Below are 72,089 nucleotides of genomic sequence, written 5' to 3'. Positions count from 1 at the left end.
GATTATTACATTCATTTTACAGATGAGAAAACTAAAGCAGAGTGTTAAGTAAATTTCCCAAGATTATAGGGCACAGCTGGGAATTGAACCCAGGCAATCTGGTTCAGAGCCTATGTTTATGACCACTGCACAATACCAACTCTTAAAATCCTGAAACTGAACATTTTCCCTTCTATCTAAAGTTTTCCTTGGCTTTTCTATTAGAAAATATTGCAATTTAAAGAACCTAATATTCTCAAAGCTGAGTTTTGATATTAATTCTGAGTTTATTTTCCATTAATAACAGGAACCTGAGACAGTTTCTCCATCATTGGTAGCATGGCTCAAATAATTGTTCTGACATAGTATGGGTCAGACTGATCACTGTGATGCCTGACCACAGGGGCTGGGAAAGGCCCACAGGTGCTGAGTGGCATTCTTCTGACTCTAAACAAGCCCCCACAGTCCAAGTGAATATATCAAAGACACAGCAACATCTTCTCTGCTGCCACAAGGATTTCTAGGATTGTGAAGATCCACATTCTCAAGTAAGCTTCCCAGGTCTGCATGATGCTTTTTCACCCCAGTAATGCTAAGGACTCACTTTTTCAATAGCCAAGAATGCTTAGATCCATAAATACATTGATGAGAAGCAACTTTAGTTTCAGCTGAAATATGGCTTCACCCAAGATCAGGATTAATTTATACTCTTGAACTGGCCTCAAGTTAAGAGACGTGTAGACAGCTTTATTGGCCTGATTTTCATCCCTTTATAAAGTCGATCACACAGAACCTCTACAGTGGACTTATCCTAGACTTTAAGGGGAAGCCGGCATTTGAATTAGGGCATTCGTGCAGAAGATGAAATGGGATTTATAGGCATCATATTTAAGTTTACTGAGTATTTGCAACACAAGAGCCTACATGTAACAAAGTTAAATGTGAATGGAAAATAAAACCAGGGTGAGAATATATTTTGAATAGTGGAGGATAAGGAATCTAAGACTGACTTTATCTGACTGAAACATCTCCCAGTTATGATCTAGACTGGCAAATCTATCCCAGAGGCAGCCACATACATGATAAACCATTTCTTGATGATAGTCTCCTTCAGATAAGACTTTATTCACACTTGGGACACAAGACCACTCCACTCACATCCCCCCATCATAGAGTCATTTTCAAGAAATCTGAATTCAGAATATTTTTTACTTTGATGTAAATGCACATTTTCTAGATCTATCCAAGCAAGACCAGAGCATAAGACATGCTCTTAAACTTGCCCAAGAAGCAGCAAAATGCAGAAGACCTGAAAGAATGGTTTTAAAGCTTCTAAAAGCTTCTCTGCTTACCATGTAACAACCACTTAGATTCAGTTCTAAAGAAAAGGTTTTGTCTGAAAAAAGAATGAGTCTTAGGGATATGGCTATCATTCTGTCAGTGTGGGCTGGGGTCAGAGGTGGGATAGAACAGAACTGTGGAAATGTGTGGGACTTCTTGAGAACCTGGAAGCAAGGAGAGAAGGGATAAAGAAACTCCAGAATGGAAAGAGGTATGAACCCAGGCTGTGAACCCAACGTCTATCTTAGGGAAATCTGCATGTGGAAATCATTGGGGCTATGATAGGATTGTATTTCCTTAGCCACACGAAGTTAGCTGTGGCCAAGAGATTTGCTTTTCTGAGTGAGATGTGAGCAGAAATGTTAAGAATCAGTGTGTGCTTCTGCTTTTCCATCTGGCATGGTAAACAACAATTTTAAAAATTGTAGCTGCTCCATAAATCTGGGTCTCTGTTGTTTTAAGTCACTGAGATTTGGGAGGAGTATTTGTTACTATGTATACCCTAACCAATGCTGACTGATACATTAGCAGAGCCAAATGTTTGAAATATTTAAACAGAAAAATCTATTTGTAACTAAAATAGGCCTTGGGAACAAGATACTCAGGGCTTCATTTCCTATTAGAAAAAGTATTTCTGGCTTGCTCTTCTGTATGAAGTCAGTTGAAAATAACACAGGGAATAATTAAAAACAAAACAAAACAGAAAAACCTTCCAAATTAGATGAAACTCATAAAGCAACTCTGAAGGAAATCCATAGTAAGTGGCTGCCAACTATCTTAAAATTTGAGACCTGGGTAGAGGAAAATAAACAACATGACTTTGCTGATCTCAGGAAATGCTTGGTGCTCTTTAAGAGAGGTGGCCCAATTGAGGAGGGCACCTGTTGGAATGAGCACTGGGTATTGTATGGAAACCAATTTGACAATAAATTTCATATTAAAAAATAAAAATAAAAATAAATTAAAAAAAAATAAAAGAGGTGGCTCATCCCACAGAACCAAAATCCTCTCCTTTCCTTGGAACAACAGGCTCAAGTGTGCAGGCAGTCTACAGTGGCATCTCTAGACCCCGTCTGATGCATGGGTTGGGCAGTAATGACTCAACAAGGAAGCACAGACACACTGCACTTGGAGGAAGCATGCAGAAAGGGTGGCAGATGATGTTGATGTTATAGGGGCTGATCTCATTCACCTGAAAAGAAAGTTTAAATCCGTGATTCCCAACTGTGTTCCCAGACCAACATCACCCACATCACCTGGGAACTTATTGCAACTACAAATCCTTGGGCCCTGCCTTAGGCCTACTGAATCAGAAGAGTGAAGCCATTATAATCTATGCTTTCATAGACCCACCAATGTTCTGATGCAACTCAAATTTGAGAACCACTTCTCACAGAATTTTTCATATTCAGAATTTCACTTGAACCAGGCAGACTTGTCCCAAGACAAAAGAAGGAAATGCACATTGCCACTGCCCCAGGTCATGCTCCTGACCCTCCTTCACACTGTTCTTCAGTAAATATCAGGTCCCAATTTTAAATTCTCTCCAGAAAAAAAAGAAAGGGAAAATGACCAATAAAACATAAAAAAATAATTTTCACCAAAAAATCATACCAAAAGCAAACAAAAATCAGATATAGATATTTTCTCATGAAAGTAAAATACAAACAAAACGAAAAACAATTCAACAAAAGAACTGTGGCCTTTCTAAAATAAGAACTTACAAAAATATCTAGAGAGATATCTGATGCTAATCTCTAAGACAATGATGTATTTACTTGGTGTAAATGATGTATTTCTTGGTATGGCCTGGAAGATGGTGGGCTTCTCAGAGAATCACCACACTCTTCATGGTTCTGTATATACCTTGTACTGAGCGATAATAGAACCGTTAAAGGAAATGCAAGGGATACGGGCTTAAGACAATACACTTACTCCTCACTTAGCCCTTCTGTCAAAGCCTTAGAAAGTTAGGTAGATGATCTGGAAGTTCCCTGCCTGGTGGGTGGGATAACTAAAAGTATTGATTGGTGATGCCACCAGGGTAAATAATGGTGTTGCAAAATAAGAACTAGCATGAGACAACCCAAGCCAATAATCAATTGAGACTCCTGACCATTTCTCAGAGGATCAACAGACTGAGAGCTGCCTTGAAGTCCATGTGAACAAATGGGCAGCACTGGACTTTACTTTGTCAGTAGAAAAGACCATAAGGCACACTACCTGGGAATACTTAGGCAGCAGGATGATCAAAATATGGCAGGAGGGTAAAAGGCACTCTCCACACCCTCTCCCTTATCACACAGCCACAGGACCTAGATCAACTCTGGAAAGAAGGGAAGGAGAAGGCAGAAGAATTTCTCAATGGACTGAGCTTAACTCTAGAATCCTGTGATTAATTATCTGAAAAAGACAGAATCATATCTAATTGACAAAACTTTTGTTTGCCTCATATGATTAGGAATGGAGGAATGAAGGCACAATGAAATTAGCCATGGACAATAAATAAAGCTGTGTTCTTTGCACACATACGTTACAGCAAGTAAATATAAACACCATCACACAAATGCCACCAAACAATTACAGCAAAAAAACGAGATGGAGGGATCATTAAAAGCAGAAAATAGAGTATTAGACAAAAGAAACAAGACCAATTATACTTTTACATAAATAAACACAAGTAGGATAAAGTCATGTAATAGGAAAAATACTCTTAAGATAGCAAACCAAAACCTTCTTGAATAAAAACAAACATCAAAAGAAAATCATAAATTCCCTGCTTAACTTAATCAAGCAGAACTTAAACCCTCGGCAGATAAAAATAATACACTCTGGAGAAAAATTTTTCTATTACTTAAAACGCTATTTAAAAATACTGGAAAATAATAAAAAGTAGATAGAAACTAGAGGAAATATGACCCCTGAAAGAAACAAAACTAGTTGAGATCTATGTTTATTCAGTACCTCCTCCCCACGATGGCGCTACCCAGTTCATACAGTAAAGGGATCAGAAAGAGCGCTAAAGAAAGCAGGAGTCTTGCTGGGCTGAGGAATCAGAATTTGTAGTGCAAAATGATTGAAAATTGAGGTGGGAGATCCCAGAAAAGTGGGTGAACTCAAAAATCTTCATATAAATATTCCCCAAATATTTGCATGACTCCTGAAATGCACACATACAGGGTAAGTGAGCCAGCAAGGAGTCCAGCAAAGAGTGACAGCTGGGTGATGTAAAGAACTGAGCAGAGATTTTGGCAGCCACCCACCATTCCCATGAGGTTAATTATCTTGGGATTTACACTGAAACTGTAGAAAGTTCACACCTTAAGAATAAGGACCTCATTATAAAATATGAGTACGAAATAACAGAAAATACATATATTGATCTCTGACTCCAGTTCCTGGCAGAGGGCTCCTAAGTCCTTTGGAATTTCCTGGGAAACAGGAGTGTCTTTTGTTTTTTTTTTCTTTTTGTTTTTTTTTTTGAGACAGAGAGAGACAGAGCATGAATGGGGGAGGGGCAGAGAGAGAGAGGGAGACACAGAATCGGAAGCAGGCTCCAGGCTCTGAGCCATCAGCCCAGAGCCCGACGCGGGGCTCGAACTCAGGGACTGTGAGATCGCGACCTGAGCCGAAGTCGGACGCTTAACTGACTGAGCCACCCAGGCGCCCCAGGAGTGTCTTTTGTTCTAATGAGGCAACTCTTGGTAGGCTCTTGAATTGCTTCAGGAGGGGGGCTGGCCACCAGAAAGACAAAGGCATGATTAGAAGCTTGGAAATTTTAGCTCCACCTCCATTGTCTGAGAAGGGCAGAGGGGTTGGAAATTGAGTTAATGATTGATTATACTTCTCTGAAGAAGCCTCCATAAAAATCCCACAATTATGGGGTTCAGGGAGCTTCCAGATTGATGAACACATGAAAATTCTGGGAGGTGGCACAATGATAAGGGTATGATCACTAGAGAGAGACATGAAGACATGAAAAGCATGCACTGGCCCTTAAACTACCCCCATCCCAAAAAGCAAGGCACATCACTTCCATTCACATTTCATCATGTAAAGCAAATAGGATTTTCATACTTAATTTGGATGGCTATGGAGAGATGTAATTCTACCATGAGCTCACAAGGAACACTTAAACATTTAAACATTTTAATGCTACAGGCAGAATTCAACTCCAGAAGTTAGCAAAAGAGTAACAATAACAAAAATTAAGCAAGGCAGACTGATATGATCAATTAATAACAAAAGAGAAATAAATACACATGTCTATTACAGACTCCAAATCTCCCTCAAATCTGATTTCTCCTTCTTTCCTAGCAAGAGCATTTAGTTGGGTACATGACAGCCCTGCAAAGACCAAACTTCCAGACTCACCCATAGCTCTGTGAGTCATGTGATTAAACTCTCACTAAGAGATGCTAGGAGAAATGATGGGTGCCCCATCTATGCCATTAGTTTTAAAGGAAATCTCTTGCTTTGGGTTTCCTCCCTTTTCCATTCCCCATTATGGAACACAGACTTGACAGTGATCCCACTTCAGCCAAACAGATGAAGATCCCACTTCAGCCAACAGATTGTTGGGTGGAAAGAACTGCAAGGGAGGAAACTCACTTCTTAAATGACTTTGTGAAACAGAGCTCTGGCCACCCCAGGGCAGCTGGACTGCTCTGTGACCAAGAAGTCAACTTCACTCTGTGTTAAGCCACTTTGGGCCCTTTTTGTTATGTCAGATTAACTTTTACCCAAACTAAGATTATATCTAGAAGCCAATCTTTTAAAAAGAGCTATAAAATAGATGAAGCTACATAATGTAATCAGGTAAACTGGAGCCAGCACAAAGTGAGGGTAAGGAACCAACCTCAATAATGAAGGAATTCAATGACATATAACATACACTTCTCTGATGCTATGCAAATAAATAAGACATGTGAATGAAACGATGGCTTTCCTATGAAAACATCCATTCCCAAAATCTGCCTTAAAGAAAAAAAAAATGTATAACTGAAATGGTTCCAGAGGTGAATGCAATCAAATAATCAAGACAAATAAAATTCCAATACTACAAACTGTCCTAAGCCACAAGAAGAGAAATAACTCTTAAAAATTCTGTCTATAAAATGAGAATAATTTTGATAATAGAGCTCAACCAAGACAACACAAAAATAGAAAAGTACACGTCAATTTACCCTATCACTGTAAAAACCATAAATAAAATATTATTTTCCTTCTTTCAAATATAGTTCAGCAGCACAATAAAAGTAGAATCTATCACAAAAGAAGGATATTTTGGTACTAGGAAACATTTTAATAGAATTATTTACACTAGTAGACAAAGAAAGTTTGAGATGATCAAAGGATTTTTCAGACAAAACATAATGTACACTCCTGATTTGAAATGTCTTACTATAATAAAATTAATAGAAAAATTCTTATAATTGTATGTATATAAGTGTATGGCTCATTTTGTATATACAGTGTTATGGCTAATTATACTAGAACTATCTACATTAGAATAAGAAACAAAAGAAAGATGTATCCATCAACACTTTTACTTAACATTGCTCTGGAAATTCAGGCTAATGTAATTTAGCAAATGAAGGAATAAATGGTATAACGTTTAGAAAACAGGAGGCAAAATAATTATTTTTAGCATATGATATGATTTGTACTCTGGAAAATCCAAGAGGACCCATGGAAAAAATATTTTAAAGAAAGCAGAGAATTCAAAATTTGCCTTCTTGCAATATTAATGTCAAAAAACAGCTTTTCAGTAGACAAGCAAGCTCCAAACGATGATGGGAAAATGTTATTTAAAATAGCAGTAGGCAATATGAAGTACTAAAGAAAAACTCTGAAAAATATGCCATTCTTATAGGAAGAAAACTTTTAAGTTTTGCTGAAAGGCACAGAAGACTAGATTAAATGAGAAGATCTACTGTGTTGTTGACTTAGAAGGACTGTGATAAAAATGTTAATTCTTCCTAAATTAATCTATAATTTCAATAAAAACCAATAAAAACGCAAAAGAAATTTTCGTTCAGATAAGAGTATTCCAAATTTCAGATGAAAAATAAATATTTGAGGATAGCCAGAACAAATTTGTGAAAGAATTATGAAGGGCACCAGACCAAGTAGTAAAACATATGATAAACTTACAGTAATTAAAACAATCTGGTATTGGCACATAAATAAACAGGCCATTGGAAAGAGAGTTCAGAAATGGATCCAAGCCCATATGGGGATTTAATTCACAGAATGTGGCATTACCATTCAGTGGGAAAATGATGGATTAGTGAGCAAATGATGTTGTGGCAACTGGCTAGCCATTTGGAACAAAATAAACCTTGATCAGTATCTTATTTATTACATCAAAAGTGATTTACTTGCATCAAAAATGTAAACATTAAATAAAATCATAAAAAAATAATAAACATGAGGAAATTTGTTTGTAATACTTGTGCAACCTCACTGATAATTATGAAAATATGCATTGAAATGAAACCAAATAGTAGGTCTTGCCTATCAGATAAAAAACTTTAAGTATACAGTATAGTTGAAAAATAGATATTTCAGGCCTATTGGTGAGATTATAAATTAATTCAAACTTTTTACAGGGAAGTTCGGTAATTTTAACCCAGCAATTCCATGTGTAAGAATTTAACTTTCAGAGGTGTTTGACTTTTTTGCATGTACAAGAATGTTTATTTCAGCATTGTCAGTAAAACCAAAATAACAAAAGGCAACAATTGAAATGTTCATTACTACATGACTAGTATAAAAAGTATGGCAAATCTCTACAATAGAATGCTATTCAGCCATAAAAAACAATGTATGTGCTAATAAGCAACAGTATGTAAGTTTTATTAAGAGAGAAATGGAAGATAAAGATACGTAGAGTCTGCTGTATTCATGTGATTTAAGTATACACATTTAAACATATATTATCATATATCTTTATACATATTATATATGTGTAGTAAATTATCACTGTTTTACATTGCATCTATCTGATTACTAATAAAGTTGAACATTATTTCTTAGCTCTTTGAGTTTCTTCCCCTCTCTCAATTACCTATTTATGCTACTCACCCTTCTTATTGTTTTTTTCTTCTTCTACATATTGATTTGTAAGAGATCTTTTTATGTTCTGGAAACTTATTTTTATATCGGTGGTAGAGCTCTTCTCCTAGTTGATGACATGTTTTGTAAAATTTTTGTGTTTCTTTTACCACGCAGAGGTTATTTATTTTCAGATATTCAAATTTATCAAAAATTATCTTTATGGTTTATGTTTTGTTGTCCTGTTTAAGATATCCTTCTTTTCTGAAAATCATGAAAATATTCTTCCATTTTTCTTCTGAAAGTTTACAATTTCATTTTTTACTCACATGTCTATAATCCATCTGGAATTTGTGTGTAGTATGAGGTAAAGATCTAATTTTTATCTCTCTCAGGTGAACAAATTTCTTAGCCTCATTTATTTGGCTTGCTACTTTTGTCATATCTTGAAATTCTATGTATGAGAAAATTTTATCATGGGCTCCATATGGTGCAATAGTTAAAAGCATGATCTCTTGAAGCAGACTGAATCTGAATCCCACCTCCATCACTTACTAAATACACGGCCTTGTATTACTTAACTGCTCAGCCTCCTTTACCTCATCAACAAAATGAGGATAATTAATGTATTAGGTTCTCCAAGGAAACAGAAGCAAAAGGATATATCTTTATTATAGGAATTGGCTCATGTGATTAGTTATAAAGCCCAAGAAGTTCCACAATCTGCCATCTGCAAGCTGGAGAACCAGGAAGCTGGTGGTATAATTCAGTCTGAGCCCAACAGCCTGAGAAACAGGGGAGCAAATGCTATGAATTCCTATGAATTCTGGACCAAGGACCAGAGAAGATGGACGTCCCAGCTCAAGAGTGCAGGGCAAATTCACTTTTCCTCTGCCTTTTTGTTCTAATCTGGCTCTCAACAGACTGGATGATATCTTCTCACATTGTTGAGAGGCCTTCTTTACTCAAATTGGTTTTATTTACTCAGTCTGCTGATTCAAATGCTAATCTCTTCTGGAAACATTCCCACAGATGCATTCAGAAATGTTTACCAGCTACCTGAGCATCTCTTAGCTCAGTCAGGTTGACATAAAATAACTATTATAGATAATAACAGTTCTTATCTCATATGGTTGTTTTAAGGATTAAATAAATATTTGTAAATTGTTTAAAACTGCATGACACATAGTAAGCACTATATATAGTGCTCTCTAAGTTTGTCAAATAGAAATACGTGCTTTAGAAGAGGTCTGCACAGAATCCTGTTAGGATTTTGACTGTAGATTAATTCGGGAGAGGTACCATCTCTATAATATTAAATCTTCCCATTTATGAACATGGTAAATGCTTTCATTTACTAAGGTCTTCTTTTATAGGCTTCAATAAAAGTTTATAACTATCTCCATATAGATCTTATACATACTGATTAGGTCTATCTCTGGGCACTCCATAGGTTTTGATGCTGATATAAATGGACACTGTATAACAATATTGCTGTTCTTGAATTCATCAAACTTGCTGTCCTCTTTATTTGTTCTAACAGTTCGCAGATATTCTCAGATTTTCTACATGGACAACCATTTTTCCTATGAGTAATGAATTCTTTCTTTCTGGTTCTTATGTCCTTTCTTTTCTTGCCTTATTATCTTGTTCAAAATCTCCAGAAGAATATTGAAAAAGAGGACATCTTTGTCTTGCTCACTAAAGGAATGCTTTTAACATTTTATCATTAAATATAATGCTTACGGGGAGCCTGGGTGGCTCAGTCGGTTAAGCGTCCGACTTCGGCTGGGGTTATGGTCTCACGGTTTGCGGGTTCAGGCCCCACGTCAGCTCTGTGCTGATGGCTGGGAGCCTGGAGCCTACTTTGGATTCTGTGTCTCCTTCTCTCTCTCTGTCCCTCCCCCACTAGTGCTCTGTCTCTCAAAAATAAATAAATGTAAAAAAAAATTTTTTTAATACATAATGCTTGCTTTAAATTTTTTGGTAGATGTGTTAGTTTCCTGAGGCTGCTATAGTAAATGACCACAAACTAGATGACTTAAAACAACAGAAATTTATCCTCCCATAGTTCTGAAGGCCAGAAATACGTAATCATCATTACTGGGCTGAAATCAAGATATCAGCAGGGACATAATCCCTCCAAAAGATCTAGGGGAGACTCTCTCCCTTGGCTTATGGCCTCATCACTCGAATCTCTGCCTCCATCTACACCTCACCTTCTTGTGTGAGTGTGTGTGTGTGTGCACGTACGTGCACCCTCCCTCTGACCCTGTCTTATAAAGGCACTTGAGATTTAGGACCAACGTCAATAACCCAGGATTATCTCCCCAGCATGAGATCCTTAACTTAATCACATCTGCAAAACACCCTTTTTCCAAATAAGTAACACTTATGGGTGCCTGGAATTAGGATCTGATGATTATCTTTAAGGGGCCACTTTTCAGTCTACCGTAGCATATATGCTTTAATAGATTAAGAAGGCATCCTTCTACTCCTAGTTTACTAAAAAGTTTTTATTTTTAAAAATTTCATACATGACTACTGAATTCCTTTGAATGCTTTCTCTACATCTATTGTGATGATCATATGGTTTTTCCTCCTTTATTCTGTTACTATAATGAATTAAATGAGTACATTTTCTAATATTAAACTATTATTTCTTTCTTTCCTGCTTGTGCACATTTTATGATTTTTATGCACAATACTAGATTTTGTCTGCTAACAATATATTTATAATTATATTTAGGTTTGGTCTGTGTGTGTTTCTTCAGACAGATTTAGTTTTTTAATGATTTCTAGTTCTTCCTGAGTCAGTTTTGTTGTCATATTTTTCTAGATTTACCCATTTTATTTAATCACCATTAAAATTACCCATTTTCAAATTTATTGGTGTAAAGTTCATAATTTTACTTTTTAAAAATGTTTATTGGGGCGCCTGGGTGGCTCAGTCGGTTAAGCGTCCGACTTCAGCTCAGGTCACGATCTCGCGGTCTGTGAGTTCGAGTCCCACATCAGGCTCTGGGCTGATGGCTCAGAGCCTGGAGCCTGCTTCCGATTCTGTGTCTCCCTCTCTCTCTGCCCTTCCCCCGTTCATGCTCTGTCTCTCTCTGTCTCAAAAATAAATAAATGTTAAAAAATTTTTTTTTTAAAAATGTTTATTTATTTTGACAGAGAGACAGTATGAGTGGAGGAGGGGCAGAGCAAGAGGGAGAAAGAATCCTGATAGTGTTGAGCCCAGTGTGGGACTCGATCCCATGAACCATGAGACCATGACCAGAGCCAAAATCAAGAGCGGGACACTGAACCGACTGAGCCATCCAGGTGCCCCTGAAGTTAATAATTTTTTTTTTTAATTTTTTTTTCAACGTTTTTTATTTATTTTTGGGACAGAGAGAGACAGAGCAAGAACGGGGGAGGGGCAGAGAGAGAGGGAGACACAGAATCGGAAACAGGCTCCAGGCTCCGAGCCATCAGCCCAGAGCCTGACGCGGGCTCGAACTCACGGACCGCGAGATGGTGACCTGGCTGAAGTCGGACACTTAACCAACTGCGCCACCCAGGCGCCCCATTAATTTTTAAAGTCATAAGAGAACAGTATGAGGTTGAAGTAGCTGTGGTTCTGTACCCATAGTTGTTGTAGACTCTAAGTCTAAAGTTATCTTTTGGCCAGCTAAAGAGCAGATGCAGGATTAAAACAAGAGATGGCTAATATCCAGGAAAAAGACAAGAGCCCTGAGAAAGGGTCCCTGCGCCGTATTTATTCAGATCAGAAGGATTGCAAACGTGATTGGCATGTACAAAGAGACAAAGAAACTAGGAACATTAACTTGGGGATGTGAGGGGGAAAAGGGGATTCTGAAGATATACAGTGTTTGGGGTTTGGGTTAATATAAAACAAAATCCAGGCGCCAGGCAGATGGGTGGTTGGTTATTAACAGTAGACAGGAGGCACTGTGCCTGTTTATCTTCGCCAGCCTAGGGGATGAGAAAGATAGGGGGAATAACCTGAGGGTTAATAAGGCACCTTTTCTTTTGTTAATCATCCCACTCTGGGCAGCTTTGCCTGCAGCGCAGCAGTCCAAAGTCCAATTCACCAATTTACCTAACCTGGCCCTATTCTCCTATGAAAGCAGCTTTCCGCTATAGTTCTAAATTTGGGGTGATTTCACCCTGAATATCTAGTTTTGTTATTCCTATGTATTGGGCACCTTTGCACCGTTACTATTTCAGGCCTTTGCCTCTATTTTTGGGGGCTCAGCACCCCCTCCCGATTTGGGGGTGGCTTTGCACCTCCCTATTCCTGGCACCTTTGCACCCCCCTATCCTTGGAGTGCCACTCTGGTTTACCCAAACTCAGGTGTGAGCATTTTATTGACTTTGTATTTCTTTGTGCCTTCTTAACCCATTGGTGTAAGCCTAGGGGATTCCTAAGCTTATCTCCCACACATAGTTATTTCAAATGCAATATATTATTTCTTTCTCTACTCCCCAATTTATCAATATTACTATAGAATGTTTTATAGACTTTTTGAAGAATCTGCTTGCAGTTTTAGTAATGGTGTCTATTTTTTTTTTGTTTTTAGTTTAACTTTTGACCTTATTTTTATTATTCCTTTCATTCTACTTTCTGTGGTTTTATGAAACTTAATTTTCTAATTCATTTAGTGGTATGTTTACCTAATTTTTGTAAAGTTATACTTGGTATTATACTCTTAAATTTTTATCAAATAAAAACGCACGTTGTTAAAAGAATCAATTTTTTTCTTAGAAGTCATTATAAGAAAAACAGCAAGTATATCCATGTTTTCTTCCCTTTTAGCTTTTTTAGGTATTTGGGGTCTTTTGTTGTTGTTGTTTGCTTGCTTTTACTTCCGTTTCTCTAAATGACATGTCTATATATTGCTACTTTTGATTTAAAAAATTTTAGACATTACCTATGACTTCCTTATATGAAAATTCAGGGTTTATTATTTTCAAATACACATCGTTTCCTGCCTTCCACACCCAATCCTCCATTTATAGTTCTATTTTAATTTGGCTAAATCATTATTCAATGTTTGCATTTTAAGATTACCCCAACTTTCTTATTAAATGAACCAATAATTTATTTCATAGTTTACCAAGATGTATTTTTCTTCCAAAACTGTTTAAAATCGGGATTTGTTTCAACATAGTACTAGAAGTCATAGCCTCAGCAATCAGATAAGAAAAAGAAATCAAAGGCATCCACATAAGCAAGGAAAAAGTGAAACTTTCCCTCTTCACAGAGGATATGATACTGTATGTGGAAAACCTGAAAGACTCCACCAAAAAACTGCTAGAACTGATACATGAATTCAGCAAAGTCAAAGGATATAAAATCAATGTAGAGAAATCCATTGCATTTCTACACACCAATAAAACGGAGCAGCACAAAGAGAAATCAAGGAATTGATCCCATTTATAATTGCACCAAATGCCATAAAATACCTAGGAATAAACATTACCAAAGAGATAAAAGACCTGTATGCTGAAAACTATAGAAAGCTTATGAAAGAAACTGAAGAAGATACAAATAAATGGAAAAAACATTCCATGTTCATGGATTCAAAGAATATGGTTGAAATGTCTATACTATACAAAGAAATATACACATTCAATGCAATCCCTGTCAAAATAACACCAGCATTCTTCACAGAACTAGAACAAACAATCCTAAAATTTGTATGGAACCTAAAAAGACCTTGAATACCAAACTAATGTTGAAAAAGAAAACCAAAGCTGGAGGCATCACAATCCCGGACTTCAATCATAATCCCGGATTATAAAGCTGTAATCATCAAGGCAGTATGGTACTGGCACAAAAACAGACACTTAGACCAATGTAACAGAATAGAGAACCCATAAATGGACCCACAGATGTATGGCCAACTAATCTTTGACAAAGCAGGAAAGAATATCCAATGGAAAAAAGACAGTCTCTTCAGCAAATGGTGTTGGAAAAACTGGACAGTGACATGCAAAAGAATGAAACTGGACCACTTTCTTACATCACATACAAAAATAAATTCACAATGAATGAAAGACCTAACTGTGAGACAGGAAACCATCAAACTCCTAGAGGAGAAAACAAGTAACAATCTCTTTAACCATGGCTGCAGCAGCTTCTTATTAAACATGTCTCTGAAGTCAAGGGAAACAAAAGCAAACATGAACTATTGGGACCTCATCAAGATAAAAAACTTCTTCACAGTGAAGGAAACAATGAACAAAACTAAAAGGCAAAAAAATGGAAGGGGAGAAGATATTTGCAAATGACATATCAGATAAAGGGTTAGTATCCAAAATGTATAAAGAACATATCAAATTCAACACCTAAAAAAACACATGAACAGACACTCTTTCAAAGAAGACATCCAGATGGCTAACAGACACATGAAAAGATGGTCAACATCACTCATCACCTGGAAATACAAATCAAAACCACAATGAGATACCACTTCACACTTGTCAGAATGGCTAAAATTAACAACACAGGAAACAAGAGATGTTGTTGTACACACACACACACACACACACACACACACTGGAACATTACTCAGCAATCAAAAAGAATGAAATCTTGCATTTGAAACAACGTGGATGGAACTAGAATGAATTATGATAAGCAAAATATGTCAGTCAGAGAAAGACAAATACATGATTTCACTCATATGTTCAACTTAAGAAACACAGCAGATGAACATAGGGAAAGGGAAGGAAAAATAAGATAAAAAGAGAGGGAGTCAAACCATAAGAGACTCTTAAATACAGAGAACAAACTGAGGGTTGCTGGAGAGGTGTTGGGTGGGGAGATAAGTTAAGTGAGTGATGGGCATTAAGGAGGGCATTTGTTGGGATGAGCACTGGGTGTTATATGTAAGTGATGAATCACTAAATTCTATTCCTGAAACCATTATTTCACTACATGTTAACTAAGTTGGATTTAAATAAAAAATAATTAAAAATTTAAAAAAGGGGGAAAAAGTAGATTTAACCTGAAATATGAAGGAGTTAAAACATTTCAATTTATTCTTTAAAATCTTGATTTTTAAAAAATGGATAGTACCAAGGTCAAACCACAGTAGGAAAAACAAAGAAAAAAAAGTAAAATCTAGATTTTATGGTTTTCTTGGGTTTTCATCTGCTCAATTGTCTATTACTTATCATTTATTCATACTCCCAAAGAATTATCTAAAAACTGTATTCTTTACACATGCAGACACACTAGATACTAGTTTCACTTCTTGAGTAAATATTTCCCAGGGACTTCCAACCTCTTCTAACCTGAACAGGTTGACCTTGCTTCTCAGGATCATTCTTCACCATTCCCCAGAGGACTCTCTGTTGCCACAATCCTGTATGACTTCTGTTCCCTGATTTCATGATTCCCATTTCAGTGGAGTACATCTTCCATTAAGAGGCAGGTAGGTAAAAATTTCGAAACCTTGAATAACTAAAAATATTTTCACCCTAACCTCATACAGGTTATAAAAAAATAATTTTCCTTCAGAACTTTGAAGCATTTGTCCTTTGTGTTCAGTTCGTATAAGGACTTATATATTTTGATTCATCCTTACTCCTAAGGAGTAACCCTTCATATTCCAACAGATAATTTAGAGTGTTTACTAGGGTCCCTCATCTTTGTTGACTACAGTTTTTGTCTCTTGTGATGCCATCAAACTGCCACAAGCTTTACTCAACTTCTCAGCTACTTACCTCTGTTTATCTTTTCAATCTTCCAGCTACCATTTTCAAATAAGCGAATGTTATAAGGGAAAAAGCAGTGCCAAAAGTAAGGCTCACCTTCCTGGACTTTTTTTCACTTTAAGGTATTGGCCCCACAAGTCTTGAGTGTCTTACTGACTTTGGAGATTTATCATGCTTTCAAACCGATTAGATAGATGATAGATGGATAGATGACAGGTAGGTAGGTAGAGAGACAGATACTGTAGCATTTCTGTTTTTTCTCTATATGGAAGGGATGGTCCAAAACTAGCTAATCCATTTTTGTCTACCTTTCCTATAGTAAAAACCTCTCTCAATCTCAAACTATTTATTAAACCCACTTACAAATAGTTCTGTTTTAATCTCACCTTCAACCCCATTTCCAGAGGTGCTTGTTCTTCCTATCCCTGAGCTTTCTGTGAATCTGTGGTATAAATAAGTCTTCTTCTCTGTTTTCTTTATGCAAGCTTATGATATTAATCTCTTGGATTTGCTAAGTCATTATTCTTCCTCATCTAACTTTCTAGCTTATAACCTTATATTGTTTTTTGTTGTTTTCTTTTCCTCTTTGATCTCATGCATCAGATTTAGTGATGTTTTAGAGAGAGTGTAATGTTCAACCCACTATTATTGTCCAGAAATTTTTAACTACTTTTAACTCTTTTATTATAAAATACATGTATTTAAGGCTATAAGTCTGCCTCTAAATATAACTTTAGCTACATCTCATAAGTTTCAAGATGCAGTATTTTTATGATCACTTCTAAATATTTTAAAACTTTATTATAATTTATTCATTTGTCCATTTTTAACTTTATATAAACTTCAAAATATTTCAGCTTTGATGATATCTTCCTTATTGATTTCTTACTACACTTTGGTCAAAGCATGTTTTCTATATAATATTGATTATTTGAAATGTATTGCAATTTACTTTGTAGCCTATGTGTAGTCCAATTTTTATAAGTGTTCCATGTGTGCATGAAAATATATTTTCCAACTGTTGGAAATAAAACTCTATATCTCAATTAAATCAGGCTTTTGCTTGTATTATTAACTCTTCAATATCTTTGCTACTTTCTTTTGTTCAGTTGATCTATTCATTACTGAGAGAGCTATAATGGTGTAGATTTTTAATTCTTTTAATTATGTTAATTTGCTTTGTACATTTAAGGCTATGTTAGTTGAATGAAGGTTCAGGATTCTTTTATCTTCATAGTAAATTGTTCCTTTTATAATTTTCTAATGAATCTTTATCTCTTTTTCCCCTCAAAGTCTATTTCGCTGACATTTATAAAATTTTATCAGTTTTCATTTGTCCAGAATTTGATATGGAATATCTACCATCTCTACCCTGATATACTCAACATTTATGTCACTATATTTTAAGGTGTCTTTTGAAACTGCACATATGGACTTAAAAACATCCAATCTGAGTCTCTCTCCTTAAGTAGTGTATCTAGTTTATATAAATTTACTTGAAATACATGACCATTTTACAACTTTATTTTGTCTTTTATATTTACTTTATTTCCTTTGTGTTTTTTCTACTTTCCTAAATTGAGTTCTTTAACTTCCTTTTCTTTCTATTTTTAAAGTTTTCTTGTCTATTCCTGTTCTTTTACTGTAAACTTATTAACGAAGACAAAAGCTAAGTAATACAAATCTACTAAAAATGCATTAATTTAAATGTTCTCCACTCTATTAATATTATCTAGTATTTTCGTTCCATATTTTTTGTAAAATCCCCAAGTTCGTCTTTATAATCATGATCATTTTATTTAGTCAGTACAGTTTAGACTTGCCCAAATATTTACCATTTCCTCAAAACATCATTGCTTCCTGCATCACACATTCCTTCTGGTTTTAAGTTCCTTCTTCCTGAAATACATCCTTTACTCATTCTTTCAGAGAGAACTTAGGAGTGATAGAGTCTCTCCATCTTTGTTTTTCTAAAGTATTTCTTCAATTTGGCCTCACTATTGAATAATAATTTATCTGGGTATAATATTATTGCTATAAAATTATTGTTTTCTTTTATTCAAGCTCTCATTTTTGTGGCATGCTCATTACAGTCTAATGGTTATACCTCTTCTGATATTTTGTATTTTACTTTGGTGGCTAATTTTCTCTTTATATACAATGTTCTGAAACTTCACCACCATTTACCTAGGTGGGATTTCTTTGTATTTATCCTGATTGGGAATCACAATATTTTTTTATTATTTTATTTTTTATTTCTTAAAATTTACACCCAAATTAGTTAGCATATAGTGCAACAATGATTTCAGGAGTAGATTCCTTAATGACCCTTACCCATTCAGCCCATCCCCCCTTCCACAACCCCTCCAGTAACCCTCGGTTTGTTCTCCATATTTATGAGTCTCTTCTGTTTTGTCCCCTTCCTTGTTTTTATATTATTTTTGTTTCCCTTCCCTTATTTTCATCTGTTTTGTCTCTTAAAGTCCTCATATGAGTGAAGTCATATGATTTTTGTCTTTCTCTAACTGACTCATTTCACTTGGCACAATACCCTCCAGTTCCATCCACATAGTTGCTAATGGCAAGATTTCATTCTTTTTGATTGCCAAGTAATACTCCATTGTATATATATACCACATCTTTGTCCATTTATCCATCGATGGACATTTGGGATCTTTCTATACTTTGGCTGTTGTTGATAGTGATGCTATAAACATTGGGGTGTATGTGTCCCTTCGAAAGAGCACACCTGTATCCTGTGGATAAATGCCTAGTAGTGCAATTGCTGGTCGTAGGGTAGTTCTATTTTTAGTTTTTTGAGGAACTTCCATACTGTTTTCCAGAGTGGCTGCACCAGCTTGCATTCCCACACAATATTTCTTTAATAGAGGATGTAGGTCTTTCACAAATTCTGGAAAATTTCATCCTTGTCTTCCCATTATGTTAAAATATTGCTTATTCCTATTCCCCTTATCATATTATTCTTTGACAGTGAAGAACCTATCTGTTCATATATGAATATCTGTTATATCCTACATGTATCTTTTCTATTTTTTAATTCAAGTATACTTAACATACAGTGTTATATTAGTTCCAGGTGTAAAATATAATGATTTGACAATTCTATGCATTACTCATTGCTCATCATGATAAGTGTACTCTTAATCTTCTTTACCTATTTCACCCATCCCCTACCTACCTCCGCTCTGGTAGCCATCACTTTGTTCTCCATATTTAAAAGTCTTGTTTTGTGTGTGTGTGTGTGTGTGTGTGTGTGTGTGTGTGTGTGTGTTTTGTCTCTATTTTTCTTTGTTCGTTTGTTGTGTTTCTTAAATTCCACATACAAGTGAAATAATATGGTATTTGTCATTCTCTGACTGACTTATTTCACTCAGGATTGTGCCCTCTAGATCAATTCATGTTGTTGCAAATGGCAAGATTTCATTCTTTTTTTTTTCTTTTTTGCTGAATAATATTCCATTGTATAACATCTCATTTATCCAGTCATTTATGGATGGGATATTGGGTTGCTTCCATTTCTTGGCTGCTGAAAATAATGATGCACTAAACATAGGAGCGCATATATCTTTTTGAATAAAAAGCTTTCGTACAGCCGAGGAAACCATCAACAAAACAAAACGACAACCAACTGAATGGGAAAAGATATTTGCAAATGATATATCAATAAGGGGTTAGTATGCAAAATATATAAAGAACTTATACAACTCAACACACAAATAATCTAGTTAAAAATGGCAGAAGACATGAATAGACATTTTTCTAAAAACATATAGATGGCCAACAGACACCTGAAGAGATGCTCAATATCACTGATCATCAGGGAAATGCAAACCAAAACCACAATGAGATATCACCCCATACCTGTCAGAATGACCCGGAGCAAAAACACAAGAAACAAGTGTTAGCAAGAATGGGGAGAAAAAGGAACCCTCATGCACTGTTGGTGGGAATGAAAGCTGGTGCAGCTACTGTGGAATACAGTATAGGGATTCATCAAGAAAAAATACAAATATCTTAATTTGTTTCTTGTCTCCTATTTCTATCTCTTTTTGTCTCTTAGTACTAAATTCTGAGTAATTTCCTCAGATCTACTTTCTCAGTCTAACTTTCTCTTCATCTGTGCCTAATTTATTTTCAACATTCTATGACATTTCTAAAATTTGTATTTGGTCCTCTTTCAAATTTATCTGACTTTTTTCATAGCAACTTGATATGGTTTTAGAAAGTCATTATTTGAATATTTAATCATTTAAGCATACTTACTTTACAGTAGCTTTTCAGATTGTTCCCTTATTTCAGATTATTGTATTCTAATCATTTTATGTGTTGTTCCTGCAGATTCTTACTCATGGTAGATTGCTTATGTACTCAACTGTTTTAAATTGTAAGTTTACTTATTATTGGATTATAATCAGTTAGGTATTGTCACAGTAATGCTTCATAATAAACTATTTTCATATTCAGTCCAAAGCAGACTTAATGATAATTATTAAGCATTTATTTTTGCTCACACATCTGTGGGTCTTCTGAGGGTTGGCTAATCTGGGCTAGACTCTTACTAGTTATGACTTTGAGGTATAGCTTGGGTCCTAATATACTTCAGGCTGTAACTGCAGATTAGACTCAGGTCAGTTCTACACATGTTATTTTGAAGCCAAAGCTGAAGTGGCAAGGGATGGTTTCCTCATGGTGACGTAAGAAGGGCAATAGGGCAGGGGGGCGCCTGGGTGGCTCAGTCAGTTAAGCATCCGACTTCGGCTCAGGTCATGATCTCACGGTCCATGAGTTCAAACCCCGCATCGGGCTCCGTGCTGACAGCTCAGAGCCTGGAGCCTGCTTCAGATTCTGCGTCTCCCTCTCTCTCTGACCCTCCCCCGTTCATGCTCTGTCTCTCTTTGTCTCAAAAATAAATAAACATTAAAAAAAATTAAAAAAGAAAAGAAGGGCAATAGGGCAATCTGAGCTGATCAAATACATTTCAAGTCTTAGCTTGATTCATGTCTATCAGTAATCCATTGGCCAAAGCAAGCCATATGGTCAAATTCAGCATCAATGAGGGGAAGAATTACATTCTGTTTCTTACGGGAGGGACTGCAGAGTCACACTTCAATGGGGGGAAATACAGGGAGGGAGAAAGAAGTGAAAACAATAACACAACTTATAACACTGAAACCCTCTTTTTCTGTGAGAAATCTATGTGGCTTGCATTCTGGAAACTTTCCTTCAGAGTAATTGTGCATTTGCTTTTTTCAAGGGTTCCAGAAAACCAATTTATATGTCAGTTTCTAAGTTTAGTTTTAAGAAAATGCTGACAGTGTGAATTCAAATCCCACAACAAGATGAAGTTAAGCACTGGCTTTGGAATTTTCATGTCCCTGACTTCCTACATGAGCTGAAATAGGAAAAGAAAATCTTTACCATCTTCCTGTGCCACTGGGTGAATTATTTTCCTCATTTCATTAGAATATAACCCTTCATGAATCCTGAATATATGAGGGGTTTTTAGGTCTTACTCTCTACCTGACACAACACCAGAGTTTCATTTCATGTTCCCTTTTTGGGTAAAATTCAAGAGCCAAGGTTCATAAGAACAACACTTTCCATCCTTAAATTTAGGCAAACTCAACATAAACTCACTTGCTGATCATCTCAAGTCAAGTATCTTTGTGGTTTCTTACATTTATCTATTTCTCTTTCTTTACTGAAAACTCATTTTCACAATGAGGTAAATATTGTATCCACCATTTCTTGATGTTTGTCATAGAAAGGTTTCCATTGAATTCAAATTACCACTGATTAGGAGGAGCCAAGATGGTGGAAGAGCATGGAAGTTCTCTTTGCATCTCACATCCATGAAATACAGCCAGATTAACACTAAATCATCCTGAACACCTAGAAAACTGATTGAAGATTAACACAACAATCTGCACAACCTGAACAACAGACTCAGCAGATACATGGGGTGGAGAGGTGAAATGGGGAAGAGATAAGCCTTGGAGGGCAGGGAGCTGTTTTTGCTTGTGGAGAGAGGATGGAGATGTGGGGGGGGGGGAGAGTACAGGAAAAGCACCCCCTGCAAAAGCAGCTGGAGAGAAAGTGGAAAAGTGGTAACAGCCACAGGGACTGAACTAAAAAGGAAAAAAGAAGAAAGGAGAGGGTTTAAATTCCATTAAAACTCTATAAACAGGGGGAGTGCAGAGTCTGAAACTCCTCAGCTTGATACCTGGTTGTGCTCTGGTAGGAAGGGAAATTCCCTAGGAGGAGAGTGAGGTCTAGGAGGTCTTCAGGCCACACGGGGAGAGGCAGTTCCCCTGCTGGAAGGACATTTGGTAGAGGCTATGCAGCCACCCACAGGCAGGGGTCCCAGCAGACCCCAGAGAACAACCACATTCAGTGGTGCTGGAACAAGGTTGTTAAGGGTAAAACCTGGTGCCAGATGTGTATTGTGATTTTCCATAATCCCTGAAATGCTGCTGCTACACGATAGTGTGAACTTCTTCTGGGGTGGGGTGACACCCAGCTACAGTCTCTGGGCATCAGCAGCAGTATGGTCCAGTGAATGTTCCTGGATGCAGCAAGGACCTGGCCATTGCTTGGTGAGACCCTACCCTAGAAGGTCTGAGTGGGTCAGAGCCACAGTCCCTCAGAACTGAGGGGTTGGGAAACAGCCACATCTGAGATAAAACTCAGGAGGGAGGTGCTGCCAGGCAAACTGATGGCTTGGTCACAGACAGTGTAAAAGCAGGGAGTGGATGGAAGCTGGAGACAAAGGATGGGTGCGGGATTGCTGACTGGGGAGAACAGAGTTCCTATACTGGAGACTGGGTAGCTGGGTGATGCCATTTTCACTCCTCCCACGCACGCACATACACACCTACAAGCGCCACAACAATCAACCTCAGTGAGCTAAGCAGCACCATCTAGTGAAGAACGGAGCTGTTACACTAAGTCCTGACCAACTGGGCCAACCTCGCTCTTCAGAAACACCACAGGTCTCTCTGCCTGCTTAGTTTAAAGACTATAAGGGCTTCAGAGTTTGACTTCTACAGGAAAACTATGCAATTTCAATCGTATTTCAATCTGTTTGCTGGTCCATCTATTCGATTTTCTTTTTTTTTTTGTTCCTTTTCTTTTTCTTGAATAAAGAGAAAAAGATTATTTTTATTTTCAATTGTTATTAAAATATTTTTCTTTAATATTTTTCTACTTTATATTTTACTTTTTTGTAAATTTTTCAAATTCTATTTTGCTTCCATCAATTCATTTTATTCTATTTCATTGTATTCATTTTTTCAAATTTTCAAATGTTTTCCTTATATTCTTTTTTTCTTTTTCTCCCCTCATCCTTTTTTCTCTAATCTATCAAGCTCCTTTCAACAACCAGACCAAAACACACCCAGGATCTAGCATCATTTATTTGATTTTTGAGTGTGTGTGTGCTTTTAATTTTTTAATTTTAATTTTTTTACCTTATTAATTCATTTTCTTCCTTCAAAATGACAAAATGAAGGAAGTTACCCCAAAAGAAAGAGAAGAAATGACAGCCAGGGACTTAATCAACACAGATATAAACAAGATGTCTGAACCAGAATTTAGAATCACAATAAAAATAATACTAGCTGGGGTTCAAAATATTTTAGAATCCTTTTCTGCAGAGATAAAAGAAGTAAAAACAAGTCAGGTGAAATTAAAAATGTTGTAGCTAAGCTACAATCTAGAATGGATGCCCCGGCGGCAAGAACGGATGAGGCAGAGCAGTGAATCAGTGATATAGAGGACAAACTTCTGGAGAATAATGAAGCAGAAAAAAGAGTGAGAATAAGGCAAAAGAGCACGATTTAAGAATCAGAGAAATCAGAGACTCACTAAAAAGGAACATCAGAATCATAGGGTCCCACAAGATGAAGAGAGAGAAAAAGGGGTATAAGGGTTACATAAGCAAATCATAGCAGAAAACTCTCCTAACCTGGGGAAAGACACAGACAGCAAAATCCAGGAAGCACAGAGGAATCCCATTAGATTCAACAAAAACCGACCATCAACAAGGCATATCATAGTCAAATTCACAAAATACTAAGGCAAGGAAAGAATCATGAAAGCAGCAAGGGAAAAAAAGTCCTTAACCTATAAAGGAAGACAGATCAAGTTCACATCAGACATATCCACAAAAACTTGGCAGACCAGAAAGGAGTGGCAGGATATATTCAATGTGCTGAATCAGAAAAACATGCAGCCAAGAATTCTTTATCCAGCAAGGTTGTCATTCAAAAATGAAGGAGAGATAAAAAGTTTCCCAGACAAATAAAAATTAAAGGAGTTTGTGACCACTAAACTAGCCCTGCAAGAAATTTTAAGGGAGACTCTCTGAGGGGAGAAAAGACACACACACACACACACACACACACACACACACACACACACACCAAAAGCAACAAAGACTAGAAAGGACCAGAGAACACCACCAGAAACTCCAAATGCACAAGCAACATAATGGCAATAAACTCATACCTTTCAGTACTCACTCTAAATGTCAATGGACTAAATGCTCCAAGCAAAAGACATAGGGTAACAGAATGGATAAGAAAACAAGATGCATCCATATGCTGTTTACAAGAGCAACAACAATACAACACAACACAACACAATACAATACACACCAACAATACATCTATATTCTGTTTATCCACGTTAGACCTAAAGACACCTTCAGATTGAAACAGAGGGGATGGAGAACCATCTATCATGCTAATGGCAGACAAAAGCCAAAGTAGCCATACTTATATCAGACAATCTAGATTTTAAAATAAAGACTGTAACAAGAGATGAAGAAGGGCATTATATCATAATTAAGGGGTCTCTCCACCAAGAAGACCTAATAATTATAAACATTTATGCTCCAAATGTGGCATGGCCCAAATATATAAATCAATTAATCACAAACATAAAGAAACTCATTGATAATAATACCATAATATTAGGGGACATAAACACCCCACTTACAACAATGGACACACCATCTAAACAGAAAATCAACAAGGAAACAATGGCTTTTAATGACACACTGGACCCAATGGACTTCACAGATATATTCAGAAAATTTCATCCTTAAACAGCAGAATATATACTCTTCTCCACTGCACATGGAACATTCTCCAGAAATGAACACATACTGGGACATAAACCAGCCTTCAACAAATACAAAAAGATCAAGATCATACCGTGCATATTTTCAGAACACAACACTATGAAACTCGAAATCAACCACAAGAAAAAATGTGGAAAGATGACAAATACTTGGAGACTAAAGAACATCCTACCAAAGAATGAATAGGCTAACCAAGAAGTTAAAGAGGAAATTAAAAAGTACATGAACGCCAATGAAAATGATAATACCACAGCCCAAATCCTCTGGGATGCAGCAAAGGCAGTTATAAGATGGAGGTACATAGCAATCCAAGCCTTCCTAAAGAAGGAAGAAAGGTCTCAGATACGCAGCCTAATCTTACACCTCAAAGAGCTGGAAAAAGAATAGCAAACAAACACAAAACCAGCAGAAGACAGGAAATAATAAAGATTAGAGCAGAAATTAATGCTATCAAAACAAACAAACAACAAAACCCCACAGTAGAACATATCAATGACACCAGGAGCTGGTTCTTTGGAAGAATTAACCAAATTGATAAACCACTAGCCAGTTTGATCGAAAAGAAAAAGGAAAGGACCCAAATAAATAAAATCAAGAATGAAAAAGGAGAGAACACAACCAACACAGCAGAAATACAAACAATAATAAGAGATTATTATGAGCAATTACACACCAATAAAATCTGGAATCTGGCAATCTGGAAGAAATGGACAAATTCCTGGAAAAATAGAAACTACCAAAACTGAACCAGGAAGAAATAGAAAATTTGAACAGACCCATAAGCAGTAAAGAAATCTAATTAGTAATAAAAAAAACTCCCAAAAAACAAGAGTTCAGGGCCGGATGGCTTTCTAGGGGAATTCTACCAAACATTTAAGGAACAGTTAACACCTATTCTCTTGAAGCTGTTTCAAAAAACAGAAATGGAAGGAAAACTTCCAAACTCTTTCTAGGAAGCCAGCATTACCTTGATTCCAAAACCAGAGACCCCACTAAAAAGGAGAATTATAGACCAATTTCCCTGATGAACATGGATGCAAAAATCCTCAACAAGATATTAGCCAACTGGATCCAACAATAAATACATTAAAAAAATTATTCACCATGACCAACTGGGAGGCAGGACTGGTTCAATATCCGCAATCAGTGTGATTTATCACATCAATAAAATAAAGGACAAAAACCACATGATCCTCTCAGTAGAAGCAGAGAAAACATTTGGGAAAATACAGCATCCTTTCTTGATAACAACCCTCAAGAAAGTAGGTATAGAAGGATCATACCTTGAGATCATATAAGCCATTTATGAAAGAGCCACTAATATCATCCTCAATGGAGAAAAGCTCAGAACTTTCCCCCTAAGGTCAGGAACAAGATAGGGATGTTCACTTGCCACTGTTATTCAACGTAGTACTGGAAGTCTTAGCCTCTGCAATCAGACAACACAAAGGAATAATAGGTATCCAAATCGGCCAGGAGAAGGTCAAACTTTCACTCTTCACAGATGACATGATACTCTATATGGAAAACCCAAAAGATTCCACCAAAAAACTGCTACAACTGATCCATGAATTCAGCAAAGTGGCAGGATATAAAATCAATGCACAGAAATTGGTGCATTCCTATATACCAATAATGAAGCAACAGAAAGAGAAATCAAGGAATTGATCCCATTTACAATTGCACCAAAAACCATAAAATACCTAGGAATAAATCTAACCAAAAAGGTGAAAAATCTATACACTGAAACCTACAGAAAGCTTATGAAAGAAATTGAAGATACAAAAAAATGGAAAAATATTCCATGTTTCTGGATAGGAAGAACAAATATTGTTAAAATGTCAACACTACCCAAAGTAATCTACTTATTCAATGCAATACCTATCAAAATAACACTAACATCCTTCACAGAGCTAGAATAAACAAATCTAAAATTTATATGCAAGCAGAAAAGACCCCGAATAGCCAAAGCAAACTTGAAAAAGAAAACCAAAGCAGGAGGCATTACAATCCCGGACTTCAAACTATACTACAAAGCTGCAATCATCAAGACAGTATGGTACTGGCACAAGAACAGACACTCAGATCAATGGAACAGAATAGAGAACCCAGAAATGGACCCACAAACATATGGCCAACTAATTTTTGACAAAGCAGGAAAGGATATCCAATGGAATAAAGACAGTCTCTTCAGCAAGTGGTGCTGGGAAAACTGGACAGAGACATGCAGCAAAAGGAACCTGGATCACTTTCTTATACCATATACAAAAATAAACTCAAAATGGATGAAAGACCTAATCTGAGACAGGAAGCCATCAAAATCCTTGAGGAGAAAGCAGACAAAAACCTCTTTGATCTTGGCCGCAGCAGCTTCTTACTCAACACGTCTCTGGAGGCAAGGGAAACAAAAGCAAAAATGAACTATTGGGACCTCATCAAAATAACCTCTGCACAGCGAAGGAAACAATCAGCAAAACTAAAAGGCAACCAACAGAATGGGAAAAGATATTTGCAAATGACATATCAGATAAAGGGGTAGTACCCAAAATCTATAAAGAACTTATCAAACTGAACAACCCAAAAAACAAACAATCCAGTGAATAAATGGGCAAAAGCCATGAATAGACACTTCTCCAAAGAAGACATCCAGATGGCCAACAGACACATGAAAAAATGCTGAACATCACTCATCATCAGGGAAATGCAAATCAAAACCACAGTGAGATACCACTTCACACCTGTCAGAATGGCTAACATTAACAACTCAGGCAACAATAGATGTTGGCGAGGATGTGGAGACAGAGGATCTCTTTTGCACTGCTGGTGGGGATGCAAACTGGTATAGCCACTCTGGAAAACAGTATAGAGGTTCCTCAAAAATTAAAAACAGAACTACCCTACGACCCAGCAATTGCACTACTAGGTAGTTATCCAAGGGATACAGGTGTGCTGTTTCAAAGGGGCACATGCAACCCCCCCCCCCATGTTTATAGCAGCACTATCAACAATAGCCAAAGTATGGAAAGATCCCAAATGTCCATCGATGGATGAATGGATAAAGAAGATGTGGTATATATATACAATATAATATTACTTGGCAATCAAAAAGAATGAAATCTTGCCATTTTCAACTACATGGATGGAACTAGAGAGTATTATGCTAAGCAAAATTAGAGAAAGACAAATATCATATGACTTCACTCGTATGAGGACTTTAAGACACTAAACAGATGAACATAAGGGAAGTGAAGCAAAAATAATATAAAAGCAGGGAAGCGGACAAAACATAAGAGACTCTTAAATATGGAAAATAGACAGAGGGTTACTGGAGAGGTTGTGGGAGGATGGATGGGCTAAGTGGGTAAGAGGCATTAAGGAATCTATTCCTGAAATCATTGCTTCACTATATGCTAACTAACTTGGATATAAATTTAAAAAAGAAATTAAAAAATGTAAACAAAACAAATTGCCACTGATTATAAGCCACACTTATTTTTCTTGCCACCATGGGGACAGGGTAGTAATAATAACACTGTCAATTAAACTACAACACAAAGTTATCTTATCACTTAGAAATTTTTTTATATTTAGATTTTTTTAGATACAGAATTTTATCATCACTCACGTGCATACATAAAAAGGGGAAAAAAAGAAAAATAAGTGAAATAAAATCAGTCAAAATAGTCTTAAAACTGCTTCACATTCAGAGTTTGGTGCTTCTAAACTACCTTTTGACTCAGAAGCACTGATGTTTGTATTTTCCCCCACAACATTATTTTCTTTTATTAGGAGAGCTGGTAATGTGACAGTTTTTAGAAAGTACTTTATTATTACTTGTGTTTTGTATTCAAAGTTGCTGTTGTCCATTGTGCAAAGTTTGATGCTAATGTCTTCTTGATATTACCATAATGTGTTAAAGTAAGGTTTTCTGATGACAACAAGGACTCATTTTACTTCTTCAAATGGTTCTTAAATCACTTGCTAATTAAAATGTTAAGAGGATACAGTTATCTAGTCCTGTCATCAGGAATATCCACCAAGTTTGTACATGCACAGGCAATGAGAATACCATCATTTTCAGATGTCAATGTGAAATGTGAAAAATATGCCTCTTAGAATTAATAAAATATGGTAATATGTATTTTTGCTATAACTAGAAGTCAATACCATTTTTTAATTAAACCAAAATAATCCAAAAAAATGAGTGCTTCCCAAGAAAATATATACAGATGTATACAAACAACAAATGTAAAGTTATATACATATGGTAGTTATAGCTGACATTTGTTTGGTACTTACTGTTGACAGACACCACACTAAGCATTTTAAATACATTACTTCACTACATCCTTACACAGTCCTACTTAACATACAACTCTATTTAAGTCTTCATTTAATCCTCACACAATCAAAATCTGAATCCACTACCACTTGAGTATGTAATGAAAATATACTATACATATATCCCTAACTGATCTAAGCATTATCACCTGTTACTCAGCTGAGTAGAGATCCAAATGAGTGGGTAGAAACAGATTCAACTTCCCAGTATCAGTATCTCAGTCTCTTTCTTTCCTAGTAAAGGGCCTTGCACTTTGATGGTACTCAACCAATATCAAACGTACAATGAATGTCAGCAAGATACAATAACAAATTGCTATAATTTGTTGAGTGTGTAGTATATACAAGGTACTGTACTAGGTGCTTTAAATAAACATGCTCTCCCTTGATCCTCAGCAAACAGCTTGCAAGGTAGGCATTTTAAAGAAAGCAAACTGAGCTTCAAAGAAGCTAAGTAACATGTTCAAATTTACACATCAGTAAGTGAGAGAACTATATTTGCATCAGAGTCAAGAACATTTTGACCACCACCTTCCAATAGCCTCAAACAGGCTATACAATCATATGCCCTGGAGGTGCATTTAAGATTACCTGGGACTCCTGCATTTTCTAGGTTAGGATATAAGTAAGGATCTGAGTTCTCAGGAATCTCTGAGAATGTTCCAGGGACAAATGAGGATGACTCTTGCTGAGTCACCACTACTGTGTTCATGTACCTCTTGGGTATTCAAATGGTTTGGCAGAATTTCCATTTCTCTTGTTAAACCTCTGACTCAATCTTCTTACCATAACCTAACTGTAATTGAATTAGCTCTTAATAAAATGACATACATTTTGAATCTGTCTTCATTGTAGCTTCAGAAATTATCCCTTGCCAATTTTTCTGGGTCAAATAATAGTTTTTGTCAGGTGATTAGTCAGAAATTCTGATGTCATTTATTTTACCCTGTATGTACCTCCCAGAACATGGAGAACTGGGGTATAAATGACTATGCTATAGAAACATATATTAGCCTAGATTTATAAAGTTGTACTAACAAATTTTTAAGATGCAGTTAAAATCATTCCACATCCATAAAAGCTCTGATTTCCTTGTTATTGTCCTTCCTTCAAACTCCCATAGCAACTTACTGATAGTTCAGTATTTAACATAGTCTTTCTTTTTTTTTCACAGTGTACTTTCTATTAAAATTATTTATTTGCCCCTCCCCTCCCCAAATCATGAGACCCTTGTGTCCCTCTTACTTACTCGTTTCTTTGGGTCCCTTATGGCATCATTCTTTGTATATGGAGATTGCTCAACAAATATTTGTTGCAGTGATCCAAATGTTCAATATTGAACACTAACTCTTATTCCAGTTTTCATTTTTATCAAGACCTGATTATTAGAGTTAGCTTTTTGAAATAATAGCCTGAGAACATTCCATTCTTTCAGTTTCTAATTTTTTTTTTTTAAACAATACACACTCTATAAAAACAAATCCCAGAGCTTAGCATCTTTCCAAGTATACCAATAGTTGCTTTGCCTTTTTTGGTTGCATTGAACTCAATCCATCAACCTAACTCTTCACAAAACCTAGTGGTGACAGGCAAGTAGAGTCTGGTGAATTTCTGGAGATTATTGACTTAAAAATGCTCTAACTTTCCCATGATGAGCTTTTACTTGCTCACTGTGATTCCTAGAAATTTCTTACCTTATCAGCCCTTGGCACCGTGTGCTATGTAGTAGGCACTCAATTAATATTTAATGAATTGAGTTGAATTACTCTTAGTTCTTAGATTCATTTACCAGAATCCAAAGTGTGTCTTAGAAAACTTTATGATAATGGGTTTATCACTCAGCAAATAGCCAGAGAAGGCTTCTAATTCATAATTAATCCCAGGCTGAATGTAGGGTCTGAGAAATCTTATTTAAAACCACAAATTAAACCATATTGCCATGGTTCTGTTCTGCTAAAACCTAAATCCAAATTTTCCTATATAAAATTTCTTCTTTTTTAAAAAATGTTTATTTATTTATTTTGAGAGAGAGAGAGAGCATGAGTCAGGGAGAAGGACAAAGAAAGAGGGAGAGATTCTTAAGCAGTCTCCATGCTCAGCACAGAAACTGATCTGGGGCTTGATCCCATGACTGTGGAGATCATGACCTGAGCTGAAATCAAGATTTGGACACTTAGCCAACTGAGCCATCCAGGTGCCCCGTGAAATTCCTTCTAAATCTTAATGACATTCAAACATTTTAAAAATTAAAAAAGTAATAATTAACCAACTGAAAATACTCTTGGTATGTATTTGGTATCTGAATAATTACTGAAATGGATTTTTCAAAAAACCTCAACCAATATATTTGGGAATGATTATGGCCGAGTGGCTTGGGTAGATTTGACTGTTAGTTACCAAAGTATCTTTGCAAGCGGTCTAGATGCCCCTATTGAGAACTGAAGTAGCAATGTACATCTGAAGAATGCAGTTACCTCTGATTCAATTTTTTTTTTTCACTCGCATTCTCTGCGAGGCTCTTACCTGGCTGCTGACTTCACATACCTGTACAGTTGTCATGGGCAATATTAGACTTGTCTATGCAGACCAAGGGCTAAAATGAAAACCAAATCAGTGGAAGTTACACAGATACAGTTTTTGGTTTAATATTTTACAAAATATTTAATTATTATAAATTATATAATTACCAAAAATTTACTTATGCTCATGGGCTTATTTCTAATAGTAAATATAGAACTTTGAGCATGAAGGGGGAAAAAGTTTTAAAAAGTCACTCATAGTCCTGTAAACTGGAAAGAATCACTGTTATTTTAGGGACTATCTTATAAGTACTGTTTTAAGAAAATAATTTTCTCTCTTTAAAACAATCCTAAAATGTATTGCGCTATATGGGAAGTTGGGGTATCCCATCTTTGGAGGTGTGTGAGCAGCAGCTGACCTCTCTGTCTAGGCTTTAGGTGGAGAGTTGGACACATAAGCCCTTCTAGACCTATGGACTTTGGATCCTTGGGGACCTATGCCATGACTGTGAGGGTCTTCTGATTCATACATATACACATGTTTTTCACACTCACCAGTTTTATTACTACTTTCATATGGATGGTCTCACCTTTAACAGATTTTTTTTAGTTTTATTAACGTATAATTGACAAATAAAACTGTATGATACTTAAAGCATACATTGAGATGATTTGATATTCATATACACTGTGAAAGAATTCCTCCCATCTAGCTAATTAACATATTCAACACCTCACACATATATATATATATTTTTGGTGAGGTCCATATTTATTTTTATTTTATCTTTCGATGAATGTTACAAGTATTGCTGACATTAAAATTGGCCCTCATCCTGGGAAATTTAGGAAGTAGAAAACTACAAAATCTTTAGGATTCCCTCCTTCCTTCCTGCAGATTTAAGGAAAGAACTAGATTTTTTCTTCCTAGTATAGTACTCATCAGCATAGGAGCTCTCCCATATTGAGCCCTGAAATAAACCAGCCCTTCCTATGCTATAACCCACACAACAGCCCTTTGACTAGGCACTGCTTTATTCTGATTTTACAGATGAAGAACCAAGATTTAGGGAAATAAGGTAACTTACTTGCCTCATCCCAGAGAGCAAACAAAAACAAAAAAAAAAGCCCTGTCCTTCCCACAATTGTGCAGACTCCACCTGTGGCTCTGAAAGAAAAAGGCTGCAGTGGTGCTAGGTTGTGCATGTGAACATGCAGATCCACATGTCAGGTGTTCTGAGAGTCTGCAGTGGAAGGGCCAGCCCCCCCACCATGCTGGCCCAGGCCCGTTCAGTCCCGCAGGGTTCTCAAGACCCGGGACAGCGCCTGGGCTCTTCAGAAACTGGGCAGGAGCCACATTCCCAGCCTTCTCCTCGCCCAGGCTCTTCAGTCCATCTTCCCAGGAACATCCCGTTATGAGAGTGACCTCCGGTGGTCTACAGTTCTTCCCAAAGGTAAATAAATATACTCTTGGCCCCTCAAAGTCACAGAGCTTTCCAGGCTGGGCACCCTCGTGCCTGACATTTCTGAGCTGTGAGTCGGCCGCATTTTCCAGCTCACATCACGGCGGAGAGCAGACAGACCTGGGAATGGTTATCGGCCAAGAGCTGCAGGCGAACAGCTAATCCAGTCCTGGAAGGGGGCACTGGTAGTTAAGCCCTTTAATGGCCTCAGTCCTATGATAATTAGTCCTGGCCTGGAGCTAGCCAACAGCGAGCCCCTCTAACCTGAAACGGAGCCTCATCCACTGCTCAACGCTAATCCCTTGCACAATGAAAGCCGAACTAATTCACTGGGTAAACACCCTCTCCAGTTACTTACAAGCTGTCTTATTTCAGCCCCAAACCAAATAGAGAGGCGGCCAGTGACTGCAGAGGAAAAAAAAAATATTAAGAACTCATTTTGCCTGAAACCCCCCCTGGGATGCTTGCCTATCACAGTATTTTGTTATGGCAATCCATGCTGACTAATATAGATGGAAATAATTTCATTTTAGGAAAATTATTCTATACTTTAAACCTGATTTTCCATTTACTTATAAACTTGCTTCACAAACATTCAAGAGGTCTCCTGGATGCCAGGCGCTGTTCTAGGCATTAGGCATACAGAGTGGAAGAAAAGACAGATATGCTTCTACTCTCTGAATTCTATGGCAGAACAAAGGGTGCTGGGTCTGCAAAGAACGCAAAGGCTGTGATATGCACATTTATGGGCCAGGCGACAGTTTTCCTGCAGACACAGAGTTGCCTGAATTAACCAGCTAACTACATTTTAGAAACATGAACCATTAGCACAGCCCTATTTTAAGCCCAGTAGAGAGAGATTAAGAAAAACAGAGAAAAGTGTTCCTGAACATGAATGCTACTAATTGCATTTTCTCAGTCCCAAAAAACTTTGCCTTTAAGAGACAGAAGCAGCAACATCCTAAACTTTCAGAGGGTGACATTATTATAGAAAAGAAGATTCTTTGTCCAAGAAGCCAAGATGAAAGCCACATCTCAGTTTCTAAAGCAGAACATAAGAATTTTTTTCCTTTGAAAAGTGAGAAGATTCAAAATATCTGTATTTCTGTTCTTGAGGCAAGCAGAGAGTTCTTAAATGCTGACTATGCTTACTCTGTTTTAATCTGCAAAATTCTTAGAAGCATTGCTCTGGAATCTCAGATTTTTATCTTTCATGAATTTAGCAAAAGGGAAAGAAGTGTTTTGGTAACCACCATTAGCACACAAGAGTCATTATCTTTCAAAAACAAGCCATTTGCACAAAAAGAATCAGTTCTTTCCAAAGATGTTTTCCACGGTGGCTTTCACAGATTTTTGGGATTAAACTGCAATTGCTAAGCTCCTTTTGGACCTGCTCTGGATCTGATATTGGGTTTCTTCAGAGTATGAAAAAAAAATGCATCATCTCCTGGACATAGATGTGGTCTCCAGAGGATAGTCATGCATCAATCAATGCTTACAAAGCTTCACTGGCATCAGACAGCTATCTATATCTTAGATGTAGATTGTCAAGCGGCAAATGAGATAGACCCCTGCCCTCCAAAGGTTTATAAGCTAACGCTTGAGACAGGCAGGCAGACAAACATGGGTGGGTGTCACTGGCATAGCATTAGCAGTGAATTGATACATAGTCATCACAGAATACAGAGAATCATAGAACAGACATAGGTTTTTAAGTTAGGTTGAACTTGGTTTGGATTCTAGCTACTTCCTAACTTTGTGAGATGATGCAAATTATTTAACCTAAACCTCAGTTCTCTCATGTGTGAGATGGAAGAGCACTGTCCAAAGACATAGGATACTTATAAGGATTAATTGATAAACTCTAACTAGTGTGTCTAGCATAATGCCTGGGACTTTCTGGAAGCCCAGTAAATGTTTGCTCTGTCTCTTTCAAATAAGTGTCAATATTATTTGTACAAACTGATTATTTTATCTGAACTATATGTGATTACCTTCAACTGTTCAGAAATCCAAGTTTATTCTGAGCTACAGTGTGGGCCACTGAGTTATTTCTTCTAGGGCTCCCAAGAACTTGGTATTACATTCAATCTTTGCTTGATTTTTCAGAAAGCTGTGCTTCAGAATGTGGGCCTAGCATGAATCCAGTAGAGATGGAAGGTGCCTTGCTCCAAGCCAGAGAGACGCTAAATGAAGAGGTGGCAGGTCTCCTTTGTGAAGAGAGGGTGGATCCTGGAGTCAGGAATCAGGAGGTCTGTAATAGCCTCCACCAATCAGTCCTCTGACCCCAGGTGGGCATCTGATAGGTAGAGGTGACCCTGAGTCCATGGAACAGGGATGGAAGAGAATAGGAATCCCACCGATAGAGTCAGAGACTGCAATGGCGCTCAATGACAGTAGGGACTCAGGTGCTAGAGGGCCAGGTAGGAAGTACAGGTACCACCAAAGGGGTGTCAGGTCCATTAACAGTAGGGAATGGGAAGAGAAGACAGGCCGATGGCCCGGATCTGCTTCCAGCCAGCTCTCAACATGCTACCAGTGATTCCCTTTGAGAGCCCATGGCTCTCGCCATTGCACTTGTGGCTGGGCCACACCCACCTGATGCTAGGACATCCACTGCCACCTACATTCATTCGGTGCCTCGTGACTTTGCTTTCCAGTTTACCTAATCTGCCTTTGTTCTGAAACTTCTTTCACTTTCCATTTTTAGTTTCTGACTTGGGTTGTCTGCTTTGAAGTTGTACTCTGCTTAAACTCTTCCCTCAGTACAGGAGGCTGGGGTCTTGAGCCTTGGGGGCCTGGGCTGGGCAGGGATTACATGGTTTTTGCTGTGGGCATGGAGCCAATGGTAATCTGAGAGACTGTGTCTGGGGTGAAATTGAAATGAAAACAAGGCACATAATCCACCATGGAAAGGGGCTAAGCTAGAGGGGAGGGAACAAGCAGAGGGTATTTTCATGGTAGCCCTCAACCCTGAGAGAGCAAGAGCTGTGATAGGCACAGAGCTTGGACACACCCATAAACCCATAATCTCTGACTAGTAAACTGTACCAGGATGGATTTTAACAAGACAGAATCACCACCATTCCACTTTAGGCCCCTCAACTAAGCTGTGGCAACATGCATTCTTGGGACTGGTTCTGGGGTTGCAATGTTTTTCCAGTAGCTGTAGCTAGACTCTATCAGTCAGATAGAGCTGATGCTATGGATGGACTCAGCCCTCTATCAAGATTTATACCCTCTTAATTTCCAAGAGCAGGCATTCTGAGAGCTCGTATTCTTGGGCAGCAACCACTGAGACTCTCCGTATTCACTGGGATTACGTGGTTCCATTTTCAAGGCCCACTATTTGCAACTTTGCACATTTGAACACACAAACACCTTGAGCATTTGTCAAAGAAGTGCCATGTCAGGATGCAAGGAGCTGTCTTTCTGTTAATGTGCTTCTACTTTCATGTCACAGTGCTCAAATTGTGTGGGGACCGCTTTCATGAGAAAGCAATTGAGTATATAGTCAATAATATTGTAATAACATCATATGGTAACAGACTGTGGTTACATTTATTGTGGGGAGCAGTGAATAATGTATGGAATTGTTGAATCAATATGTTGTATACTTGAAACTAATATAATATGGTATATTAACTATACTTCAATAAAAAATAAATAATTATAGATAAGGAGAAAAAAAAAACAAAAACAGACTCATAAAGAAAGCAAGCTGCTGGTTGCCAGAGGGAGGAGTATGAAAGGATGGATGAAACAGGTGAAGGGAATTAAAAGGTACAATACTTCAGATTTGAAATAAAGAAGTCATAGGGATGTAACATACAGCACAAGTAATATAATCAGTAATATTGTAATAATTCTATGTCACCATATTCTATGGCGACAGGTGGTAACTAGATGTATAGTGGTGACCATTTTCTAACGTGTATAAAAATCAAGTCACTATGTTGTATACCTGAAACTAACACAATATTGTGTGTTAATTATTCTTCAACAAAAATAAATCAATAAAAGCTGAAAAAAGAAAGCAATTGAAGGAGGTGCTAGAGGCTTTCCCAAATCAGTGATACACTGCACCCTCAACTGTGAATTAGAATATATCGTTGTCAAGTCACAGAGGAAGAATAATCATGGGGTCTATACTGCTGAATCTTTATTGAATGTTTTCATGGTAGAAAGAGAACATTGGGGTCACACCAGTTAGATCTTCGCAGTAACCAGTGAAACCTGGAAAACATAGTCACCAATAAAAACAGGATGGTTGTCCTCACCTTCAGAATCTGTATGCCTCATGATTTGAAAGCACAGATGAGCAAGCAAGTTAAGATGACAGTTCTGTATCTTGACCACACTGGTCTGATAGTACCCTAGATTCCACTGGAGTATAAGGGAGATATGCCAGAGTTAAGAGGAGGGTCTGGGGGTTCCTGAACATACTCCCTCTGTACCTCTCCACAGCTTGGTCCCTAACTTCTGCTGATTCCCAACTTTAAACACGTGATTTATAACCTCCCGGAGTCTCAACTTCCTCCTCTGTGAAGAGATGGAGCTTAATGTGACTGACTGGTGTTTTAGAGTTTTGCTGTAAGATAATGGATGGAAAGGAGTCTTGTAAAGTACCACACACATGCAAGGTATTATATTTAAGTAAGTGCTTAATAACTAATTTTACATGAAGATAACAATGTTATTTGATACTTAAGTTTTCTCAGCATTTTCCAGATTTCTGTGTTAGACAAGTTAATCCTCAATTCTATGTTATCTACTTTGTCAGCCAATAGAGAATCTTGGTCTCCTCAGGAAACTTAGTGAACAATGAAACAGATATAATGGCACAATTTGGATATTTCAAGTTCAAAGACTTGTCTAAAGTATTAACTTCTTATAGAGAGCTTAAGTCAGGTGTAATCATACAAAATCTCAGATGTGGTGGAGACTTTTTTTTTCATTCATCCCTATAATATAGGGATGATGGGCTTGGGGAAAAATGACTTCTATTATTATTGACAGAAATGCAAAATTATGTTATTATATGTAATGCTATTTCTCTGAGCATTTTTCATGCACATGCTTATATCTTAACATTTATCAGTTTTTGAGTCCATTAAGTAGTTTTCACGTAATAGTCTTCTGAGAGGGTGCTAAGCCAGATACTCATCACATCAGAACTGACTCCCTTACAAGGAGCCCAAAGTAAGCAGCCCCTTACTTAATACCATTCTGAATGGTACAAAACACTACAAACTAAATACTAGAGGATCTGTGGGCAGCAAGGGCCCTTAATTAACAGGACTTTACAGGCACAGCTGGCTGGAAGTGGCTGCAGCTAAAAAAGGCCCAGATTATCAGTCACTGTCCTATCTCAGGAGATCAAACCCCACCAGCAAAACCTGATTCTCCATTAGAAGTAAGTCACCAGGCTGGAATGCACCAGGTCCTGGAGACCTCTTAAGCACATCACGATGGGGAAGGCAGGTAAAAAGAGTCCTTCAGGAAGTAATATAAAAGCATTTGACAAGAGTATAGTATTAGGGGAGCCCAAAGGCTGGTAGCAGGTCTTCCATATAGGAGCAACATCAGGGAGGTCCAAGCGGTGCCATTGGGAAGGTGTGATATTCATGTTCTGATGCCAGACAACTCCCACCCAAAAGACTGAGCATGACTGGACTGGAGTATGAGGTAGATATTGGGAAGACAGCTCAGACAAAGACCAGGCACCATGGAATAGATTAGTGCCTTCGAGTACCAGGTGAGAATTCAGACACACAAAACAAGATTAGAGCTACAGTCCTGGAACCTGGATTTCAGGATAGGATGTAAACAGTATCAAGTCCCATGAGGCTATGAAATCTAGGAAACTGCTGAAGCCTGATAGGTAAAGAGAAAAAACCAGGCTTCAGCCTTAGCGGGGAACAGGTGAAAGATAGCTGGGAGGATAATTTGCCTAAAGGTAGATTCTCAAGCATCACTTGGTTCCAGAGAAATGGTCACACAGCATAAGCCTGGGCTAGTGTAGCAGGGCAGGCCCTACAGTGGCCGGATGGTCAGTGCCAGGATAACTAAGTGAGATAAGGCTGGACAAGTTAAATTAGACTTGTCACAGAGAGGGCAAGGTAGGGTCCCCATGGTTTGAGTTGGTATCAAGAAGGACAGGTTTTGTTTCCGTCATGGAGCTCTAGCCTTACCCATGGTGGACCTTCCTCCAGGGACCTCAGTCCTGGGGTATCCAAAGATGCTCTAGATCTCCTGGAAGAGATGATTCTCATTCAGACAGGAGTCTTTGGTTTCCAGATTGCATGGTCCTAGGCTTGTTGCGCAGGGCTAGGATCTCTGTCTTGTGGCCAATGGCTCATTGTTACCTAATATCCATGCTTACCTTCTAACTTACCAGCAAACTCTGATTTTGTTGGGGCTGATGGTATGCCTGGCTAAAAACCAAACCAAACCCATTTCCAAGTCCCTTAATGAATAGGCATAGCCGTATGATGTTCTGTTGAGTGAAGTATAAGCTAAAGTTAATGGGGGAAGACTCCCTGCGCACTGGAAGCTGCTGAGTAGTGTGCTCTTGGGCAAGAGCCTCAAAAGGAGGTTGATCTTCTGGGCATATGCCTTTCTATATGCCCTTATTTACCTATTAACCTTTTCCTTCAGTCTCCTCCTTTTCCCTTTACTCCTTCTTCTTACTTCGTCTTGCTTCCTGCCTATAATTCTGATGTGACTGCCAGACCTACAGTGATAATTTTGCAACCATGAGGCATGAGGCAACCCCAAGGAAGGAAATCATGCCCTAAGGATTTCAGAGAACTAGCAACAACAGTCCTAGATGCCAACCTCCAGGTTTCACATGAGAGACTCGCTCTTTATCCAAGTCACTATAGTTGGGCATCAGTATTTTGTTGCTGGCTCTAATCCTGATTAGTGCACATCTCTTCCAGCTGGATCACTTATGGTAGGGGTAGGATGGAGGAAGAGTCTCTTTAGGAGATCTGTTGCCTTTAGTCACCACAGATGAGTAATAAGATTTTTTTTAATTTAAAGATTTTTTAATGTTTATTTATTTATTTATTTTTATGTTTAACTTGTTTTATTTTTTATTTTTTTAAAATTTACATCCAAATTAGTTAGCATATAGTGCAACAATGATTTCAGGAGTAGATTCCTTAGTGCCCCTTACCCATTTAGCTCATCCCTTCTCCCACAACCCCTCCCATAACCCTCAGTTAGAGATGACTTCCTTAACTCAGTTGTCCTCTTCAGCTAGGGGACTGGGAGGAGGTGGGAATTTGGGAGAAAACAGTGTCTGGAGGACCGCACAACCAGCATAGAATAAGCAGAAGCAGACACTGCTCAGGCAGGTTCATCCAGAATTCAACACTGCCCTGCTGCCCTCCTCTTGGCCTGCCCCGAGAAGTCTGCTGATCCAGGGACCCCTGGATCTGCTGACCCCAGCTCTCAGCAAGCCTGATGAACTTTCCCACTCTGAAGAGATTCTGACAAAGTGTTTTCTCCAAGACTCCAAAGTCCGTGTCACATAATCAGTCTCTTATTTATGTATTGAGAGAAAAAAATAGTGACTGATTTCTTTAAAATAAGAACTGGTTTGGAGAGTGTGAGCTTTTGGGAGCCTGATTTTTTTAAGTTTATTTATTTACTTTTGAGAGAGAGAGAGAGAGAGAGAGCACATGCAAATTGGAGAGGGGCAGAGAGAAAAGGAGAGAGAGAACCCAATGCAGTCTTCACACTATCAGTGCAGAGCCCAATATGGGGCTCAAACTCAAGAACCATGAGATCATGACCTGAGGTGAAGTCAGTTGTTTAACCAACTGAGCCACCCAGGCACCCTGAAAGCCTCATTTTTGTTGTTGTTTGTTTTGTTTTTCAGAGAGAGAGAGAGAGAGACAGAGACAGAGAAAGAGAGAGAGAGAGAGAGAGGATGAACACATGGGAGGGTCAGAAGGAAAGGGAAAGAGAGAGAATCTTAAGCAGCCTCCACAGTTAGTAGGTTCCATCTCAGGACTGTGAGATCATGACCTGAGCCGAAATCAAGAATCAGTTCCTTAACCTGCTGAGCCACCCAGGCATCCCAAGAGCCTGGTATTCTAGATTGTGTCCCAAAATCTGGGTCTTCTCAACTTTTGGAAATTTAGTTCTCTTGCCCTCAATCTAGTCCTGCCAGTTCTCCAGCAGGAAAAGCCCTGCTTTTGTGGGACTGAGGGATGACGGGGGAAACAGAGTAGAGATGCTAAAAGTTAAAAGCCTTTCTCAAATTTTCTACAAGATCTAGGTCATGTTACTGCAGATACTTGAAGAACACATTCCTTTTCCCCTTACTCCTGAATTAACATAATTAATTGTGTATAACACATATTTGCTATAAACACTATTTTTCTATTAGTGCAGGCAGGCTACTATGCATCACCCTTAAGCAGCACAGCAAACTCCTTCCAGTGCTCCCACTTTCTTCCTCCTCTTCCCCACCTCGATTTCCCAGGCTCTGCGTCTGCTGAAGGCCCATTAAAGAAATCATTTCCCACCCTGCCCCCACCATCACTGCACACCTGGTAATAAATAATATGATCATTGCCTAACAGGCACTCAGAAGAGCCCTGTGATAAATAAAGAGACTTCTCATCTCTCCACTGGCTCTGCAGTGAGGGCTGGCAGAGGAGAGCTCCTATTAAAGAACTCGCATAGCCACAGGCAAATTCTCTCACGCATCTCCTTGTGGAGACCCTTTCTTAAAAGCTGAGATTGCTCTGATGGTTCAAGGTGCTATTGAGCTCTAACTCCAGTCGCAGCATCTGAGGCGATGCTTGTGTCTGATAAGGTTGCTGGAGAATAATGTGAAGGAGAGCAGCCTGGTAATGGGTTGCAGTAAGGATGGGATGAGGCATCTTTGCCCAGAGCCTGGAGACAGAAGCGCTGCTCCTGCAGGAAGGCCTCCCCCTGCCCCACCCCCAAATTCTTTTCCATTTTTATTGCATTAAAAAACCACTCTCTAAACATGCACTTCAGAAATCATTTTTTTTCCCTAGCTCCAAGCTAGTAATACTCCTCACAACTGATTTTGTATCATGAGAGGTTTTGAGAATAATTCTGCTTTTCTCATTCACTTTTTTTTTCTGTTCTGAATTGAGAAAACCAAAGAGGGAATAACTGCATTTTGTGCCTTCCTTTTTTCCAGCTGCGTGGTTGTTCCTTAGAATATTCTACCTTATCTTATTCTTTGGCTTTCAAAATCTCTTACAAAAATAAGAAAACCCACAGCCATTCTTTCACGGTATTTTCTTTTTTTTTCTTTTCATTTTCCTGTTGGTGATCTGTTGTCTTTGGGATCTCTCTCTCTTTCTCTATTAGGATTTAATGAAAGTGAAATTCCAGAGTTAACTACATTTAGAAGCTCAGTCCATTTCATCAATCTCAATTTAAAAGACAAGATATGTGAATTCAGTCCAAAGACAAGTGTTCTTAAAGCAACCTGAAGACACCAGGGAATAGGGATATGGGAGAGATTTTATTAGTTTGCTTTGCTCAGTGTGGCCAGCAGTCTATATTTCCTGCCTGGTTAAAGCAGAACCAGAACAGGTACAAAGGAATGGCTTAGGGGCTGTAACAACACACTTGTAATTCCCCCATTCTTTTCTCTTTCACTTTTGGACTCCAGGAGATAGAACACAGGTAAGGCTTAAGAGTTCTGACTGTGAATCAGAGACCTAATTCCTTGCAAGTGTGTGTATGCATGCTTCTGTGTGTGGGTTTGAGGGGATGCTGAAGTGGGGAGCAGCATCAGTAGACCCAGGCTGTTTTTCACTCACACCCTTTTTCTTATCCATTGTTTGAAGCCATTTATATGAGTGAATCAGTTAACAACAATACTTGCTCAGACCCAGAAGACATATAAGGATTGCTTGCTGACCTCAAAGAACATAAGCTTGGGTAAAAATTAGCACAGGTAGATCAATAACGGATTAATAACACAAGAGTATAAGAGTCAAGTTCTGGGCCATGTGGTATAGATACTAAATGCTGGTGGAACCCATAGTAGTAAGGGCTCAGGGCCATCACTGAGACAAAAGTGGAATTTATGTGGGCCTTGAAGGATTAAAAGACCTCTTCTTGACCCTGGGCTTTCAGAGAGAAGCTATTTAACAGAAGTCCTCCATTATGGACAGTCTCCATGATTATGTAATGCCTGGAGCTTGCTGCATGGGAAGGTGAACATACATGTTTCTATGACTCCAGCTTCCAGGTCTCATTTTGAATCTCCATGAATACTTGCTCAGAATATAGGGCATTGGATCTGACACTCCTTCAGTACTGATGGTTTCTGACCCACTCCCCATTAGCAGGAGTATCATCAGACCTGCTGTATACACCTAAGGCTCCAACATGGGTGATGAGGAAGCACAGGAAATTAGATGAGACCTAGAATCCAATGCCAGTTCTCCTTGTCTGTAAATCACCAGCGTCAACCTATGATTAACCCTTTCCTGTTCCCAAACTTCTACTTTCTCATCTAGTCTGAAAATTTGATGAGACAGATCATAGGGTCCTTTTGTGCTGCAGCCCTCAGGATGCTGATGGCCAGGTCCAGAAGGCCAGCCATGCTTATTTGCCTTGCAACAGTGTATGGTGTGGACAGTTGGCAACTGCAAACATTCCCTCCTGAGTTGTACAAAGATCTGGCAGGATTTTTAAACCCACATTTCTGGTGCAACCAGTAGGTAATAGCCAAGCAGGCATCTAGGATTAGAGATTTCTAGTCACAGAAAAGAACAAAGGGGATCCTAAGGGAGAGCTTTTGGCATTATCACAGTAAGTGCTGTCCTGTCATAGATAGCCTCACTTAAGGGGAAAATATGGGGATAGAGTCTGAGAATAGAATCCCTATGATTTAAACTCAGGATGGGGCACCTGGGTAGCCAGTCTGGTGGGCATCTGACCTCGGCCCAGGTCATGATCTCACAGCTCATGAGTTTGATCCCCGCATTGGGCTCTGTGCTGACAGCTGGGAGCCTGGAGCCTGCTTTAGATCCTGTGTCTCCATCTCTCTCTGCCCCTTCCCACTTGGGCTCTCTGTCTCTTCCTGTCTCGGTCTCTCTCAAAACTAAACATTAAAAAAATTTAAACTCAGGAGTCTGGGGCAGGACATAAGAAATCCTAGGTGAATTAGGAAAAGAACAATCTACAGCTTTAACTCATTTCAGAAAAATCAGCCCCTCGTGTGGTAGACCTGGGGCATGGATCCACTACATAATTTGTGGGGCCCTGTGTAAAATGAAGATGTGGAGTCCTTTGCTCAAAAATCATTAAGAACATCAATTGGTAACAGCAGAACAGTAAACCAAGCCTGAGGCACTCATGGGGGGCGCCGTGCTACTGTAGAGGTTGCACCCCCATGGGATTGGCTCTGCTGGGGACTTCTCATGGAGAAGGTGAAAGTCCTGGCTATTGGTCTAGCAGAAAGAAGAAGGTCCAGACAGGCCACTTTGCTTACTTTGTGCAATGAGCTCAGCACAATATCCAATTGACTGAGTTTCACACACAGGGTGAGTATAAGACTGAAATTTTCTAGGTGATTCTAATCTCAAGCATTCTCTAGTATTACTGCCCACTGTCTATGTTTCACTATCTTTTTGTTGTTATTTTCTTACTTAGAAATCACAGACATTAAACATACAAAATATGTTCACTAATTTTTGTTCCCTTTATTTCCATACAAAAACTATTTATTAGATTGCTATTCTGTGTTATACTAGAAGATGCAAGGGGGTGCTGAGGATATTCCCCTGATCTTCAAGGAATGATGATGCTCATCCATTCATCAAAGTGGGCCCAGAAGTACCTCTCCTTTGGGATACTTTGTCACTCATCAAGAGATGCAACTTTATGTATTTGGACAACAACATGGACTGCCTTAACAATAGTTTATAAACTGGACCTGTGACCTTTTAAGCTTACATTTCCCAGAATTTGATAATTTAAACAGTGACCCAAATATTCTTAAAGTGTTTTAATTGAACTTTTTGCTGAGACAGAATTTTGAGTCAAGACTGCAGGCAGGGGTGGAGAGCCAAGTACTTATATTGGCCACTTGTTCACATATGCCTTTCATTGTGGCTTTGGATCTTTGCATTTATGGTTACCTATATAATTCACAAGACTAATTCTATGGTGCTAGTATTCACAAGATGAGGAATTAATGAGGGACTTAAAATTTATTCCTCTGAAATATTAAGGGATGAATGTGAGTCAAACTTTGGACTAATTCAGACTGGTAATCTCATAATTAGTCTTACACAGAAATCTTTCCTTGAATTTCTCCTTTTCTATCTATTTTTATGTCCTGATTTCCCATCTTACCATCTGGATTATATTTTCCCACTATTTTTTTTTCTCTTATGTTTCATTTTTTAAAAAATTTTAAATTCATGTTAGTTAACATATAGTGTAGTATTGGTTTCAGGAGTAGAACCCAGCAATTCATCACTTACATATAATACCCAATGCTTTTATCCCAACCTTCAGTTTGTTCTCTGTTTTTAAAAATTTTTTAATGTTTATTTATTTTTTAGAGAGAGAGAGAGAGGCAGAGTGTGAGCAGGGGAGGGGCAAAGAGAGAGGGAGACACAGAATCGAAGCAGGTTCCAGGCTCTGAGCTGTCAGCACAGAGCCCAACGTAGGGCTCGAACCCACGAACTGTGAGATCATGACCTGAGCCAAAGACGGACACTTAACTGACTAAGCCACCCCGGCCACCCCTGTTCTCTGTATTTAAGAGTCTCTTAAGGTTTGCCTCCCTCTCTCTTTTTATCTTGTTTTTCCTTCCCTTCCCTTATGTTCACCTGTTGTGTTTCTTAATTGCCCTATGAGTGAAATCATATGTTATTTGTCTTTCTTTGACTGACTCATTTCATTTAGCATAATACCTTCTAGCTCTATCCACATTGTTGTAAATGGCAAGATTTCATTCTTTTTGATTGCTGAGTCATATTTCACTATATGAAATATATATATACATATATAAATAAAATAAAAATAAAAGTCATATATGTGTGTATATACAGGTATACATATATATGTCTATATTTAAGTATATGAAATACCGTATCAGTTGATGGACATATGGGCTTTTTCCATAATTTGGCTATTGTTGATAGTGCTGCTATCAACAATGGGGTGCATGTACCCCTTTGAATCAGCAGTTGTGTATCCTTTGGATAAATACCTAGTAGTGCAAATGCTGGGTCACAGGGTAGTTCTATGTTTAATTTCTTGAGGAACCTCCATACTATTTTCCAGAGTGGCTGCACCAGTTTGCATTCCCACCAACAGTGCAAAAGTGCTCCCCTTTCTCCATATCCTCATCAATATTTCTTGTTTCCTAAGTTGTTAATTGTAGCCATTCTGACAGGTGTGAGGTGGTATCTCAATGTGGTTTCCTTTTTTTTTTTTTTTTTTTTCTTTTTTTAGAGAAAGAGAATGTGTGTGTGCATCAGGGAGGGCCAGGAAGAGAGGGAATGAGAGAATTCTAAGCATGTTATGTACTATCAGCACAGAGCCAAACATGGGGCTTGATCTCACAAACCATGAGATCATGACCCGAGCCAAAATCAAGAATCAGAGGTTCAACCAACTGAGCCACCCAGGCACCCCTCTCATTGTGATTTTGATTAGTATTTCCCTGATGATGAGTGATGTTGAGCATCTTTTCATGTGTTTGTTAGCCATTTGGATGTCTTCTTTGGAAAAAGTGTTTTTGTTCATGTCTTCTGCTCATTTCTTCACTGGATTATTTGTTTTTTAGGTGTTGACTTTGATAAGTTCTTTATAGATTTTGGATACTAACCCTTTATCTGTTACGTCATTTGCAAATATCATTCCCATTCTTTCAGTTGCTTTTAGTTTGTCTTTTAGTTATGGTTTAACCTCACTGGTGCAGAAGCTTTTCATCTTGATGAGGTCCTAATAGTTCATTTTTGCTTTTGTTCCCCTTGTCTCTGGAGACATGTCTAATAAGAAGTTCTGTGACAGAGGTTAAAGAGGTTGCTGCCTGTTTTCTCCTGTAGGATTTTTATGGTTTCCTGTCTCACCTTTAGGTCTTTCATCCATTTTCAATTTATCTTTGTGTATGGTGTAAGAAAGTGGTCCAGGTTCATTCTGCATGTTGCTGTCCAGTTTTCCCAGCACCATTTGCTGAAGAGACTGTTCTTTTCCATTGGATATTCTTTCCTGCTTTGTTGAAGATGAGTTGTCCATACATTTATGGGTCCATTTCTGGGTTCTCTATTCTCTTCCAATAATCTATGTGTCTGTTTTTGTGCCAGTATCATGCTGTCTTCATGCTTACAGCTTTGTAATACAGCTTGAAGTCCAGAATTGTCTATTTTTTAACATTCCTAAGGAGTCTAAACTCTTTCAATATAATCCCTGAATTTACATCCTTTCCCATATTGGTAACAGGGACTCAGTTTTCATATGCACCAAAGGAAATATACAAGTCAGTATGTTTAAATTAATATACTTCATTGACATAGTTTGCATTGAGGTGGAAGGATTTGTAAAGAACATTTTACTTGTAAATACATTAAACTTTTGGGATCTTGAGTAGTTAATGCTAATCTTAAAAAATAAGATTTATGAATTACTATTTATCAAAGCACTTAAAGATCCATAGATCCTTAAGGCTAGGAAACCCAAAGAATTCCGTAATGATCATCTCAGAAAGCCCCAACTCCATGGATTAAATAGACTCTGAGACCTCTCTTTTATGGCTCAAGGGTCTTCATATCAAAAGTTCAGCGTAAAAGCCATTGAAGAAAGAATAAGCAGCTGTTCTCCCCATGGAGACATTTTCTATGTGTTCCCGAGAAACTTTTGAATACCAATATCATCCTCTCTCCACGGAGCCCCTAAGGGAAGACGAATTCTCAGAGTTCTACATCTTCCATTTGAAGAACCGTATCTCTTTTCAAAAGTGTGCATGTGCTAAAAGTTCTCATTGATTCTAGAGTTTAATGTTAGGTCCAAAATATCATTGTTAAAACAATGTTGAAGGTTAAGGAGATGGCCATCTCTGTTTTTTTTCTAGGAATTTTATGGTTTCAAGTCTTAATATTCAAGTTTTTAATCCATTATGAGTTGATTTTTGTATTCGTATAAGATAATGGTCCAATTTCATTCTTTGGCATGTAACTGTCAAGTTTTCCCAACACCATTTATTGAGGACTCTCCTTTCCTTATTGCATATTCTTGCCTCCTTTGCATAAATATATATATATGACAAAGGTTTATTTCTGGGCTCTCTATTCTGTTCTACTAATCTGTGTGTCTGTTTTATGCCAATACCATATTGTTTTGATTACTATATCTTTGGAGTATAGTTTGAAATCAGGAAGTGTGATACTTCTGGCTTTGTTATTTCTCAAAATGTTAAGGCTGGCTATTCAGTCTTTTGTACTTCCATACAAATTATAGAATTATTTGTTCTAGTTCTGTGGAAAATGTCACTGGAATTTTGATAAAGATTGCACTGAACCTGTATATTGTTTTGGGTAGTGTGAACATTTTAACAATGTTAAGTATTCTAATCTACAATCACAGAATATCTTTCTATTTATTTTTTCTTAATTTTTTTATCTATGTCTTATAGTTTTCAGTATATAGGTCTTTCATTTTTTTGGTTAAATTTATTCCTGGGTATTTTATTCTTTTTGACAAAATTTTAAATGGGATTATTTCCTTGATTTCTCTTTCTGATAGTTCATTATTAATATATAGAAACACAACAGATTTTTGTACAGCAATTTTAAATCCTGAAACTTTACTGAATTGATTTATTAGTTTTCTAACAGTTTTTTTTTTCATGGAGTCTTCAGGATTTTCTATATATAGTATTATGTTATCTGCAAATAATGACAGTTTTACTTCCCCCTTTCCAATTTGTATTTTCATACCTAACTGCTGTGGCTAGGAATCCAATACTGTGTACAATAAAAATGAGGAGATAAGGAATCTTTGCCATGTTCCTGATTTTAGAGGAAAAGCTTTCAACTTTTCACTATTGCATACGATCTATGCTGTGGGTTTGCCATATATGGCCTTTATTATGTTGAGTTATTTTCTATCTATCCTCACTTTGTTGAGAGTTTTTATCATAAATGGATGTTGAATTTTGTCAAATTCTTTTTCTGCACCTATTGTGTTGATCACATGATTTTTATCTTTCATTCTGTTAATGTAGTATGTCACACTGATTGATTCACAGATATTAAGCCATCCTGCATCCTGGAATAAATCCAACTTATTCATGGTATATGATCCTTTTAATGTATTGTCGAATTTGGTATGCTAATAGTTTGTTGAGATTTTGTGCATCTGTGTTCATCAGAGATATTGACCTGTAGTTTTCTTTTTTCTTAACTTTTTAATATTTATTATTTATTTTTGAGAGAGAGAGAGAGAGAGAGAGAGAGAGAGAGAGAGAGAGAGAGAGAGAAAGCAGGGGAGGGGCAGAGAGAGAGAGAGAGAGAGAGAGAGAGAGAGGGAGAAACAGGATCTGAAGCAGGCTCCAGGCTCTGAGCTGTTAGCACAGAGCCCAATACAGGGCTTGAACTCATGAACCATGAAATCATGACCTGAGCCAATGTTGGACACTCAACCCACCAAGCTACCCAGATGCCCATGTAATTTTCTTTTTAAAAAGCTTCTGAACAGTGAATGAAACTATCAACAAAATGAAAATGCAACCTACTGAATGGTAGAAGGCATTTTCAAATCATATATCCAATAAGGGGTTAATATACAAAATATAGAAAGAACGCATACAACTTAAAAACACAAAATAATCCAATTCAAAAAAAGGCAGTGGATCCAAATAGACATTTTTTTTCCAAATAAAACATACAGATGGCCATCAGGCACATGAAAAGATGCTCAACATCACTAACCATCAGGGAAATGCAAATCAAAACCACAAGGAGATGTCACCTCACACTAATCAGAATGGCTAATATAAAAAAGACAAGAAATAACAAGTGTTGGTAAGGATGTGGACAAGATGGAATGCTTGTACACTGTTGGTGGGAATGAAAATTGGTGCAGCCACTATGGAAAACAGTATGGAGTTTCCACAAAAAAATTAAAAATAGAACTACCATATGATCCAGCAATTCCACTACTGGGTATCTGCCCAAGAATATGAAAACACTAATTTGAAAAGATTTATGTACCCTTATGTTCACTGCAGCATTATTTACAAAAGCCAAGATATGTAAACAACCTAATTGTTCATCGATATATATGCATGTATATGTATGACATCTTTATCCATATATATATATTGATATCCATATATATTGATAAGTATATTGATATATACACATATACACATATACATATACATACACACATACACAATGGAATATTATTCAGCCATAAAAAAGAATATTTTGCCATTTGTGACAACACGGACAGACCTTGAGGGAATTATGCTAAGTGAAATAAGTTGGAGGAAGACAAATACCACATGATTTCATTTATATGTGGAATCTGAAAAACACAAAACAAACAACAAACCAAAATTCAGACTCATCAATACAGAGAACAAACTGGTGGTGGCCAGAGGAAAGGGAGGTTGGGGGAGAGAGACAAAATAGGTGAATAGGATTAAGAAGTATAAACTCCCAGTTATGAAATATATAATTCATGGGTATGTAATGTACAGCATGGAGAATCAATAAATTGTATTAAATCTGTAAGGTGACAGATGGTAAGTAGACTTATTGTGGTGGCCATTTCATAATGTATAAAAATGTTACTTGAAACTAGTATAATATTATATGTTGATTATACCTCAATAAAATTTTTGAAAAGAGTGTAGTGTTAGGAAAGTCTCTCATGTCTTTAAAAAAAAAAGCAAGCAAAAAAAAATAATTCTCAGTTTTCTAGAGTTCTAAAACTTAATTTTTATATTAAAATTTTAAGCTGAGGATTTACAAATCAGCTATTAACTTTTAAGAGTTTCATTATAGTTTAAAAAAATCATAATTACTTGAGGTAGGGGAGAGGGGGTGTCTACTTTATTCCTAACGGAAACTATACATATAGATGAAGTGTCTATGTAAAAAACGGGAGCTGCGATTATATTAATACTGTCTAACTGATATTCAATAACTCACCCTTCTATTTCCTATTGTCCATATTTAAATACTTCAAAAAGAATTCTAATCAAGTGGAAATTAATAGGAGAGGAAAGACTGGGGCCGGCAGGAGAAGGTTCTAATCCCACTATCGCTTAATATTTCAAAGTCTCTTTTATTTTCTTAATAAAAGGGCGAGAGAAAGAGAGGGAGAGAGAGAAAAGGGAATTAATCCAGTGCTCTGAACTGTCCTCTCATCTTAATGCTTTAAATAAATTCTAAGAGAATATTACACATGAGAAGGCTATTTCTGGCCAATGGTCAGGCTTTAGCTTTGCTTCTCAACTTTTTTCCATCTTTCCTTCTTCCTTCCCTTTATTCGACCTGCCTTCTCTCCCCCTCTCCTTCATTCCCGAGATCTTCAAAACCCAGTGATGAGAGCTATATTTAAAATCCAACTTCCTCTGACATAATCTGGCTACATATCTCTGCCTGCTCTACTTTCTTTCCCACTCCATCACCTGGGGACCCTGCTCCCTTCAACATGCCATGTGCACTCCTGTCTCTGTTTCTGCACTTGTTTTTCCCTCCTTTCCTCCACCTCTACTTTTTCCTACCCCCTCCCAGTTCTACTTATTTTCAAGCCCCACTTTCTCTATGAAACTATATGCAGCTTCTTAAAAACTGTAATAATGAAACATTATAATTGTGAATATTTATTGAACGATTCCACTGTGCTAAGCAATTTACTTACATTATATCATTTAATCCTCTTGGTTATCCCTAAGAGACTATCCCAACTTCTAGGTAAGGTCTGGGATTAGGAAAAAGGTTAACTCAGTTGTCAAAGGTTAAGGACTCTTGAGTGGGAAAGCAAAAGGTAGGGTTCATCTGCTTCCTCTCTTGTTCCTCAACTGCAAATGCACTTAAAGTTAAAACCTATATGGTTAAATAATTTAAAGTTCTTTAATTATTTCATGACAACATCTATTTTCCTAAGCAAATTGATAATCTTTGCAAAGAGAACAACCATGTCTTATATTTGTATCTCACCAGAATCTCATATGGGATAAGTGCACAGTAGATTCTCAGTCCCTACTTAATGATAAAGCTCTGGATTTTCCCTATGAATTTGACTGTTTTCTGTATGCACTCAGTTACCATGTAAACTCAATTTACATCTTCTAGGGATTATCCTAGATCTTCCTCAAAATTGAACTAAATGAGTCAATGCTGACACACTAGAAAGTTGCTACCTAATATATATTATCAATCAACTTATTAATCCATTCATATATTTAACAAACATTGAGCACTTTTATGTGCCAGACACTGTTATAGGCACTGAGAGAGCATCAAAGAAAACATACTCAAACGAACAAACAAACAAAAAAAAACCTGTGCCTTTATTGTGTTGCCCATACTCTAGTTGGGGGATGCAGATAAACAAGGTAAATAGGTAAAATATATGTTAGATGGCAATGCACTATACAGAAAAAAAAAAGCAGAAGAGAATATAGGGAGTTGGTAGAAGAGGGGATAGTGTTACACTTTTAAATATGATGATCAGGGAAAACTCACTAAGCACAGACTGGGAGGAGGCGAAGGAATGTGGACATCTAGGTCAAGAGTAGTCCAGGCAAAAGGAAAATCAAGTATAAAGGTGGGAATGTGCCTGAAATGTTAAAAAAAAAAACAGCAAGGAGGTCAATGTAGCTCATTTACCTCTAAATCATAGAAGGGAAATTATATCTCCTAAGTACGTATGCGTATATTATATACGAACAATGGTAAAAGTTTAACTTAGACCCACATAGGCAGGCAGATCCCCAAAGTCCATACATGTATTTTGAGCAGAAAGATAGGAAAGGGGTAGACATGTGTTACTACAAAAAACAATATTAGAATAGCTAGTCAGTGTTTTAGCTCAGGTTCCCTAGAAAACAAAGTCTGAGGGCCAGGATTAACAGCTGAGCCTTTATCTGGGAGATAAAATCCCAGGACAAAGAGAACACAAAGGGAAGTGAGGCAAGGAGGAGCAGAAGCAGGACAAGTTGATGCATGACTTCTCTGGTCACTGCCTCATATGAGGCCTGGAAGAGACAAGCAGGTAAACTTGTAGGGACATCTGCAAGGCAGAAGCTGTGGCTGGCCCAGTCCATGGGAAGGAAATGAAAGGAAAGTTTATTGGTGGGCTCCCTGCCATCACATGTTTCCCATTGGTCAAATTTCATCCTGAAGGTAAATAACCATCACTACTCACCACCACCCATCCTCCCACACCTGGGACTTCCAGGTTATGAAACCAGGCTCCCTTGTTCAGTTTCCATGTCTGTGGTGCCACAACTCATTAAAGTCTAGATGAGATAGGAGACAAGAGACCAGATCTGTACTTGGTTAGCCTGGCTGCACAGCAGCTGCCAAAGGGGAGGGCTCAGCATCCCCAAGCAAACTGGTTGGCTGAGGCAGTGGGAAATGTGGAGGCTAGGTGAGGTTGGTAGGCAAGAGGCAGAGCAATGACTAAGGGTCTGGAGGTGGAAATGCTGAGGGGAGAGAGGAGGCATAGAAGATCTGTCTGATGTAATCAGTAAAGAGCAATATTTTTTAAGAGCACATGCTTACACAACCTTCTAAACAAATGAGACAGAAGCCCTATTTCCTCTAAGTTTGGGATAAATTGTGTAGATTAATGAACACAGAACATTACATATTTTCTGTGATAAGCGGAGGAGTGAAAGATGCACTGGAGAAGAACCACCAAAACTGTAACTAAGAAAGTATAATAGAGCATGATACAGACTGGGTACTTTCAGGAACACCAATTAGCTAAATGACATTACCCTAACCAGGTCAATTTTGACTACAAGCATGTCTCACAAAAGTTAAAGCTAGTGGGAGAGTTTGGGAGCCCAGGTCAGAGGATTCAAAAAAAATCAGGCCAATTTAATGGTTCTTAAATATGACTGAATCTCCTACTTTTTAAAACGTGAAAATAGAGCAAGTTGACGGATTTTAATCACGGTTGAAAAAAATCACTGTGTAAATATTATAGGTATCTAAAATACTGGATAAACTTACTCTGCTATATATTTTTTTTCAATTTACAAAGCATTTAGTTATCAGAGAGACATAGTCATAGAAGAAACTCCAAAAATTTAATTTAGCAAAATGTAATATCTTTTATAAAGCAAAAAAAAAAATCTAGAAGGAACAGAAACATATAAATATATAACCAGATATATTACTAAGGAAGAACCGTATGCAACATATTTTTGGTGTGTATCATGAGAAACCTCTTTAGAAAGATTGAATTTAGAATTGCCTACATTGTCTCCAGGCTTGTTTGGTTTTGTTTGTTTATTGGGGAGGGGGAGGGTTGGTGTTTTCTTGTTTGTTTGTTTTTTTTTGTTTGTTTGTTTAAACTGTTTTTGCCATTCTTTGTGCCTCTGGACCTCTGGCTATATTTCTTTGGCCTTGCTTTAGTCTACCTTCTCGTTGAAAAATAGTTTTGTAAAAATTCAGTCAATGAAGTTGGTCTGTTGAATTTTAATTTGGCATCATAGAAAGATCATGCATTTTGTAAGCCAACTATCTTATTCAAGAGGTTGCTCACAGGATTGGCAGCTACACAGGGCCTGGAGAGTGTCAGACAACCATCCATTTTACACCTGGGTAAACCAGAGTCTAAAGAGCAGAATTCCTCACAACAGAAAGAAATGCCTCCTAACTTCTATGAGTATGCATTTTTAAATATCTACTTTCATTCCTACACACAGATAGGAAGCAGTTGAAACAAATACCTTTTATATTACTTATTTACCATTGCATAACAAATTACTTTAAAGCTTAGTAGCTTAAAACAATAAACATTTTCGCTTACAATTTCTCTTGGTCAGGAATTCAAGAGCATCTTAGGTGGGTGTTCCTGGCTCCAGGTATCTCATCTTTCAGTCAGGATGTTGGCTGGGGCTGCACTTTTGAAAGCTTAACTGGAACTAGAAGATTTGCTTCCAGTATAACTCACTGACATGGACACTGGCAGGAGGCCTTGGTTTCTTGTACATCGGCCCCTACATAGGGCTGTCATAACTCATGACATGGAAGTTGGCTTCTGCCAGAACAAGTAATCTGAGAGGTGAAAGCCAACCTGGATTACAATTAAAGAGATGGAAGTGCCATCACTTATATGCATTATACAAGTCAGTCCTACCAAATGTGGCAGTGTTCTACACAGGAGTGTGAATGCCAGGAGGTGGGGATTATTAAAGGGGTCACCCTGAAGTTTCCCATTTTGATTTTGAATCAAAACCAGGCATTCCTTAACTTTGCTTGGAAACATGTTCTGGTGCTTCATAACTATCATTATCAAAAAATCCTACCTATCTTCTCTCTAATCAGTTATGCAGCCTTTTAGCTTTCAAACTGCTTTTCCATTTACCATCATATTTGATTCCTATAACAGTCCTTGAATGTAAAAATTTTTTAAAAATTTGCTTGAGAAACAAAAAAGGCACACAAGGATTAAGTAATTTTCTTAAGGCCACCCAATGGCAGAGATGGGGGTTCAAATTCTTTTCACTGAGGCTCATGCCATTTGACTATATCACCCTTTGTCCCCTCTCTTGGTCCTCTTTCTCCCTCCTGATCATTACCCACCGTTCAGAAATTACTTTAGCTCATGGTTCAAATTATTCCTTTCTATCTCATCTGATAAGATCCTAGATGACTTCACTGTCTTAGTAGATGAATCCAGTAATTATGCTGGACTCTCAATTCCTTGATCTTCACATCTCCAATGTCCTTCTCCCTTCCACCCTAGTTATCTACATCCATAACCACTGCACTCTGTCATACTGTTTTACCTCCAAACTCACTAATGCAAGTATCTGACTTTCTGACCACAATCTCATCTCCTTTGATCATTGTTTTTGATGGTTAATTCTATGTATCAATTTGGCAAGATTATGGTGCCCAGCTGTTTGGTCAAGCAGTCTAGATGTTGCTGTGAAAATATTTTTTGGATGTCATTAACATTTAAATAAGTAGACAGTGAGTAAAGTAGATTATCCTCCATAATATGGGTGGGTTTCATCCAATCAGTGAAAGGTCTTAAGAGCAAAGATTGAGGTATCCTGAGAGAAGGTAAGATGAAAGAAAGAAAAAAGGAAAGAAGGAAAAGAAAGAAGGAAAAAGAAAGAAAGAAAGCACAAGAAAAGAAAAGAAAAAAGGAGAAAACATATGGCTCCTGCCCTTAAAGAACTATCTGATTAATAGGAAAGACAGACCAAAGCAACACAATCTTTGTGGTAGACTGTTAAAGGAGTATACAGCTACACGCAGGATTAGGTCATTTCCATGGATAGTGAGGTAGCTGGGAGTAGTTAAGAAAGCTTAAGAAAGATAAGCTAACATCTTGCAAGTGGGTGCCTCTACTATACAATGAGTCCTCTCTCATTGTGAGCACAACACTAGGTGGAGAGTCAAGGGAATTTTTTCCCCAAACTATCAATGATAAACTATGCAACTTTGATTTACTCACTTCACCACTTGGACCCTTAGTTGTCTCAGCCAGAACAAGCACATTGGACTAGATAACCTTTGACATTACTCTGTTTTTCATGATTGAAGACTCCAAGTTTAAAATCTCTGCTATTTACTCTGACAGGACTCCTCAGTGATGCCAAGTAGCTTACAATTATGGCTGTGGAGGACCAAAAAAAAAAAAAAAAAAACAAAAAAAAAACCAAAAAAAAAAAAACCACTCACCATGTTTATTTAAGCTACTTTGGTTGTTGCATTCGTGTGCTGTACCTATTCAAATTAACATTTTCATGATAATGCTTGCATTTGAATTATGCTACTGACATAAAATAAATCAAGTAAGTATTCTTTTCTACATTCCATTATTATTGGAAATCCCATTTTATAGATGAAAAAACTAAGAGTCACAGAGAATGAAAAGGCTTGCATAAGTGAACTTGATAAGTGAAAATAGGTTCAGATAAAAATTGTGCTTTCTGAGTACCTGATTCCACAGCCAGGGTTCAGGCTGGGATGCAGGTCTTTATCACCTGGAGAACAGAATGCTGTAATTTTCCTTTCTTGTGAATTTCTTTGAAATCATCTCAGTGCAACAATGCTTGCAGAACTTTGCTTTGACACATTCTCTGAGGGACTGGGCAAGTCTTTCTCACTGATGGCACTGGTCCTACTGGAAAAACAGAGTCTGAAATTGGTTATTTCATTCTGTAACAGGTTGATAACTAGTTTAACCCTTTCTTTTCCCCTTCAATGGGGAGAAAACATTCTGTCTTCTGGTTTCTCCTTTTGAATCACATTCTATATAAAAACTGAAGAATAAATTGAAAATTTTTGCTTTTTAAAATGTTTCCTAAATCTTCAGCTCCAGAAGTGGAACATTTGGGCTTTGTTTTTCTTCTGTTGAAGATAGAAAAATCAAACAGTATCTGAAGTCTAATTTGGGTCTTAGAGAACAGTTTCCCCACTCATAGCATTTGCCTGGATCCTAATGCCAAACTAAGACTAAAACAAAAATTGTTTTTCACTGCTTCTTGGTCCATTCTTGGTGTGTCTTTTTTTTTTTTTTTTGGCTCAGGAATTGTTCTGGGCCCTTCTCCCACCATCTCCTTTGAGTCTTCTCTACATTCAGCAACTCAAGTCTCTGTCTTCTCATACGGATTTCAAATTGTGGGATAAATTCCTGTGGATTGGTGAATACATTTTGCTTTGTTTTTATTTCTCACAGTGAAGCTGCTTTATATTTCTGATTAAATAGATAGTACATCTTCATTATGAAAAGACAGAGCAATATACAAAAATATGAGGAAGTAGGTGAAAAACATCACACAAAATCCCAACTATGGAGGTATCCTTTAATAACAAAATTTTAGTGACTTTCTCTTAATACATATATTTATGCATTTACATACAAATATATAATTTTATTGGCATATAATTTTTCACAATATTCTCTTATAATTGTTACTATATCTGTGGTGTTGGTTGTGATCTCTCCTCTTTCATTTGTGATTTTATCTATTTGAGTCCTCTCTCTTTTTGATAAGGCTGGCTAGGAGTTCATCAATTTTGTTTATTCTTTCAAAGAATCAGCATTTAGCTTCATTGATCTGTTCTACTATTTTTTGTTTGTTTCTATATTGTTTATTTCTGTTCTAATATTTATTATTTCCCTTATTCTGACTTTAGGCTTTATTTTCTGCTTCTTTTATAGCTCCTTTACGTGTAAGGTTAGGTTTTGTATTTGAGAACTTTCTTGCTTCTTGAGATAGGCCTGGATTACAATGTACTTTGCTCTTAGGACTGTCTTTACTGCATCCCAAAGGGTATAGACTGTCATGCTTTCACTTTCATTTGCTTCCATGGATTTGTTTTTTTATTTCTTCTTTAATTTCCTGGTTAACCTAGTCATTCTTTAACCTCCATGTATTTTCCAAATTTTTTCTTGTGGTTGATTTTGAGTTTCATAGTGTTGTGACCTGAAAATACGCATGGTATGATCTCAATCTTTCTGTACATGTTGAGGGCTGATTTGTGACCCACTATGTGATCTGCTCTGGAGAATGTTCCATGTGCACTCGTGAAGAATGTGTATTCTGCTGCTTTAGGATGAAATGTTCTGAATCTGTTAAGTCCATCTGGTCCAGGGTGTCTTTCAAAGCCATTGTTTTCTTGTTGATTTTCTGCTTAGATGATCTATTGATTGTTGTATGTGGGGTATTAAGGTCCCCTACTGTTATGGTATTATTATCAGTGAGTTTATGTTTGTTATTAATTGATTTATATATTTGGATGCTTTCAAGTTGGGGGCATACGTATTTAAAATTGTTAGATCTTCTTGAAGGATAGACCTCTTAATTATGATATAATGCTCTTCAGCTCTTGTTACAGTCTTTATTTTAAAATCTAGTTTGTCTGATATAAGTATGGCTACTCCAGCTTTATTTTGACATCCATTAGCATGATAAATGGTTCTATATCCCCTCACTTTCAATCTGCAGGTGTCTTTAGGTCTAAAATGAATCTCTTGTAGGCAGCATATAGATGGATCTTTTTTTTTTTTTTTTTTTTTTTTTTTTTTTTTTTACCTATTCTCATACTCTATGTCTTTTGATTGGAGCATTTAGTCCATTTACATTTATAGTGATTAATGAGAAAGATGAATTTACTGGCTTCGTGTTACCTGTAGAACTGGATAATCTGGAAGAAATGGACAAACTCCTAGAAACTTCACAACAGTACCAAAACTGAAACAGGAAGACATAGAAAATTTGAACAGACCCATAACCAGCAAAGGAATTGAATCAGCTATCAAAAATCTCCCCACAAACAAGAGTACTGGGCCAGATAGCTTCCCAGGGGAATTCTACCAAACATTTAAAGAAGAGTCAATATCTATTCTCAAACTGTTACAAAAAATAGAAATAGAAAGAAAGCTTCCAAACTTATTCTGTGAGCCAGCATTACCTTGATTCCAAAACCAGATAAACATCCCACTAAAAAGGAGAATTACAGACCAATATCCCTAATGAAACTGGATGCAAAAATTCTCAACAAGATACTAACAAAGTGAATTAAACAGTACATTAAAAGAATTATTCACCATGTTCAAGTGGGATTATTCCTGGGCTGCAGGGCTGTTTCAATATTTGCAAATGAATCAGTGTGATACATTAACAATGGATAAGAACCATATGATCCTGTCAATTGATACAAAAAAAAAAAAAGCATTTGACAAAATACAGCATCCTTTCTTCAAAAAAGCCTCAAGAAAGTAGGTATAGGAAGAACATACCTCAACATGATAGAGGACATATATGAAAGACCTATAGTTAATATCAACTTCAATGGGGAAAAACTGAGAGCTTGCCCTCTAAGGTCAGGCATAAAATAGGGATGTCCACTCTCACCACTGTTGTTCAACATAGTACTGGAAATCCTAGCCTCAGCAATCAGAAAGAAAGAAAGAAAGAAAGAAAGAAAGAAAGAAAGAAAGAAAGAAAGAAAGAAAGAAAGAAAGAAAGAAAGAAAGAAAGAAAGAAAGAAAAGAAAGAAATAAGAAAAATAAATAAATAAATAAAAGGCATATAAACTGGCAAGGAAAAAGTCAAACTTTCAGTCTTTGCAGATGACATGGTACTATGTGGAAAACCTGAAAGACTCCACCAAAAACGTCTAGAACTGATACATGGATTTAGCAAAGTCATAGGAATTTCTATATGCCAATAATGTAGCAATATAAAGAGAAATCAAGGAATTCATCCCACTTACAGTTGCACCAAAAACCGTAAGATACTTAGGAATAAACCTAACCAAAGAGGTAAAAGATCTGTATGCTGAAAACTATAGAAAGCTTATGAAAGAAAATTAAGAAGACGCAAAGAATTCAAAAACACTCCATGCTCATGGATTAGGAGAACAAATATTGTTAAAATGTTTAAACTACCCAAAGCAATCTACACATTCAAAGCAATCCATATCAAAATAACACCAGCATTCTTAACAGAGCTAGAACAAAGAATTCTAAAATTTGTGTGGAACCAGTAAAGACCACAAATAGCCAAATTAATGTTGAAAAAAAAGTCATAGGAATCACAATTCTGGACTTCAAACTGTATTATGAAGCTGTAATCATCAAGACAGTATGGTATTATCACAAAACCAGACACATAGATCAATGGAACAGAAGAGAGAACCCAGAAATGAACCCACAAACGTATGGCCAGCTCCTCTTTGACAAAGCAGGAAAGAACAGCCAATGGAAAAAGACAGTCTCTTCAGCAAATGGTGTTGGTAAAACTTGACAGCAACATGCAGAAGAATGAAACTGGACCACTTTTTTACACCATACACAAAAATAAATTCAAAATGGATGAAAGATCTAAATGTGAGACAGAAAACCATCAAAATCCTAGGGGAGATAATGGGCAAAAACTTCTTTGACCTCGGCCACAGCAACTTCTTATTAGACATGTCTCCACAGGCAAGGGAAACAAAAATAAACATGAGCTATTAGGACCTCATCAAGATAAAAAGCTTCTGCATAGTGAAGGAAACAATCAACAAAACTAAAGGGTAACCAATGGAATGGGAGAAGATATTTGCAAATGACATATCAGATGAAGGGCTAGTATCTAAAATCTATAAAGAATTTATCAAACTCAACACCCAAAAAACAAATAACCCAGTGAAGAAATGGACAGAAGACAGGAATAGACACTTCCCCAAAGAAGACATCCAGATGGCTAACAGATACATGAAAAGATGCTCAACATCACTCATCATCAGAGAAATACAAATCAAAATTACAATGAGATACCACCTCATACCTGTCAGAATGGTTAAAATTAACAACTCAGGATACAAAAGATGTTGGTGAGGAAATGGAGAAAGCGGAACACTTTTGCACTGCTGGTGGGAATGCAAACTGGTATAGCCACTCTGGAGAACAGTATGGAGATTCCTCAAAAAATTACACATAGAACTCCCCTATGACCCAGCAATTGCACTACTAGGTATTTATCCAAATACAAAAATTTGTATTTATCCAATACAAAAATGCTGATTTGAAGGGGGAACATGCATTCCCAACATTTATAGCAGCACTATCAACAACAGCCAAATTATGGAAAGAGCCCAAATGTCCTTCAACTTATGAATGGATAAAGAAGATGTGGTATATATACACAATGGAACATTACTCAGTGATCAAAAAGAATGAAGTCTTGTGGTGCCTGGGTGGCTCAGTCAGTTAAGCATCCAACTTCAGCTCAGGTCATGATCTCATGGTTCATGGGTCTGAGCCCTGCATCAGGCTCTGTGCTGACAGCTTGCAGCCTGGAGCCTGCTTCAGATTCTGCGTGTCCCTCTTTCTCTCTGCCCCTCCCCCACTCGAACTCTGTCTCTCTCAAAAATAAACATTAAAAAATTTTTTACAAAAAAGAATGAAATCTTGCCCTTTGCAACAATGTGGATAGAACTAGAGTGTATTATGCTAAGCAAAATAAGTCAGTCAGAAAAAGACAAATACATAATTTCACTCATCTGTGCAATTTAAGAAACACAACAGATGAACATGGGGGAAAGGAAGGAAAAATAAGATAAAAAGAGAGAGGGAAGCAAACTATAAGAGACTCTTAAATAGAGATAATAAACTGAGAGTTGCTAGAGGGGGTGTTGGGTGGGTAATTGGGCTAAATGGGTGATGGGAATTAAGGAGGGCACTTGTAGAGATGAGCACTGGGTGTTATATGTAAGTGATGAATCACTGGGTTCTACTCCTGAAACCAATACTATACTGTATGTTAACTAACTTGAATATAAGTAAATAAAATTTTAAAAGAAATATATAATTTTAATAAATTGGGTATCCTATGTTCTATTTTTTGTCATGACCACATCTTATGTGATCTTTCACTTTTGTATTAACTCCACTCTTCAATCTCTATCCTCCCACATAACCAATGGAACAATTGCATATGCATTTTTTTAGAACTTTCTGTATACATATATAATACGTATATAATCAAATTCAGACAAAAACATATTAGAGTTTCTTAGGTCATTATTAAAATTATTGCTTTTTTGCTTTTCTCTCTCTATTTACTGTTTATCTACTAGCATAGTTTGTGTAAATATATGTAAATATTTAAGCATTATTGATTTATATTATATTTTTGCCATAATTTAAAAAATTCTTTATACAATAAAATGTTTAGTTTTTAAATAATTTCTGTGTTTACTGTCTTGGTTAAAATGGTAGCTCAAACCAAGGGTATACATGTAATTTCCTATATTATAGGATTTTTTATTTTTTACATTTGTTTTTTACCCATTTGACATTTTTATATTATATAAAGAAGTCCAACTTTACTTTCTTTCTTAAATGGATTGCCAGTTGTGACAGCACTGTTTATTAAAGACCATCCTTTTTCCACTAGACTAGAATGCAACTGTTTTTATATATTTAATTCTCTCACATATCAAGATCTATTTCTGGGCTCTTAATTATCTCTCAATCATTTGTTTGCTTTAAAAATACATTTATCAATATGGGACAACTCTCATAATATTAGCCATTTTCACATATTTATTCTTCCATAAAAATGTTAATATGATCTCTATACCACCCCACTTTAAAAACAAAAATAAATAGTTAAATTAGTATTTTGGGCTGATAGTAAGTCTTCTCATCTAGGAATGTCTCAGTCCAATCAGATTTTTGTTTTTATTAAGATTTGACATTTCCCTGGTATGCAGGTGGGGTACACTCAGAATGCTCAAATTTGGGCAAATATTTTCTTTTCACCCTGATAGGTAAATTACCATGTTAAATTAGAATTAAAACAAATCACCATGTAAATTAGAATCCCTGGATTGCAGTCATTCTCATAACCTACAGATATTCTCTGTCTTCCAGTATGATTCTTTCAGATTCTTTGTCCATTGTAAGAAATTTGCTCTGTTTAGAAATTTATAAGATTTTCTCATTATCCTTGAAGTTCAGGACTTTTCCCAGAATGTTCCTGATTATATCTATCCTTCCTCATCAATTCGATATGAAACTTGGATTTCTAGATTCAGTCTGTGGCTTATGGGCAACCTTTTCCTATTATTTACTTAACTATTACTTCTCTATGTGTTCTTTTTTCTCCTTCTGAAACTCATTGTTTTCATGGTAGGGCTTCTGGTTCTGTACTCTAAGCCCTTATCTTTTCCCTTTCTGCATGTTTGCTCTTTATGAGATATTCCTGCTACTTTATCTTCTAGACTACTGATTTGGTTATCTGTATGATCACACTCTCAACTCAGTTCATCTTACTACTTTTAATTAATATCTTACTCCTAGAAATTCATTTCACTGTTGTAATCAAACCTCTCTAATTGCTGTATATTTGGGGAACAGGTGTCCTGTGACTCACGCAACAGTACTATTTAACTAGGACTTCCAGTTTTTTATTTTTGGCTTGTCTTTGACCCCTCTATTTACTGAGTCTTCCTAAATGTATTGTTAGCTTTCTTTATCTACTCTTTGGAACTCAGATACAGCTGGTGATCTTAAGTCACAGCGATCTCAAGACTAATAGACTGGCAGAATAGCACAAATCAAGTGGTCAGTCCCTGGCTGAAGTACCAGAATGAGAACTTTCTTCTCTCTGATCAACTCAGCTCAAAGATTTGAGTTTCTCATCTTCAGGGATCCCTCAGCCACCTTTGCCAGGGAGATGAGTAGGTCCTTCCAGAAAGTGGGTGCTGCCCTTCCTTGAGAGGATATACAAATTTCTAAGGGTTAGAGCTCTTTTCTGATTCTCAACTCATGACTCCTTCATCATTAATTCTCAGACCCTTATTAAGCCTAGAACATAAAAAGACCACTTTTGTTACACTTTTTGTGTAACTTTTGTTACACAGGCAATTAGCCTGGTAGTTAGAACCTGAACCTGATTCACATCCGCCAGAATTCATGTATCGGCTGGCCCTGATTCCCAAAGGAGGATATTGGTGGACAAATGGAGTTAGGAAGAGGGGCCAGCCAAAACGATCTACAGATATAACCTTCAAAAATTACCTCTCAGTTTCATGCATAACCCGCAAACACACCAGGCCATTCCTCTATGCTCAGCTTGTCCCAGTGGGGATAGCACATTCCCAGACCAGGAGGTCTTAACTTCTCAGAACTCATCTATTCTGGAGAGGTGAATTGGACAAAAAAGTTATCTTTCTAGATATCACTATTCATTATTATTAATCACTACCCTGATAGTGATGACAATAGGTTTAATCATGTTTGTCAACTCCAATTCACTCATCTGCCAATAAATATTTACTGAGCACAAAGAAGGCTCCAGGTACTATCCTAGGTACTAAATATACACCAGTGAATCCTGATTCTTTTGGAAACTCCTCTGAGCTTTTGAAACAGAGTCTGATCTGAGAAATAGAGTGCTGCAGTTAATTAATGGCATCTGGCATGGACAGAAGACTTGAACATGTCAACATATGTGTTAGGTATTTGCTATCTTTGTTTTTGAATAGCCCTCATTTTACTTCTGGATTGGAGTAGAATATATCTGTTTTACTTTGAGACTTTCTTTTTTGTGACTTGCTGAAATTTTTCTGATTCAGGGATATCTAACAAATTTTGTGCTAAATTTGGATCTACAAACCTTCTAGCCTCCTTCATATTGGTTGCTATATGTCTCATCTTTTCATTCCTACAACTACAAAATACTTCCCTAGAGGGTTTTAGCCCCTTTTCCTTAAGCACAACTTGGCAGAAACCATAAGGGACAGTATATTACAGCTCTTTGGCAACATCAGTTGCCATAAATGTCATTTTAAAGTTAAAAAGGAGTAATTTCCTTTTCTTAAAGGAGAAAGCCACTCCTCTCCCATTAAGTATTTTTGAGGCATTATGCTATTGAACTGGATAGTGAATATCTTGTTAAATATTATACCCTAGGCACTTCACTGTCTCATCTAAGTGCAAGCCCAGTCTAAATGCCACTTCTTTGTAAGTGTTCTTTTCTCTCTGGCTGTATTAAAGATTCTCTCCTCTTAGGAATTCTGCAGTTTCTCCATAATGTGCCTAAACATAGATTTATTTTTATTAATTCTGAATATCATAATTCTTGTGTCTCATCAATGCGGGAAAATTCTCATCTATTATCTCTTGAATATTGGTGCTTCTCCACTAGCTTGGTTCTCTCCTTCTGGGACTCTGATTTAACACATGTTACCTCACCTCTTTGCTTCTCTGCACTGTATTCTGAATAATTTTTCAGATTCAACCTCCAATTCATCAATTCTTTATCCAACTTTGTCTAATTGGCTTTGTAAGGCATTCATTATTTTTTAACCTCAATTGTTATGTTTCTATTTCTGGAGGATCTATTTGGTTCTCTTTAAAACCTCACTCTTTCTTGGTATTTTCTCTGATAGGCACAAGTTAAATTTCCTCTTTCATTTCTTCAAATATTTAGGCATGTTTATTTTCTATATTTTGTGCCTAATAATTAGGAAATCTGGTCTTTGTGGTCTTGATTCTGATATTTTCAGATTGAGGGAGGAACCTCTCACTCACTTTGCTTGGTTTTTTTCCTAAGAGTTTTATTTTTAATTGTTTGCATTTATTTGATTTTATGTGGGGAATTATTTGAGGTTTGGGTTTAAGGTGAGTTCTTCAACAGAATGTCTTAAAGCACTACCAACCAGAGAGTACTTTCAATTAAATGCTTAGTTTGGATTTTTGGCTCACACATGTAATGTACATTTTGGCCCATGAAAGGGTCAGTTTATGGTCAAGAAAGACCTCATTTTCTCTTCATTTGGAACTAAGGAAAGTTTCTTTCCATCTCCATTGGTAGGGCAACTTACCCCTACACCAAAATTTCTTTTCCCCGAGTGCCATTCTTTGGGAGACACAGATTTAGGCAGAGAGCTCTGATCTGACTTCCCACCTTGTGCTGACCTTAAGTTTTGTCTGTGTTTCCAGATCAGCCCTTGAAAATTGAAGCTCTCATTTGTTTTAAATAAGCAGATATCCCAGGCAGCCATGGGCTCTTTGCCTAATTACCTTTCTGGATTACTCTCTTATTATTATTTTTAGCCCTAAGTATTTTCCTTCCATTTTTCCATCTTAGCCAATTTTGATTAAGCCAATATGTATTTAAACATTTTATCCAGTGTTTTCAGGTATTTTGCATGAGAGGGGTTTCTGAATATTTTAGCTTTCTATATTGCCAGAAACAGATGTGTCCATCATGTTTATATCTTCAGTTACTGTTCAGATTTCACATCTGTATACAATTGATGCACTTATTCACTTTTAGGATAGTCAAGTGTCTCAGATGACAGCCCTTTAAAGGAATCCACTTTCTTCCTGCCCCTGTCCACACCCTTCTTTTCACTGCCCACCAATGAAATCTGTTAACTAGTGAATCTAAACAGAACATTGAGGTGTAAATGCTTCTAAAATACCTTATGCTATGGATGAAAAAATGAATGCATCTTTGTAATCCTTTTTCTTTTATAGCTCTTCTTCTAGGCTAATAGTGGTAAAGGAACAGATCACCCCTCTCTGAATAAATCAGAATAGCCAAAAATGGAATCTTAACACTTAAAAAATAATCATTATCATTTCAGCACACAACATATATTTATTCAGTAGATAGTTGCTAAGTACCTACTGGGCATTTTAGATACTATACTAAGTACCAAGAATAATAGCAAATGAAAACTATCCAAACCCAAGATGACACTGAATACGTTTAGTGTGAAGCACTAACAGACATACAAACAAAATCAGTCCACATGGGGCCCTGTCCTGCTGTACTTCTACCAAGTTCAGCTCCTGAGTGTTCTTCCCTGTATTTCTCTTTTGTCCCTTCCCCAATAAGCAACCTTGATAGTGAAAACTCTGGGAAGAACCTTAACTCTCCCCACAGCCAAAAGATTAAATAAAATACACACAATAGCCAACAAAACTCAGAAAATACCCCAGTTTTTCCCTTTTGAAGAGAAATCACTTTCTCCTAAAGAAAGAGGAATTTTAACTTACATTCATTAAAAATGGCTGCCTGACAGTTTGTATTTTTGAGAAAGTTCGTCTGTTTAATATAATGCACTGTCCAATTTAAAAGAAGTGGTCCCTTATTAGAGATATGATTTATTCTTAGATAAATCATTGATTTATGGCTCACTGGGGTATATATTTAATACTGTCAAAAAATGAAAGGACACCCCAAACTATCTGCAGTGCCACAGCTACTCGTTCTGAAAAGGATCTGAGGCAGCTGAGACCCCTGGGTGTTAAATGTAATCTTTGCCTGGGATAAAAGAACGGAGAATTGCTGATCTTTATAAAAAGATCTGTCTCTACCCACTGCCTTCCTCCTCTCTCTTCTACCACAGTGCAGTTCATCGTCAGAAAGCTCAGAATTGAAAATTAAGGGGAAAAATGGGTTATGTTTGTGTCATTTAAAAAAACCTGCAGCCAGACAGGACTCCTTTTTAATGCTTGCCAGAGGAAAGTTCATCACTAAAACAAATAGAGCTTCTTGATGGTAATAGATAAATTTGACTAGAGAAATAATGGAAAACCTATAGAAAAAACAGGAAATATGTTTCCCCAATCTTACTGTTATCATCAATTGAATGAAATGTAGTATTGGCTGCCAAAAGTAACTACATAAAAAACTCATGTAGCACCAATTCCCAATTCTTAGAGTCAGAACTTATGCCTTTATTTTCACTCCAAGATTTCATCTACTTCTATCTGTATGGATTCTATGCTGATGACTTTTATATCTACAGTTTCTACCCTAACCTCTCAACTTCACAGCACACCCCCATTTTAAGACCTCTTAATACTTTCCACTTGTATACTCAGCTGTCACACCAAATTCAGTGGGACCAAAACACAGCCTTATCCCTTTCCTTCATTTTTTTTCTAAATGAATTTCCTTCCAACTTTACCATTTTTCTCAAGGAACTCATCTGGTCTCCCAGTTGAGAAAATTTGAAAACATCTTTCATTTTAGTCTTCTCCCTCAGCCTCTATGACTGAGTTGCCACAAAATCACACCATTCCTTTTCTGAAATGTTGCTGGGATGTACCCTTACTCTCCACTCCCACTGTTGGCAGCCTAGCCAAGCTTGTACCACCTCAGGCCTCCATTGAAAAGGCTTCTTTGTGGTGCTCTCTGGCTCTACCCAGTCCTTTCGCTCTGCCTTTTAGCTCATCCTTCTGACTTTAAGTCCAAGAACCACCTAAAGAGTGTCTGCCTTCTTGCTCCAAAATTATATCCTGTTTTCTCCAACATCACACCCATTTCCACCCCTCCCTTTTTGCCCATTTTGCTTTCCTTCCTGGGAATATCAGCCCTCCCCTTCCCCAATATCTGCCTACCCATATCCAGCTCATTCTTCAAATCCACATATATAAATTTTAAAATAAGTATCATGTTTTTTAAAATGCAAGAATTAATTAATTGTCAGGATGATCTAATCCAGTTACACCCCTTCCCCGACCCTTCTCCAGACCCAAACCTGTATATCTAAATATTGTAAAAGCATCATGTCTCCCTCAGAGGTTAAGCAGAGTTCTATATTAATTAAGTTCTATCTTCCTTTAAAGATGATCCAATTGTTTCCATTACAAACTTTCTCTCTGTTATTATACTGATGCCAGATATAACATAATGATCCTATTTTACAATGTATAATGATCACATTTTTTCATAGACCCTGCAACACAAGGCAAGAAAAGGACTGGTTTCCATCTTCTAGGCTCTGGAAGAAAATCACAGACACTAAAATCTGCAGAATATGGGGCCCTGTCACTTTGAGTGTTCTTTGGTCTTCCTATATTTTCTCTCCTCATGAATTTGGAGCATCATCATCTGGTTTTATGGGGCCTTGACATGATATCTACTTTTTGATATGATGGAGAATATATTCTGAGTCACTTAGAGACAAAGTAATTTGCTTTCCCCAAAAGATATCTCCTTAATTCCATCTTAAATCCCTCTCACGGACAACTGGCATGAACATACCCTACCATAGATATGAAGTAAATTCTGCTTTGGAGAAGCTTCAGGGGTTCCTGGACTTTTGCTAAAGTCTCTGCTGTGCAGTCCTAGAATTTCAATAGTATTCTCTGTTGAGAAACTAAAAGAAGTCGTCTAAACCCAAAAAGGCTAATTTTTTATGTCACCTGCTGAAAATCATGGAAAAAACAATCTTAAAAACTGTAATAACTTCCCATACTTGTTACAGTGATTTATACAAACTGGAAAAAAATAAAGAGATGCTACATTTATTTGAACTCAGCACTTGTAGTTTCATTTCAAACAAAAATTAACTCTAATAAATACATTTGGAATAAACTGGCTTAATAAACAAATTTATGATTATAAGTATTATAATTTTATTAACATTGCAAGTTTTAAGCATATAAAACTTGTAATATATACTATTCATAAACAAGTAATCTGACCTTAGTGCTATAAAAGAATGTAGTAATTGTTGTTAATTATCTTACATTTTCAATTGAAACAAATAATTTTCACTCTTTTGGCTTTTAGCTATAGAAGTTCTGGAAAATGTTTCTCTCCAAAGTAAAGGCATCTTGGATTGGGGACTTCAGCTCTTCACTGTGTAGGTTAATCATCACGGATACATGGGGAGGTGGTTGGAGTAAACATCATGCATAAGCATCATTAGTCAAAGTCAGAATCAAGGTTTGAGCAAGCTGATTTTGCTATGTCGCATCCTCCCAACATGCCACAAAACCTATGCTCTTCACCACTATCTTCCACAAGAAATGCAACTCTACAGGGGAGCCTGGGTGGCTCAGTTGGTTAAGTGTCCAACTTTGGCTCAGGTCATGATCTCACAGTTCATGGGTTCGAGCCCCAAATCAGGTTCTGTGCTGATAGCTCAGAGCCTGGAGCCTGCGTCAGATTCTGTGTCTCCCTCTCTCTCTGCCCCTCTGCTCCTTGTGCGCGCTCTCTCTCTCTCTCTCTCTCTCTCACAAAAATAATAAATAAACATTAAAAAAAAAAGAAATGTAACTCTACAAACATATTGTGCTTTCAATAATTTTAATGAAAATTCCCAGAATATGATTGCATAGTACATGGCATTTAACTATAAAAACAAAAATACCCTTCACTTATGTCTCTGCTGGGGGAAGCATTAGGGAGGGAAGAACTTTATACTCTCTTCTTTCTTATCCCCCAACATCTCAGGGTCTGGCCCTGGTTGTCCCTGTCTCCTTCCTCCTGGATCTCTCTATTCCTATGTCATTAATTCCTATCCCCTTATCATGCAGAACCATGTAACCCTGTCCCAGCTCCTCTACCCCTGAACTTGTATCCTCCATTGTTGAGGGCACTTAACTTACAAAGGGCTCAGCTATTACCAGGAAACACCCTGCCCCATGATGCATGAAGATTAGAAATAATTTTATTTTTTAATGGTTTTTATTTATTTTTGAGAGAGTGCAGGTGGGGGAAGAGCAGTGAGAGGGGACAGAGTATCCAGAGTGGGCTCTGTGCTGACAGCAGTGAGCCAAAGCGGAGCTCAAACTCACAAACTGAGAGATCAAGACCTGAGCTGAAGTCAGATGCTCAAGTGACTGAGCCAACCAGGTGCTCCAGAAATAATTTTACATATTGTTTTTTCTCCTTATAATCTTTCCTTTATCATACTTGTCATATGCTACAAGTGGACAAGGAGGCAGTTTAGAAAGTTTCAGCTTTCCACAGGTGACCATACCTATGCAGGTAGCATTGTCATT

The sequence above is a fragment of the Panthera tigris genome, chromosome C2 (genome assembly GCF_018350195.1).
Source record: "Panthera tigris isolate Pti1 chromosome C2, P.tigris_Pti1_mat1.1, whole genome shotgun sequence".
Lineage (NCBI taxonomy): Eukaryota > Metazoa > Chordata > Mammalia > Carnivora > Felidae > Panthera > Panthera tigris.
The sequence above is the reverse complement of the archived record's forward strand: the minus strand, read 5'-3'. Positions refer to the sequence as shown.